The sequence below is a fragment of the Xyrauchen texanus genome, chromosome 26 (assembly GCF_025860055.1).
Source record: "Xyrauchen texanus isolate HMW12.3.18 chromosome 26, RBS_HiC_50CHRs, whole genome shotgun sequence".
NCBI classification, from domain to species: Eukaryota; Metazoa; Chordata; class Actinopteri; order Cypriniformes; family Catostomidae; genus Xyrauchen; species Xyrauchen texanus.
Genome location: NC_068301.1, coordinates 12,906,093 through 12,978,181, shown reverse-complemented (window position 1 = coordinate 12,978,181; position 72,089 = coordinate 12,906,093). Strand labels below are relative to the sequence as shown.

The window sequence follows — 72,089 nt, the reverse complement described above, 5'->3', positions numbered from 1 at the left end:
GCATGACAACATTAATCATTCATCTACATACAACGATTCACCAAGGGGAGTGAAAACAACCGGGTTAAAATACATGGACAAGGAAACACAGGAGCCAATGAACAAACAGAACTCAAACAAGATAACAGGGCAATAAACAGGAACCAATGGGAAATTAACAAGGGCAGGTGAAAACAATGAACAGAGAACACGAGGCTAACAAGAAAACTATGGAACTACAAAAGGGACAAAATGAAAACTACGGAACTACGAAAGTGACAAAAATGACAAACAAAGGGCAAACGTGAGACAAGGCAAGGTATACATAACACCACAGTATAAATATAGAAATGCACTAAAATATCACAAATTCAAGTAATATTAATCGTTTCATTAAGTCTAAGTGAGAGGATGATAAAAAAAAATAGTACCCAAGCAGGTTGCATATTCTTTGTAATGCACATAATTAAAAGGTACATTACAGAGCCTGCAAAGTACTTGATTTCTATAACAAGTCCCATCTGGGCTTGTTTTGTACAAAAAATAGCATCCTTCTTCAACCAGTGTTTATGCTGGTTTGTGTTTTATTAACGGTAAATGTGTTAATTTTTTACGTATTTGTTAAACGTTTTTAAATAATTGCATGCATTAAAACTCCTGTTCCCCAGTTGCTGCCTGCGCTCCCGGCCACAGAGGACGTTACCAAGTCGCTGCCAGTGCTCCCAACCATGGAGGCCATTCCCCAGTCGCTACCAGCGCTCCCGACCACGGAGGCCGTTCCCCAGTCACTGCCAGTGCACCCGGCCACGGAAGCCATTCCCCAGTCGCTGCCAGTGCTCACAGCCACTGAGACTGTACCCCTATCCCTTCCTATGCTCACAGCCATGAAGGCTGTTCCCCTGCCACTGACCACGACCACAGAGGTTGTTCCCCTATCCCTGCCTGTGCTCACAGCCACAAAGGCAGTTCCCCTGTCACTGATTATGCTCACAGCCATGGAGACAGGGGGCAGTGAACCGGGTGGCAGCCCTGTCCTGTGTCGCCTCTGACTTGAGGCCTTCTCCCAGGCCGCCAGACCCTGCCTTTGCCCTGAGGTCTCCTCCCTAGCCACCAGACCCCACCCCTTTCCTTAAACTCCCTCCCTTCCTGTTATATTTCCTGTTCTTTGTTCAGGTTGGGTTTTGTCTGACGAGGACCGTGGCATTATCGTTCCCTGTTTGTTTTGGTCAAAGCATGTTTACGTTTTGCCCTCATGTGTTTCAGGTGCCGCTGGCACACAGAATCAGCGTTTCCATGCTTTCAGCTGTGAGTGGCACCTGCCACTTGTTTGTTTCCTGCTTATTTAAATCCTCTCTTGTGTGTCATGTCCGGGACTGGATCTTTAAATGTGGTAGTTTACATTTTTTTTTTTTATGATAAATGTAGTTGAATGTTGAACGTATCCACGCTTATGCTGAATGTTTTTGTCAAGTAATTAACCTCGCTCTCTTTACCTAGTTAGGCCTGTCTTGTGTATCTGTTGGTTGCCTGTCTCTACCTACGTGTCGGGAGTGTGGTTACCTTCCAGCTTGCTGTACACCTGTTCTCGCCGCCAACAAATCACCAGCGGAGGATTCTTCGTAGCGGCAGCTGGTGCTGGGATCGCCAGCCTTTGCCAGTTCAGTTTGAATTGACATTTTCTTTTGTAAGTAAATTGGGTCTCTGTCTCACTCTTGCTCCTACAGTTATAGATGAGTAGCTGCCAAGGAGTATCGTAACTGTCAAAGAACCTGCTGGCTCCTTGAAGACAAATGTAATACAATTTCACCCATTCAAATCCCAATGGTACCCTAAAGGTGACAGACATATGAACTGAAACCTGCATTCATTTAGATGTGAATTATTTAGTGTTTACCAAAGGTTTTTGAGTATGGTTTATCATTGTGACATCTGGCCAGTGTTTTAGAGTGTTACCTTCATTTTGTTCCATTTTTACTTTGATTTAATAACAAATTTAGAGTTCAAGTATCTTAGATGGTAGAGCATAGCACTATCAATGCCAAGGTCATGGGTTCAGTTCAACTCTTGAATTTGAAATGATGCCTTTCTTTTATCTATTGGTGTCTTTAACATTCATTTACATTCCCTACTTACAAACTTAAATCAAAACTCTTAAGCATAAGACATAATTCTGACAAATTGTGCTTAGTCTCCTTTTACTTTTCCAGCTCACATCCATGGAAGTAATATGGACATTTAAGTTCTTGGACTTTTCTGGTTTGAAATGTGGTAATTATGTGTCATTAATTGACCCCAGTATGTAATTACAGACAGAGGGAGGGACAGAGGCCCAGAAAGAAACAGCTTTAAATTACTCATTCATGTGTGCAGTAAAAAATGTATCTGTCTTGTGCAATTTACATAGGTCATCCTCAATTGCTCTGGAATGATCTTTGGTAATGGCACTGGTTTAATTTATTTCGAGAAGACTGTGAGGTGCGCACAATTACACTTGCTGTTTAACCTCCTAGCCCTCGATTTAGTGTTGACCCAGTCATGACAGACAGCAGACACCAATCAGAATAAAATTGGGTGAGCATCAGCTCATTCGACTTGAAGACTGTTTTGTAAGTTTTGTATTCAGGTGGACTTTTGGAAAGACTGTCTGTGGATCATTTTCAAACCAATTATTTTGAAATAAAAGTGAGATTAAAATAATGATTTGCAAGTCACCCGCTTTGGGACGGCTGCATGAAACTTTTGTTGTTGACAGTTTTTTCCCCTCATTCTGATAATAATAATAAGGTGACCATATGTACTCTTTTTTTTTCCCGGCTGGGAAAATTTGCGAAAATGTCCGGGATTCAGCTTTAGTTGGATTATGATGTGCATCTGGTCTAATACTTCACTGCGTGCATATTTGCATTGCTTTTTATTTGTTATATATGTTTATGTTATACTACTAAAGTGTCATTTTCACTGGATTAGTGAATGTTTCTAGTCGGTTCTAGCATTGGGAAGTCTGATTCATATTGAAGGTTTGTTCAAACGATGAACCAATTCAAAACAACAAACTCACTGATCCTTTTGATCATGATTTCAAGCACGATTACACTACCTATAGTGCCATCTAGAGCTCTGTGCATGGGTCAAGCACTAGTAAGTGTAATCAAGCTTAAAGTCATGATTGTGCCTAGGGACTGCAATGGCAAGATGTACAGTGAAAAAGGAGTTATATTTTGGTCTTTAAACACTGGAGTCTTATGGATTACTTTTATGCTGACTCTTTTTTGGAGCTTCAAATGCCTGATCAACATTCACTTGCATTGTACAGAGCTGAGATATTCTTCTAAAAATCTTAATTTGTGTTTTGCAGAGGAAATAAATACACATCTGGGATGGCATGAGGGTGAGAAAATGATGAGAGAATTTTCATTTTGGTGGGAACTATCCCTTTAACCAAGATTAATAAATGCTGTATAGTCATTTTCATTGTTAACTAATGTTGTTAACTAATGTTAACAAATGGCATCTTATTGTAAAGTGTTACCGTTATTGTTAATAATTTGAAATCATAATAAAGGATCTTCTTCAAACAGTGTCATATTTGCTTTCTATCATTTTTAATTCTTATTTTTCTCCAAAATAGTGTGAATAATACCAAGTTGGTATTATACTGCAATGGGACCGCCGGCTCATCTCAGGGCGAGTCCGCGATCTTGTTCGCGGCTCGCGAAGCGGATGAGCTTTCGATTACAGCATCGGAGGGTGGGCTGGTTCAGTCTTCCCAGAAGTGCTTGTTGAGCTCACACGATTGTGGCGGGCAACCTTTTACTGCCCGGACCCAGTACGTGGACTCATTCGCTCTCACTACCCTTGACGTTGTGGCTGACGGGGTGCTCAGTGACTCACCAGGTGGTTAGCACGATCGCGGTGCAGTGCTCGGTGACTCACCAGGTGGTTAGCGCGATCGTGGTGCATTTATGCCCACAGAGCGCTGCCACCTGGTGGAGCCATCCGAGACTCCCGTCTAGGGCCTGTAGATTTACGTCATCACGTAATGCCAACTAAGGCCGGCAGTGCTGCTGAACAGGCCGCTTCCACCCTGCATGCCACGGCTCTCCTGCAAGTACACCAAGCCAAGGTGCTCAAACTGTACGAGGGTAGTTCTGACCCGAGGTTGATGCAGGAGCTGCACTCGTTCGTAGGATCACTTTTCTCGGTATGGAGTTAGACTCTGTCTCAAAGAGTGTGCGCCTCACAAACGAGCGTGCGCAGTCGGTGCTGAAATGTCTGAGTATATTCAGGCAAAAGATGTTGGTCCCTCTGAAATCCTTGGCACCTGGGGCATATGTCATCCTCAGTGGTGTTCATGCAGGTCTGTCATTGTCTGTTCAGCCCTTGGTCTGACGTAGCGTTCCTATGGACAGGAGTTCCCCTAGGCCAGGTCTCAAGGCACGTCATGTTACGACAAATGCCTCCAAGCATGGCTGGGCCACTGTGTGCAACGGGCACACAGCCGCCAGCCCTTGGACTGGTCCCCGACTGCCTCCAGTTGCTGGCAGTATTCCTTGCCCTGTGGAGGCTTTTGCCATTGATCCAGGGCAAGCACATGTAGGTCCGCACAGACAACACAGCGATGGTTGCATACATTGACCGCCAAAGCAGCCTATGCTCTCATCAAATGTCGCAACTCGCCAGCCGTCTCCTCCTCTGGAGTCAGCAGCAACTCAAGTTGTTGCCAGCCATCATATCCCGGGCAAACTCAACATCACTGCGGACGTGCTGTCGCAGCAGTTCATGCTCAGGGAAGAATGGAGACTCCACCCTCAGGTGGTCCAGCTGATTTGTAGTCAATTTGGTCAAGCGCAGGTGGTCCTGTTCGCTTCCCAGGAATCCTCCCACTGCCCGCACTGTTATTCTCTGACCGAGGCTCCCCTCAGCACAGACGTGCTGGCACTCAGCTGGCCCCTGGGTCTCCACAAGTATGTGTATCCCCCAGTCAGCCAACTTACACAGAAGTTGTGCAAGGTCAGGGAGGACCAGGAGCAGATCATCCTAGTGGCACCTTATTAGCCCACCTGGATAGGGTTCTCGGACCTCACGCTCCTCGCGACAGCCCTCCCTGGCAAATTCCCCTGAGGAAGGACCTTCTTTCTCAGGGACAGGGCACCATCTGGCACCCGCGACCAGACCTCTGAAATCTCCATGCCTGGCCCTTGGATGGGACGTGGAAGACTTAAGTGGCCTACCACCAGCAGTGGTAGACACGATCACTCAGGCCAGGGCTCACTCGACGAGGTGCCTGTATGACCTGAAGTGGCGTCTGTTCACTAAGTGGTGTTCTTCACGACATGAAGACCCCCAGAGATGCACAGTTGGAGACCCGACCTGGCTATGTTCCCAAGGTTCCCACGACTCCATTCAGGGATCAGGTGGTGAACCTGCAAGCGCTGCCCCAGGAGGAGGCAGACCCAGCCTTGGTGTTGCTGTGTCCGGTGCGTGCTTTGCGCATTTACTTGTATTGCACGCAGAGCTTTAGAAGCTCCAAGCAGCTCTTTGTCTGCTTTGGTGGACAGCGGAAATGCCCACTGGGTCACTGATACCATTGCTATGGTATATCACGTCCAGGACGTGCCGCCCCATTCTACCAGGGGTGTAGCAGCCTCCTGGGCTCTGACCAACGGCACCTCTTTAGCAGACATCTGCAGAGCAGCGGGCTGGGAAACACCTAATACTTTGCGAGGTTCTACAACCTCCGTGTTGAGTTGGTTTCATCCCATGTGTTGTCAGGTTCAAACAGGTAAGTCTTGGGACAGCTGGCCGGGTTTAACAATTGTGTTTAGCGCCTTTCCCCTCCCTTGAGGCGAAGTTGTGCGCTCCTCCAAGTCACGTTCACAAATGTGTGGACCCTGGATGTCCTTCCTCCTTAGACCTGTGGCTGGTTAGTTTTCAGAGAAACTCGCTGCCAGCCCAGTACGTGTGTCTAGTAGGCCCTGTACTGGGGTAGGTGATCCACATGTGTTGATTATCCCATTGATAACCCTGTGTGATGTATTTTCCACATCTTCCTTGGGCAGAGACCTCTCTGTCCCCAGTCATCGTGTTTGTAGTAACTCCTACCCCTTTGGGTAGGATCTACCACAGGACACTTCCACATGATGTGCTTCAAATATATTCGTTTTCCCACTCTAAAGCCCCGACGAAGACCTTATATGGCCACCAGCTGAACTATTTTGTTCCTTTTGGGGAGAAAAAAAGAGAAGAGGCCGTGGCCTCCTTTTTTCAGTCCCTATTTTTTGAGCAGTCAACTTATCCCTGAGGAGTAGAGAACCATTTGACGCCTACGAGTGCATTGGAGGTAGTTACGTGACGGCCTGGTGCGCTGGCTACAAGGCACACAGAGCTCTGCCCATCTCGCATCGCCAGTCCACATAACAGTTCAGTAGTTGTGGCTTTTCCCCTAGTGTCATGGTTACTAACTTAACCTCCGTTCCCTGATGGAGGGAACGAGACGTTGTGTCCCTCCTTCCACAACACTGAACTACCCACTGAAATGGCCGGGTCCTTGTCACGGCTCCTCAGTGTGAAACCTGAATGAGTGGTTGCATTTCAGCTCATTATATACCTGTATGTCTGGGAGAGTGGCATGCAAATTCCACTCGCCAATTTTCATTGGCCTTTTCTCAAAGATCAGAGATGTCTGGGGCTCCCAGGAGCGACCCCTAGTCTCACTACATTGACACAACATCTCATTCCCTCCATCAGGGAACGGAGGTTACATTAGTAACAATGACGTTTTCAATTTCAGATGCCATTGTAGAAATTTTATATTTCACAGTCAGCCATGACTACTTTAATCAATGAGTGTCAAAATAACACAAAGGTTACTGAGATTATGCAGGTAGTATTCGGCTGATCATGTGATTCTAACATGTGCAGACCCTCTCCATGTAGAATAAAACCACTTTTATAAGGTGTGAAACGGACCAAGGGAGGGACGGAAACAGGCGTCAGCTTAAGGGGTAAGCTTTATTTTCTCAGCTTAATTTATGTGTATATATATATGTCTATGACACACAAATATTCTTGGCCTTGTTGTCGGGCTCTCTCTCGAAGCTCTGTGGCTGCTGGCTTTTATCCGCTCTCCTCACGCTACTGCAATTAGACACAGGTGTTAGGCTTAATTTAGCTCAGGTGTAAGCGCCCTTACCGCTTTTCTCTCCCGGACGGGTGCTTGACCACGCCCCCGCTGCCACATAAGGTTACTGATGTGACTGGAGTCTTCATTTTAATGTGAGTGGTCATGATTTCCTACATTTATTGCAAAATTAAAATTCTTGTCTTTAGGAGTTATTCTTTTTTAATGAGGAAAAAATTACTAAGTGCACCTTTAAACGTTAAAATACTTATTATACTCATATACTAAATTTTACAACTTCGTTGCCATGATGATATAATGTCATAACCCCTAAAACGATTGTAAAAAATTTGTTTAAAAAACTTAACAGCTCAAATTATACATGAGTATGAAGAATTAATTTAAGTTCTTTTCTAAAATTATAAGCATCACATTTCTGTCTTTAAACCATCCAAAAATTGTCCCATTCACTTCCATTGTAAGTGCCTCACTGTAACAAAATGTTTTGCTTTTTTTAAAGAAAGGGATGGATGAGTCGAAATTATTTTTGTGATAATCAACATTATGCTGTCGCTTGAGCTTAACTTCTATTGAACCCGGAATATTCCTTTAAGTGTGGCTTCAGTGTCCAAATACTTTTGGGGCCACTCTATAGCACATCAGTAACATGCCTCTATTAAAAATCAGATGAATTAAAATTAGAGGTTTACATGGGTGGGGTGCATAAGTTGAAGCCTGAACCCTGTCTGTACCCAAGACTGTGTGACCCAATCTGACCTGTACTGTCAAATTTGAAGCCCAAACCTGATGTGAATTTGCTCACTTTCGTTATAATTTCTTATTCAACCAAGTAAATGTTTTTCAATATGCTTTATTATATTTAAGCATCATAGGCAACAATCATAACAGTCTAGTAGCAGTAAGCATACTTCAGGCACAGCGGCCCCTCAGCACACTAGAGCAAAGGGGAAAAACACTGTCCTACAGATGATCAAACGCAGAAACTTTTCTGGTTGAAAAACAGTCTGGAATCGTGTAACAGTCACAAGAAGTCCTCTTTGCCACTTGAACTTCTTAGAATGTTAAATCTTTGTGTCAGCTGCACAGAAAAGCTGGATGTAGCACAACGAATGAAACAGAATGCAGGTGAGATGTGTTTATAAAATTATAATAAAGTTCTTCATTTTTCTTTTTAATTTGTTGGATCTGATCGGGCTTGAGTTGATAGTAGACCTCATCAGAATAGGAAACACATGACATTTCAGATCATTTTATCTTGTATACTGATATTATTAATAAATGTTTTGGCCTTTTGCAAACAAGATTCAAACTCATACCCCCACATGAGCACCAACACACTACTGTAATCTTGAGAGCCCTGACTCTATTATTATTCTGTAACGTGATGGAAGTGGGAAGCCACTGTGAACCAGTGGTCTTGATCTTTGAACTTCCAAGATTGCCATTATAATCTGCTAATCAAACAAAGGCTGTGAGTGGAGCTCATGCTTGACCAGCCATTATACCTGGGGAAAAAGTCAAGCAAATTTGAGCAGGTTGTCTTCACACTATGACTGGCTCCAATCACACAAACACCTCCCACATGACAGCCAATCAATTCTCACGCTTCACAGCACCTCCCACACAAGTGTTCCCACTCCGACCACGCAAATGTTACACCCTGATAACCATTAGAGGTAGAGAGAAATAGGCTGAGTTTGGAATGGCATACTACCATACTGCTTCTGCCATAAATGTCTATGGCAGGAATAGTAAGAATAGAATGGTAATATGCCATTCCGACCTCAGTCATAGAGACAGGGAGAAAGAACAAAGAGTGTTAAAAAGAAAGAGAGAGAGAGCAAAACTCCTATGCAAACTTAAATTGTCATCTTGTAAAAGCTTTAAAAAAGATGTCAAAATGGAAAAAAGATGATATAAAAAAATAGACAAGAAAAAAAGGGAGCACAGAGGGGATACATTGTACATGGACATGGTTTTCATCACATCTGGAAATTGTCTATAAAGGGATCTTCTGGCTTCAGTACAAGTTAGGCTGAATCAAGAGAATTAGTTGCATGTTGATTACCACAAAAACACTTACATGAATTAATATGTTGAAACGTGTTTATTATTTAAGCTGAAAAGTTGTTTAAATCAATGTTTTATGGTTGTTTTAAGGTTTATGGTGTGAGGTCATGCAAACAAAGTTGTAAACAGGAGAAACTGTAAGGGTTCCAGAGATAATTGCAGAAACTCTGCTACAATGTGTCTTATCTTCCCATTACTATGCAAATGAAGAGCTCAATTGTTATTGATTATGGCTGATTGATCAGCTTATCACAAATTAATCAGCTTGCCTTTCTGTGGAGAAATGTTTATAATAGGCAGTGTAAAGGCAGAAAAAAATAGAAGAAATATAAGACTGAAGAAAAGAACCAGATAAAGCACATGAAAAAAGAAAATGGTATGTGCATCATGTTGACATCACACTTGTTTTAAAAGTCAAATTGTTGCATAACACAACCAAAGTGTTATAGAACATACAGTACATAGTTGGGTAGTTAACTTCTCCTGCGGTTCAACATGCTATAATGCAACAGCCTAAAGCTATTTTAAGTGCCATTTATAAATCTTATGCATGCAGCGTGTAAGACCACTTATTAGTTGTGAGACTACATTAAATATTTGCAACAGAGCCATTTTAATGGAATATTCAAACAATACTCATATCTGACATGTGAATTATCACCAAAAAAATGGAGGGACTTACAATGGAAATTAATGGGGCCAGTTCATAAATGCTAAAATACACAGTTATACACAAGTATATCCACAAGATACATGTTAACATGATTTAGTTCTGATAAAATCTCTTACTAACTTTATCTGTGTACAGTTATATCTAATACAGGTATTATAGAGTTTTGTTATCATGGCAACAAAGTTGCAATATTGGATAACTTTACACAGATAAGTGATGTTATCACACTAAAATCATGTTAACATGTATGTTTTCATCTTTTGGCTATATGTTTGAAACAGCATGTATTTTAATGTGTTTGTACGGTCCCTTTTCACTACCATTGTAAATAAATGAGTGAGGAGTCTAAATTAATTTAGGTGGAAATCAACATTATGCAATTGATGCTGATAACTTATCTCATTGACCCTGAAATATATCTTTAAAAGAACTGAAAGAAAAAAAGGTGATAAAAAAAAAATTACAGGACCTAAGATATACACATTCCCCTATTCATTCATATAAACTTTAATCAAAGCCTTGATGTTGATTTAAAAAATATAAAAAACGTTCCTGGGCATGTTATGCAACTACCCAGTTGCAAAGCTGCAGTAAATACATGTGATATAAAGACTTCACAAGCAGCAATCTTTCACTATCATCACACAGAAAACTGAATAGCAACACATTTACAAAAATAAATCAATAAAAAAATTCGCTCCACATCTGGTCTTCCAGGAGTACAGGTGGGGCTGGTCTCATGACTGCTCCACTCATTAGGGACATTTCCACTGGAAATTAAATGAATGAAAGGCCATAATTTGCGGGACTATGTTAGGAGTGCCACCAAAACGAATGCACTAAATAAAGCCCTACAGATTGCACAGGCTTATTGTGTGACTGTGGTGCTTGAAGAGGACCCCCACCCATCACTCAGTCAGACATGGTTTAATTTGCTTACAAACTGTCCCCTTTTCCACACAACCCTCATTTTTTGTTGTAAATCAGTTTTGCCCTGAGCCCTCTTCACTGTCTTTGTTTGTGTGATTGGGTTAGGTCTAAAGTATCTCAAAATGTAACTATTTAGTATCTGCTTCATTTCAACATAGTAAAGATATTTTCTCGTTGTTATGTTCTTAGAACTACTATTTTTGTCATTATAAGAAAAAGCAGATGCATAGCTTTGAGTACGTTTATAACTAAAACGCTTTCCATGTACGTGCATGTCTATGTACTGTGTGTGTGTATGTGTGTGTGTGTGTGTGTGTGTGTGTGTGTGTGTACGTCACAGCTGGGTATATAAGTGCCTCTCTCCCTCCAGTGTGAGAATATCCACTTTCATTCTCCACCAAGCACACAAAAGCAGGATAAGGTAAGAGTAATATCTATCTATCTATCTATCTATCTATCTATCTATCTATCTATCTATCTATCTATCTATCTATCTATCTATCTATCTATCTATCCTTACAAAAAAAAAGGATTGCCATTCTATCTGTGAGAATCTTTTTTGTCAATAGTAAATATTTAGTAAATTAGATGAAAAGCTTAGAAGTGTCAAATTTTAGAATAGAAGCTCTTAGCAGTTGTCAGCATCACCATGTAACTTTTCTAAATACTCTAAAATTAGTTGCTATAAAATAATAATGTAATATTTTACATATTTTTAGACTTGCGTATAAATACTTTTACTTTTTTTCTGCACGTTTTTCCAAAGAGTCTCATATCAATAGAAGGTTTGTTTTATCAATAGCAAATGAACTGTGTTTATATTTGCATGTGCTATTTTCAATTGGAACTAAATCAATTTGGTCTTCACTAATTTAGATTTAAGAACAAATTTAAATTGGTAAGAAAATCTTATTTTCCTCAAGAAAAAAAAAAACATAGAAAAATTATAAAATTGCAGAAAGAACAGAATTATGGACACTTACATGATTTCTTTCACCATGTTTGCCTGTCTCTCTCTCTCTGTCTCTCTTTCTTTCCTTCACATTTGCAGGATGAACAGCGGGGTGTGCGTGTGTGTGATCCTGGCTGCTCTTTCTGCCTCCTGTTTGGGTCGGCCCCGCTCCTCTTCTCCTGATACTGATGACAGCCCTCTGCCCTCACAAATGGACGGCAGTTTAAGTGGGCACCATCGGGTCGCCCGCTCCGTCAGCCTCAGTGCCGCCCTCAAACAGCAGCCAGCAGCCGACACCCGTGCCAACCTCAGTGAGCTGATTGCCAAAATCATCACCAAAAAAGGTGAGAAACTCCAGTGTACAGCACAAGGAATATGATGGTCATGGAATTTATTTGACCAGCACCTATTTTGGGAATGGATTTTATTCCCCGGGAACATACAAAATGCTAAAATGTATATCTTGAATGCAATGTAAGCCCTTTTGGATAAAAGCATCTGCCAAATGAGTGTAAAGAAACAGCTGAACACCAGACAGCATCTTGCCGTAAAATCCACTTCAATTTTGAGATCTCTGAGAAGAGCTAACAATAATCCTAAATGATAGACATTAAGCTTGACAAAGAAAGAAATTGTGGATGATTCAATGCTCAAAAGAATAACTTTAACAAACGTGTAGTGTTCTTCACAATAGATTAATCCCTGTACAAACTCTATACAAAGGATTAAAAAAAATGGGTAATATACAGCAAAACAGCCAGGAAAGTGAGTGGCTAATATTAAAAGTTTTTCTCAGTTCAAACATATTAATTCTGCTCTTTCAATAGTTTCTACTCTTTGCACTTCATTTGCTTCTCTTGCTCTTTTGCTTGTTTTTATTTCCTACTTTCCCTGCAATTCAGATAAGAGAGCAGACTTTTTGGGTTTAGCTCAAAACACTCTGCAAAAAGGTTCCAAGTAGATGCAAAAAGGGTTTGACGCTCTGTGGAATTAAAAAAGGTTCTTTATGGCATCAAAGAATTCCACAAGTTCCTTTTTATTCTGTAGTTTTTCAGAAACTATAAAGCACTATGTAGTGGTGCTTTAAAACCAATGCACCAATAAATAAATAAAACAACCTGTCATGTAAAATGAGGAACTTTTTTAACCTTCAAAGAACCATACAGCCAATTTAACAGCAAAAAATGGTTCTTGATTAGAAGTTTCTTTGGTGAACCTTTTCTTTTTTTTTTAAGTTATGCACTCCTTTAAAAAGTTGTTTAGAGGGTGTAGAGTTCTTACATTGAACAAAAAACAAATCAGTTTCTTTTTTGACGCATGCATACTGTAAAACTCAATGTGAATACAACCATCACACTATATACATTTAGAGCAAGCCTGTTGATTTTTTTTAATGTTGAGCTTCAGAATTCTGTTTTTCAGTACATAAGCAAAGGAGTTTGATTAGTGGGTCACACCAGACAAACATCAATTAAAGTCACTTCACTACAAGCTCCTCATTATGAAAGGAAAGACTTTGTCACGCACTAGCCTTGGGTTAGCGTTGCCGGGCATTGGTAAACACAAACAAACCTGAGTGAACTAGTTATGCCCCAGGTGTTCGGGGGTTGGTTGTTTTGGTCAGATGTGCAACATTAAATTGCGTAACCTCACATTAGGGCGTAACCTCTTCAAAGGCTGTAAAACAATTATCATTCATAATGGCAGGAACAGGGAATTCCTCCTTTCAACATGTAAGTTGTGTGAGACATGACAGCTGTGTCATAACGGTTGGGTCAAAATAAAAGTTTAATATTACTGGCTGTCACCAAATATTTTTTTTTTCCAAACAGAACATTGTTTAATACTATAGGAGTTTTTTTTTTTTTTATTCAGAGCGGTACCTGGAGTGTTAGTTCATGTGTGTGTGTGTGTGTGTGTGTGTGTGTGTGTGTGTGTGTGTGTGTGTGTGTGTGTGTGTGTGTGATGCTCACAACCACAAAGACAAACAGGCTGAGAAACAATGGCTATTAAGTGTAATGAGACCCCTACTTTCTCACTCACTTTTTCAACTATCTCTCTCTCTCTCTCTCTCTCTCTCATCTGGTGTGTTATATCTTATGTCTTCTTTTTAATAATTGTGAGTAGGAGGTGCAAGTTTCACACATGTCAGCATGTCACAACTAGTCTACAATTCTTTCCAAAATGAGCTGGGAAAAAGACATTATAGCGTGCGGTGTGTGTGTGTTTTGTGTTGAAAAGTCTCCCATTTGTTGTAAATACAATCACACCCTTAACAACAATTTAAAGGGATAGTTCACCCAAAAATACAAATTCTCTTATCATTTACTCACCCTCATGCAATCCCAGATGTGTATGACTTTCTTTTTTCTGCTAAACAAAATCGAAGGTTTGCAAGTGAGTGGGTATCAACATTTTGAAGCTCCAAAATGCACATAAAGGGAGCATAAAAGTCATCTATACAACAGTCGTTAAAACTCATATCTTCCGAAGCAATGTGATAAGTGAGGGTGAGAAACAGATCAATATTTACGTTCTTTTTTACTATAAATCTCAACTTTCCTTTTTACTATAATCTCAAATCTCAAACTTCTTTTATTTTTGGTGATTTGCATTATTTGTGCATATCGTCATCTACTGGGCAGGGAAGAGAATGTATAGTAAACAATTGATCTGTTTCTCCCCCACACCTATCATATCACTTCTGAAGAAATGGATTTAACCACTCGAGTCTTATGGGTTACTTTTTACACTGCCTTTTGGGGGGCTTCAAATTGGTACCCATTCACTTGCATTGTATGGACCTACAGAGCTGAAATATTTTTCTAAAACTCTTCATTTGTGTTCAGCAGAAGAAAGAGAATTTAAATTTTTTGTTGAACTATCCCTTTAAGTGGCACTTGCCATTCTGTATGCATCTGAAACATTGCCTATATTTTGCTGCATCCAGCATAGCATTGCATTGAATCAATAGTTAAAATAATTGTTGCTCAGCAACAAAAATGATTTCAATCCACAGCAGGTCAAGGAAATGCAACACAAATATAGCCTGGTAAGGGTTGTAACTTTGTACTCACTTCTTTAGGGAAGCTTCAGTGGCTGCTGCCAAGTAGACAAGGCTTTTGAGTATATCGTATATTCGCTGGAAAAAGTGAAAACTTGCAGTGTTTAACTTTCTAATTCTACCTGATCTAAACGTAAAAATGACTTTTGTTGGTGCAACCTAATGTAGTCGGGCTGATAAAGTCATAATACATCATATTTTGACTTGAATAAAGGCACAGGCAGAGCATTTTGATGTTGCCACATACATTTTTAGGGTACCTGACAAAATATATTTTACAGTGCGAAAAGATAAAATAGCTTTAGTAAAGTAAATATGTCATTAACAATTTAGGGAAATCTTTCATTAATTTACTCTTTGCAGCTATTTCATATAGGGTTTCAATTTCTGGAGCTTGCATCAGTTGCACCAAAAAGCAAAACGTCAGACTTTAGAAACACAGGGAAGTACAAAAAGTTCAAGGAATTTCACTTGGTACTGGTGTCTGGCATAGATATAGAGTTTTTAATTACACATCAAAAGATGTAGATGTTCTCTGTTAATTTCTTTCTGTCTCTTACAGGCTCTGTTCGGCGTAACTCATCCATGAACAACAGAGCAAACGGCGCGAACCATCGGATAAAAGATCGGGATTACGTGGGCTGGATGGATTTTGGCCGCCGGAGTGCTGAGGAATATGAATACTCATCCTAAATTCCAAATATATCATCTAGCTCCTCTCTGCTACAAATAAAGAGTATATTTATTACTACTATTATTATTATTATTCTAATGTACATTTGATAAGAAACCATTATAATGCAATATACACATATGCCTAATTTTGCAAAGAAAAGACAAAAAAGTCTAAAATTATTGTGGTTGTTTTTAAATCTTGTCATTTTATTTTCTTTGTCACATACGCAATGGTTTTTGCTTCAAGAGAACCATCAATCTGAAGTGTGTGTGAGACATTTTTCAATAAATCAGGCCCGCATTCAACTTTGGCCTTAAATCCATCAGACTCTGGCAGTTTGTCCATCAAACTCATTCACGATGATAAAACAACTCTTTACCACAAGAACTTGCTTTAATGGAAGGAAGTGGTCACCAAATGGCTCAACAAATATTTTGCATCTTGTTAAGTCTGAGTAAACATGCTCTTTGGACAAAAAGCCCTTAAAAGAGTCAAAAATCAATAAATGGGGAAATTAATAAATGGAAGAAATGCTCTATGGCTTAATTTGCTGCAGCTAGAAACTGTGAACAGTGGGGGGATAAATTTTTTTGAAAAGACCATTTTAATTATTCAGATGTAAAGAGAAACATTTCTTATATACACATAGGGAATCAATTGAGGTGGTGGTTCTGTCCAAGGGTAAAAAAAAGATTTCGACCGGCGCACTTAGACTGAAATAGACTGTCAGAAGGAATAAGAACAGATGCAATGGACCTCTGTTCAATAAAAAGCACCAAGATGCTGTTTATATGATTTATCTCTAAACACTGGTCAGCAGTCACACACACACAGCTTTCTAAAAGAGGACATACTATGCCCGAGAGCAGGACACAACTGTCATATTCTGAGCATCCCCCTTTTCCTCTCCTGAACCTTAATAAAGGCAAAATGCTGCTGAGCTGTAATCGAATACTGTGCAATAAGCATAAATGTTAATCACATCAAACCCTCATTTATAGATCTAATGCAACAACGAAGACATATTACATCACATTAGCCCATCATTGGATTAGATTCAGACTGTCATATTTTTTGTCAAATGGGAATAGAGTTATTGGAGTCAGAAGACGGGGAACCGCAACCGAAACCAGGGCTCCCCCAATCTTGAATATTTGGTTACATCCTTGTTACCTGGTTAGCTTCACCTTTGCCTTGACTCAAATATGAGCAATTTCTTGAGGTATTTCATGACTGCTTGAATGAAGTAAATGGACAAACCAAAACAGCAATTCTTATTTGTGGCCAAAAAGTGACATTCGTTGATTCAAGTCAGGGGTTAAGAGTTTTTTAAATAACCTCAAGACAATGAACAAGTAATTTTAATCTAAAATAGCAGAGTTTATTATGAGCAGGTGCAGGGGAGACTCGTACATCTATTAAAGATAACGTCATCTTAACATCTTTTTAGGACATCTTCTTGGTTATGGTTAATAGAAATACTTGAGTGCATATAGATTTGCTGTCCTGTTCAATGCCAATTACAATAAATGTCAGGACGTTTTCTTCTTACAATCTACCAGTAGAGAAATAAGGTAGCTTGAGTTAATTTGGAGAGCATGTCTGAAGTAGGCTAGAACCATATGACATTAGGTTACTCGCCATCTTGTAATCTCCTGCACCCTTTCAGTTGTGTCTTCAAGTTTCCATCAAACAGAATCAACCAGTAATAGACTAGTAGTAATTCAAACCATTCATTGTTACAATGGCAGAGGAAAACATTTGTACTTTATGAATGGCCAAATTGCATGAAAACATTCAGTATAGAATCAATCTTGATTTGAAATTATGAATTATCATAGTGTAAATAGTTTATGGTACAAGTTAAATGTTTGGACGTTGACATTTTTTGGCCTGCCGTTTTCCACATTTTAGAATAATAATAATGTCATCAAATTAAGAAATAACACAACTTTAGATGGGGATAATGCAGTGACCAATTAATGGTAAACAAATAAAAAACTACCTTATCATTTTTCTTTCACCAATTGCCTAAACAGACTTTATGTTTCCAGATGAGATACCATCAGCCTTGAAGGAAATCCTGATGCTGGGCACTTGTGGGCTTCTTTTCATTCACTTTCTGTTCAAACCCATCCATTAAAAAAAAATAAGAAAAAAAGTTAATTTATAAAAAATTATAATAAATAATTTGTATATAGCCACAAGTTGTCTACAAAACCCACCTGAAGCACTTAGGCACAAGCCTTTACAGTGTTTAACAAGGGCATACCTTTTGTGTATGAAATTACAACAGTAATGATAGGGGTGTTTCCTCAACATTGGGCACTTTTATCACTGTGAATTTCAAGAAAATAAAGCCTAAAACATGTTTCATTATTATCCACCACATCTCAAGTTCAATATTGTCTTTAAATGTATTTCCTTGGTGGAAAGGACATTTTTAACACGGGGGGGAAATGGCTGCCTCCTTTGTCTATCTAAGGCTAATTGCTAACACCTTATTTATCCTAAATACACACATTTGGTTAACGATTTCATACTTTACCTTCCTATCTATCTATCTGTCTGTCTGTCTGTCTGTCTGTCTGTCTGTCGTGGCAGCAAAGTCCCTTTTAAGGCAAGTCAGTCCACCCGGCGGTCACTCTTATCTTTGAAAATATCTTTGAAACCAAGGAGCTCTAAAAACCGATTGGAACCCTCCCGGGCAGCTTTATTTGTTTATTTTACGTAAACAAGCTGCATAAAACTACAGCTGCTATCTACTTAAATGAGGAAAGACCAAAATCTCAGAAACTGTTGGTCAAGATTACAATCAAAGAACATATTTAATACCAGCAGTAAAATCTCAAAAACAACAGTATCATAAATTGTGCTTCCTTAGCACTGCTAACGCTAATAAAAAAAAACCACACACACAATTTTACCGACAAATCTCAGCTAATACGCATGTACGTTCTGGAGTTGATAGAAAGGCGATTCTGTTTCTAAATGGTGATGGGTCATTTACCTGTAAGGTGGGACTTCCTTGCTGCATCCTTTGGCTGTTCCAATGTCTCCCATTCAGTGGTCTGTCTCTGCTAATCTGTCTCTCATGGCAGTCTTTATGAACGAGTACACAGTGCCCTCTATCGACAGCTTTGAACATTGTCAGGTGAGAATTCGACATTTTATTTCTAAGCATTTATTTATTTGAAAATAAATGAAATAAATAAACATTATTACGTATTCACTAATCTAAAAGCTGTTCAGTGGTTACCTGAAAGAACAAAAAAAAAAAAACAGTCATGATAAAAACATCTAACAACTTATAAAAACATCTAACAACACGTCGGATCATCGAAGTGCACATTTCAATAATTTGAAACAAACCAATGTACGTAAATATAATGAAATAGCTCAAAATGAGTGCTCAGTCTACTTTACATTGCTCCTTCATTCAGTAAAACTCTGCAATAACAGAGGACACATATCTAAAATACAGGCACTCGCATTTTATCATAGAAAACCAGTAAGACAGCAGCATATTTCATTTTTGTCTTGTCTTAAACCTATTCATCCATCTAGCTGAACTTCAGCTCATTCATCCATTCATCAAGTCCAAATGTCTACAATTATCAATTCATTAAATATCTACATAATAAATATAAAAGACACAAGGTGGAGTTAAAGGAAGTGAGTTCAACAGACAAAGTTTGGTGCAATGTGTCTTAAATCTTATCCTACACATTCTCTCTAACACCAGCATCAATAAATGAGCCTATGCTGTGTGAATGTCACCCTTCAAATATCAACAGGCACCAGGGGAGAACAAGTTTCTACAATTACAACCCCTAAAGCAGTGAGAGGACACCAATGATCCCAGATCAATATATGCCATGCTTTAATATGTCCAGGAAATGTCCCTACAGTGAACTGTGAGTCATAAACTCACTGAAGACATGGAAAACTACAACTCAAGTCTGCTAAATTAACTGAACATAGTCATAATTTAAAGAGATCTAATCATAGACGTGATTGACAGTTAATCTGTATTTTCTCCCAAAGGATTATTCCTTCCAGCATGTACGCAGTGAAATCAAAGTGAGGTCAAAGGTAGTACCAGAACTTATTACTCAAGATTGTACAGGGCAAAAAAGGGTAAAGTAATAGTAAAATGTGAAGACAACATTCAGGTAGATCAGTATGAATAAAAGGAAGACACTTTACAATAAGGTTGTATATGTCAGCATTAGTTAAAGGGATAGTTCACACAAAAAGGAAAAATATCTCATCATTTATTCTCCCTCAACGCATCCCAGATGTGTATGACTTTCTTTCTTCTGCTGAACACAAATTATTTTTAGAATATCTCAGAATATCTCAGCTCTGTAGGTCTATACAATGTAAGTGAATGGTGGCCAGAAATTTGAAGCTCCAAAATGCACATAAAGGCAGCATAAAAGTACTCCATAAGACTCCAGTGATAAAATCCATAACTTCTGAAGCGATATGAGAGGTGTGTGTGTGAGAAACAGATCAATATTTGAGTCTTTTTAAAATATAAATACTCCTCCCTGCCCATTAGGTGGTGATATACATGAAGAATGCGACTCTCCATAAACAAAAGAAGAAGAATGTGGAAGTGAAAATAAAAGTGGGGATTGATTGTAAAAAAAAAAATTGAGCAATTCTTCTACAAATCTTTGTGTTCAGCAAAAGAAAAAAGTCATACACATCTGGAATAGCATGAGCGAAATTGAATTTTTGGGTGAACTATCCCTTTAATGCTTTAGGTATCAGGAAGTAGCAATGAAATACAGCATTTATTAATCTTGGTTAATTTATAGCCCTATTGTTCATAATGCAATAAAGGAATATTCCGGCTTCAATACAAGTTAAGCTCAATCGACAGAATTTGTGGCATAATGTTGATTACTACAAAAAAATAATTTTATTTAATATAAAAAACGGCAAAAATGGAGGTTACAATGAGGCACTTACAACTGAAGTGAATGGGGCCATTTTATTTGGTTTTAAAAGGCAGAAATGTGAGGCTTATCATTTTATAAAAGCTTCTGTTATAATTCTTCTGTTAAAACTTGTGTATTATTTGAACTGTAAAGTTGTTTAAATCCTAATTTTTACAGTCATTTTAGGATTTTAGTGTTTATAGACATGACATTGTCATGGCAACAAAGTTGCACAGTTGGCTATAACTTTACACAGAAAAGAATAAGTGAGTTTATCACATTAAAATCATGTTAACATGCATATTGTTTATGTCTTGCAGCTATACTTTAGAAGCATTAAGTATATTAATGTTAACGGATTGGCCCCATTCACTTCCATTGTAAGTGCCTCACTGTAACTTCGATTTCTACTCTTTTCAAAGAAAAAAGGAACGAGTCGTAATTAATCTTTGTGGTAATCAACTTTATGCCATAAATGCTTTAGATTGAGTGTAACTTGTATTGAAACCTGAATATTCCTTTAATAATATATACAATATATGTGTTGAGAGTAGTGTTTAAGTGAATGTGTATAACAATGTTTATTATAATTTTTAACTTAAATTCTGTATGTGTTTATTAGCGCAATATACAGTATTTTACGGTATTTTGAGTGCATGTGTTTGTGTGATTCATTATTATGCACAATTCATTATTTGAGACTTGTTTGCTTGGGTAGTTTAGGAGTCAGAAGCATTTCGTCCCCTTGAGGGCCTGGCCCCTTCATCGCCATACTGGCCCCAACCATGGCTGGATAGCTACGGTTCCTCCTCATGCCTTCGTTTAGTGGACTAAAAGGTGACCCTGCCCTCCGAAACCCACCTAGAGGACCTATAAGTGGGCTTGTCCTTGGAATCCCTCCCCCTGTAGCCCCAGAAGCCCCTGGACTTGCCAAGCCCAACCTTTTCAGCTTATACACCAGGTTCAGATTGTACATACTCACATCAGTTTGGCTCTCACAGTCTTTGGCCTGAGATCCGGACACCCCTGCCACCTCTTTCAAAATGGACCTTGCTGGCTTGGAAGCCAGAAAGTTTTCATAGGATGGACTCTTGAAAGAGAAGGGTGTGGCTGTGTCTGAATTGGAAACCGCCTCACCTGGATTGGCAGTGTGACGGGTGGGGGAGTTGGGTGGGGTGGAGGGACGGTGGTGGTCTGGAGAATGGGAAGGTAGAACTGAGGTGGAGAAGAGGACTCCTCCACTTCCTCTGTCCCAGATCTGAGGTTGGTACACTGCGGCAGAAATGCCCCTCTCCTGGAGGAGGCGCACCAGCCCCAAAGACGTGCTAAATGTTTTGGTGGAGTCTCTCAGGTTGGTAAAGGACTGAGACTGGGATAGACTCATTCGATGAGGAGTGCAGGGTGTGGCAGTGGGCGTCGATCGCAGACTGGTTGACATCACACAGGATGAGGTGGTGATGGAGTTTATACTGAAAGAAAATGAGAAAAAAGATGAAATAGAGCTGTTTTGCTGATTTATGAAAAGCCGCCTTTTCACTGCATCCAAAAAAGTCAGTCATTTCTAATGGAGAGTCGCATGGGGGCTGCGTAGAGCTCCGACCATCTGCGGATGTGGAATTTTTGTATCCGATTTGATCTTTGGATGAATTGAAATAGTTCAACTTGTGCAACAAGATTGTTTGCGACCACCCAACCAGATATGATGTCTTCATTCAAAGCTATGAGCGCAAAGTGAGAAATAGAAATGGTTTTGTCCTACACTATATTATAAGTACCTGCTACCTCGGAAGAAATTATCATTCATATTGCAAATAAATCACAAAAGGCTTTTGTAATTAAATGTGTCCATGTGTGTTTTATTTATGCACTTGAAAACCTTTATATTTAAATAATATCTATGAATTTCTACTCCCTATTTGCTGAATTATTATTATTAATATTGTTGTTAGGCTATTATTAATTATAAACTGTAAAACTTTAATAATAATAATATTTGACAGTTCATTATGACTGGCACTAGGGGGAGAAATATGACAGTGATATGCGAGTCTCAGAGACAGTGAAAAGTTGGTGTTAGAAGGGCACAGTTATGGATGGTACATTACCTAGGTGTCACTCTGGTTAATTCATCAGAAGGATGGAGGATTTTGCAGGTGGTGAAGGTGTAGGTAGAGCTTGTATGAGCCATGTGTTTGCCTGGGAAATACACTGAAACAGACACAAAAGCTCAGACTAGACACCAGCAATGTGTAAATGTACACGTATATTAAAGGGATCATATCTTAAATTTATTTATCATTTCATTTTTTTCCCTGAGGTCCATTTATAATGTTAATAGTTTTGTTTAAATTATTTTTTATTATTATTATTTATAAAACTCCAGCTTTTGTTTTGCTGTTCCTTTTAGGCTTCTATGTAAACCCTCTTTGCAAGTGAAATAAGATACAGCAATTTGCTGCAATCACACACAAGCTGTTGGTTTGCTGTTGAGTACAATAAAGTCCCATTATACAATATTACAATATAGCAGATTTATAATCGCAATCCCTGTTGAAGTGTTCCTCTAAAACTAAAAACTAAAATGAAATGATCAGGGGCCTTGTTAAAAATCGAATTTGGTCAGCCACTGATCGAGTGATACACACAGCCAGGAAAAGCACAATTTGATAGATTTTTCTATATTTATTTTACTATCATCAGTTCTTCAGGTGATAAGAATGATAGTACCAATACTTCCTTTGTAACAGTATTACCTCACCATGACCATTTCTGAATACCAAATAGGCATCGATGAAGGGTAAAAGTGGGCGGTCATATGTTCAAATATATATAAAATGTCTGATGTCAGTAAGTTGTGAAAGTACGGATAAGCTGTCTTTGCAGATTTGTTAGTAGTGAAAGTTTTGTTTTCTTAGTACTGTGACCTCTGTGTTATCTTTAATTGATCATGAAGTTTCCTTATAAATTATATGAAAAATTGTATTCCGATTCGATGCACCAATGTATTATCGGCTGCCGATATTTATTGGCCAATTATTGAACAAATTAAAACCATCTGCATATCGGTTATACGCATGAAAACGCCAATATGAAAAAACGATGGTTGACTTATAATTAAGAACAAAGAAACACAGTATTTAAAAACTCTGTGAATTTTAATGCACAATCCAGAAATATTAATAGCCACAATATGTAGAAGTTTTGGCAATCCTAAGTATTAAATATTTCCTTCATTCTTATGTTAATGCAGAAAAAAACACTGTAAACGGACGTGACAGTTGTGAATTAAGGAAACCATTCAAAACACTTTGAAACCTGCAGACTTTGACTTCTGAGAAATATGTATAATATCCATTAATGCTGCATGATTGATTTAATTAAGATTGAAATCGCAATTTGGCCTTGCACATTTACCAAACCTTAAAAGTCCACCTTTCTGCATTCAGTGCTTCAGTCAGCCCTGTGTGAGCAAGCGGCGCCCTCTAGTGGTCTGGACGGCAGTATAATTTATACAACTATAAAACAAAATTTAAAAGGGGTTTAAACTTTTAGATTTTTCCATGATGTGGTTGACATTTCCATGGAATTGTCCAACATATGCATAGTATGAATTTCTAATGTTCTATCATATACAGTGCATAAATGTAAAATGATTTCTGTTGTTTTGAACTGCAAAAATATTTTTGAAATACAGATTAACATTTTAAATGTTATCTTCTATTTATCTTTCTTTGTGGCTTTCTTAAGAAAATTAGCCTTTCATGTGTTTAACAGATTCAATCCATATTCAATGGAAATTATTTATTGTTAGAACTGTAAAAAAAAAACTTTTGTACCAAAGTAAATGTTTTGTCTGATGACAAAATAAGGTTAGTGGCAAAATATCGGTATCGGCCTATTTTTTTTGCAATTCTTTTTGTTAATTTTCATATTGGTGTATCCCTACTTATGATATGTCGCCTTTAAAAATAATTATAATTAATAATTATTATACAAAAACAGGTTGTCTTACTTGAGAACTCTGCGGAAGCATGCCCTGTGTTGAGATAGGGTGATGGGAATGCTGAGGGGGCATGGCTCTGTCCAGGGGGGGGCACTGGGATTGGGTAAGTTTGTAGTCGGAAGATTCTGGAAGTACTGCTCTCCAGGCTCGTCTTCCACATAATCGGCATATTGATACACTTCCTCCAGGTCCAGTTCCAGAGGACGGAATCCTTTTGGGACCACACCAGGCCGAGCATCAAGGATACCACCCAGGTTAGGCTGAGCTAACTGCTGCCAGTGCTGAAGTGTAGCTGAACCTAGGAAGTGTTTGAGAGAGGAAGATTTCAGAACCTAATTTACACTGCTCACTCGTCAATGTCGAAAAAAAACATGTTAAAAATGATGCAATGTTAATCGTGCTAATGTTGCACTGATAGTAAACAGAAAATGAGACAAAAAATGAGAAAAGTAAAATGAAAAAGATGAAGTGACTTTATTGGAGGTATAAATGGAAGTACAGAACATACAAAGTCATATTTCTACAGAAAATGTGAGGTGAGAAATTAAAAAGTATGAGAGTACAAGAAATATATTGTGTTGAAACAGATAAAGGGACGAAAAGTACAGAAAAAAGAAAAGAAAATACAAGCGCGTGTTCATTTCTTCACGTATTCTCCAGCAGGTGGCGGTATTAAGCTGTACAAACAAAAACCTTCAGTAAATGGAGTTAAACGTAATGAAATTAAATTATTTTCCTCCATTAACTTTCACAACAAACTTGACAAAGTACAATTTAAAGCATTTTTTTTAGGTAGTTAGCAGCTTAGGTAGTAAAATATACTATACCAAATCACCAGAACATATATATATATATAACTGACTGAATGCATTCTTACAAATTGCACATACACTTTTTGACAGTGTAGATACAATTAAAATAAAAAAACAGCCCCTTTAATTGCCTCATAGTACATAATAGAATAAATATTATATAATGGTGCAAGAATATAGAATAAATGAATATGCATAATAGTAATAGCACATGCGAAATAATTTTCATCAGTCAAATGACACACAAGAGGGGTTGATTCCTTCTAAATTAGCTTTATACTAAATTAAAGGATAAGTTCAGCCCCATGTAATAATCATGTAATAATTTACTTTGTTGTGTTAACTTACATTTACATTACAATCAGAGTAAAGTCATTTTATACTGTCAAGAAAAAAACATGTGATTTGTGAATTACATTATGTTGAGAAAATAATGATAGAATTAATATATATATAATAGAATTAATTAATATATAATATATATATATATTTTTATTTTTTTTATTTTATTTTATTTTTTTTACTTTTTAAGTTTTCTGTTTATCCATTTACAAAACTTTGCTATAAACTCATCATTATTGTCACTGTAACCAGGAGCGTGGCTCTCTAAAGTACGAGTGCTTGCGGGGGTGCATGAGTGCCCAAAATGAATTGAAAAGCATCATTGAGGGTGGGCGGTGCCTGGAACGGTAACGTATGCGTGTCCTAGAATAGACATTTTGGTCACCTTCCAGAGGTTTGACAATCTGGAGCTTGTCTGGAAGATATGGGCGGCTGGCCCAAGCACCCAGTGACATGATGCTCTCACTGTGCATGATCCTGTTGGAATAATCTCCACCAGTTGATGGGTCCCGATTACGCCATTCCCTCTCCTCCTCAAAAAAGAGCCGCTCGCTCAGGCAGTTCTGCCGCCGTAGAGACAGTCGCCGCAGAGCGAGTTTTAGCTCCTCAGAGCCGGATCGCTTCTCACGGGCATCCACACTGCAGTCAGAGAACAAGAAATTTATATTTTCTTAATTGCTGAGAAATAACTGAAATGGCAGCCTTGATCTAAAACAAACCAATCAGTTAATGACTAAGTTTAGGCATGCAACTATGGTGCAAGCTGATTGAACTTGCAATCTTTAAGCCAATCAGCTCGCTAACACGTAATATGTCAAGGTAACTGGCTCACACATTGTAAACTGATAGGTCCTTTGATGTGTAATTGGGTAGACAATCAATATTTAAACTTGCTCAGTTTTCATATAATTTGGTTTCACTGCAGTGTGCTGCAAGATTTTTCTCTGAAACCCTCCTCTTCTTCAGCTTCACATGTCTAGATGCTACATGGGAACTTTATTTATGCCTAATTGTGCAGCAGCATGTTATACATCACGGAGATAAAACAGTATAAAAACATCTCACTAATGCACATGATAATCCACAAATACACGCAACAGATCCACAAATGCACACAACAATCCACAAATGCATGCAGCAGATCCACACACACATGTGGTAATCTACAAATGTACACAGCAGATCAACACATGCACAAGGCAATCCACAAATGCACTTAACAGATCCACATGCACGCTCAATCCACATATACACACAACAGATCCATACACACACAGCAATCCACAAATGCATGCAAAAAAATATGCTAGTTCCTAGAAGAAAAAAAGAACATAATTTGAAATTCCAATAATGGTCCCTCTCAGTCAAACCAGTCAGAAGATCTGTAACAGAGAGGAGGAGTGAGTGTGTGTGTGTGTGTGTGTGTGTGTGTGTGTGTGTGTGAGCGTGTATTTATCACTTTGTGGGAACCAAATGTCCCCATAAGGATAGTAAAACCCGAAATTTTTGACCTTGTGGGGACATTTTGTCGGTCCCCATGAGGAAAACAGCTTATAAATCATACTAAATTATGTTTTTTGAAAATGTAAAAATGCAGAAAGTTTTCTGTGAGGGTTAGGTTTAGGGGTAGGGTTAGGTTTAGAGGATAGAATATAAAGTTTGTACAGTATAAAAACCATTATGTCTATGGAAAGTCCCCATAAAACATGGAAACACAACATGTGTGTGTGTGTGTGTGTGTGTGTATGTGTGAGCGTGTATTTATCACTTTGTGGGGACCAAATGTCCCCATAAGGATAGTAAAACCCGAAATGTTTGACCTTGTGGGGACATTTTGTCGGTCCCCATGAGGAAAACAGCTTATAAATCATACTAAATTATGTTTGTTGAAAATGTAAAAATGCAGAAAGTTTTCTGTGAGGGTTAGGTTTAGGGGTAGGGGTAGGTTTAGGGGATAGAATATAAAGTTTGTACAGTATAAAAACCATTATGTCTATGGAAAGTCCCCATAAAACATGGAAACACAACATGTGTGTGTGTGTGTGTGTGTGTGTGTGTGTGTGTGTGTGTGTGGGCGGGCAAAGGACTACTGAATAGAAACTCTTCTTGAATGTCCATATTTTTTACGTACCTCACATAAGTTAACACCTGGACACATCAGTGGACTCTTTGATCTGTAGTGCAAAAAATGGGAATGCCTGATGCTTTTGGGTTTCACCACTGAAACTGAAGGATTAGAATTTGGTGGTCTCAGAAACTTGTAATTACAGACTAATATTTATCTGCTTTATTTGCGGGCTAGACAACATTTTTATTTTTTATGCCTATTATTTTCAGGATTGTTCAAATAATGTTTTAAATCTAATATAATAGTTAACTCAATACATACTGTATACACTGGCGGCCAAAGGTTTGGAATAATGTTCAGATTTTGCTGTTTCAGAAGTTGGTCGGAAATTGGTCACCAATGTGGCATTAAACTGATCACCAACTTTAGTCAGGAAATTACTGATGTACAAAACAGCACCATCACTATTTGAAAAAAGTCATTTTGCCCCATTTCCAGCAGCCATCACTCCAACACCTTATGCTTGAGTAATCATGCTAAATTGCTAATTTGGTACTAGAAAATCACTTGTATTATATAAAACACTGCTGAAAGATATTTGGTTCCTTAAATGAAGTTAACATTGTCTTTGTGATTGTTTTTGAGTTGCCACAGTATGCAATAGACTGCCATGTCTTAAGGTCAAAAATGGCCAAAAAAAAGAAACAGCTTTGTCTAGAAACTCATCAGTCAATCATTTGAAATTGCCAAAAAACATAAGATTTCATTCAAAGGTGTACACTACAGTCTTCAAAGACAAAGAACAAATGACTCTAGCAAGGACAGAAAGAGATGTGGAAGGCCAGATGTACAACTAAACAAGAGGATAAGTACATCAGAGTTTCTAGTTTGAGAAATCTTCATTGAATTCTACCCGCTCAACACCAGTTTCATGTACAACAGTAAAGAGAAGACTCAGGGGTGCAGGACTTATGGGAAGAATTGCAAAGAAAAACTCATTTTTGAAACAGAAAATCAAAAAGAAAAGGTTAGAGTGGCCAAAGAAACACAGACATTGGACAACAGATAATTGGAAAAGAGTGTTATGGATCTTAACCCCATTGAGCTTTTGTGGGATCAGCTAGACTGTAAGGTGCATGAGAAATGCCCAACAAGACAGCCATATCTATGGCAAGTGCTACAGGAATTGTGGGGTGAAAATTCACCTGAGTATCTGGACAAACTGACAGCTAGAATGTCAAGGATCTGAAAAGATGTCGTTGCTGTACGTGGAGGATTTTTTTATGAGAACTCTAAAGAAGTTTAAGTTTATGTTCTGAATTTTATTTTTCAAATTGTAATAGTGATTTTTCATGTTATTAATGTCTTGACTATACATTGTAATCAGTTGAATGCCACTTTGGTGAATAAAAGTACCAATTTATTTACATAAGAGCAAAATCTGTAAATTTGTCCAAACCTTTGGCTGCCAGTGTATGTATACATATTAATTATTTAATAATGATTTTAACCACTCTCCGCACCTCCCCTGACATGCTCTAGCACCCACCTGGAGAGGCGCGCCCCACACTTTGAAAACCCCTTTCAAAACATATGCAATTTTACATATGTAATGCTTTGATTCATTCTATGATTCTGTAATTGCATAGCATCCTTCCATTCTTTCCTTGTGTTTTTTTACGAGGGACGAGTTAAGATAAAGACAATGAAAAAATAAGGATACACAATTATTAACAAACAAATTAATTATAATTTATTGCCAGTATTCATCATGAATGTAAAAATGCATGCTGTCTGAGTAATTATTAATAATTTCCTTGGACAAAATACAGCTATAGATTAGACTGTTTTCTGACACTGCTGTTGCATATCCAGCAAGCGTAAAAATAAATCATACAAGGTGAAACGTTGGTTGTTAAAAAACTATTTTAATTATTATTCACTAGTTAATTGTTTTGACTTATGAAGCTGTACATACATGGAGTGCATATGTGCATTTGTGAATTGAGCAGATTAGTGGATCTGTTGCGTGCATTTGTGGATTGCTGTGTGCGTGTGTGGATTTGTTGCATGCATTTGTGGATTGAGTGTGCATGTGGATCTGTTAAGGGCATTTGTGAATTGCTGTATGTCTAGATCTGTTGCATGCATTTGTGGATTGAGCACACATGTGGATATGTTGCGTATATTTGTGGAATGCTGTGCATGTGTGGAGTTGTTGCATGAATTTTGGATTGACCGCACATGTGGATCTGTTGCATGCATTTCTGAATTACCTTGTAATTGTGTGCATTTGTGAGATGTTTTGATACTGTTTTATCTCCATAATGCATGCTTGTCTTGTGTTTGTCAAATTGTACAGCAGGATGTCCACATGCTTAATTCAGTATGTCTGTGTATGTTCTAGCAGTAGCAAGTCTCCGTACTTGCTCTGCAACACCAGAAGCATAGCAAATCTAGTCCACCAAGAGCAATATATTCTATCAATATGTAATTCTCCCATTAACATGCTAAATCTTTCCAAGAGTTGTCATCACTAAAGAATATTTTTATACAAACATTTTATTATTTTAATATATTTTATTCAACTTTATCTTAAAGTAAACATGAAATCAAAACTGACCCTATTTACAGTATTTTTTAATACACATTCTTGCCATTATCGTGCACACTTTGTTGGCGTGCGTTATTCCGATGGAAAAAAAAGTTTTTCTTGTAATCTTTCATTAAAATGTAATAAATTAGTCTGCCTCTAAAGCAACTTCCCTTCTTGTCTGATGTTAATTAGGATGCTGAATGGTCAAGTAATCAACTGCATACTTGTTTTAAGTCTGGGTGTATTCTGGTATGAAATGCCCACTTGTTGCAATCGAGTACATTTCCAATTAATAAATCCAAGTCCTGCCCTACATTTTTTCTTGATGAAAATCCTGTTTCATCACATTACAGAAGTAAAATGGATTGTGGCTGCTGTTTTATGTTAACTTTAATGGTTAAATGAACATTATAGGCTTTGTAAACAAAGCCTTACTATCGTCCCAACTCACGCAGCATCTGTGGAGGCACTCTCCAGAAGCATGCTCTGGGTACTGTTGTTGTTGTGGGCAGCATTGTTGCTACTGCTTTCAGAGAAGGTGGTGCTAAGGCAGGAGAGCGTCTGATTGGACCCAGGTATGTTAGCAGCAGGATGTGCAGAAGAGCGCTTTTTCACTGATTGGTTGATGTTCTTCACAGTCTCAAACACACGTTTATGAGGGTCCCTTGAGACGACAACAAATATTGTCACTCTACGCAAAGAATCAAACACTTCTGTTGAACTAAACAGAGGAATTCAGATTGTGGCTATGAAAGAAAATGTGCTATATGGTAGGAAGGTAAGAAAGAGAAGAAAATTCTTACTTCTGCTGTTCATTTTCAGGATTTTCAAGACTCAGTTCCTTCCTCATTGTTCCCTCAATTTCAGCAGCCAGGGAGTCCTGAAACACACGTACACAGATAAAGTGGTTTGAATGTCATTGTATTAGACACAAGATATCAAAAGTGGGATTTATTTGAAAGGCAGAACACTTTTCAAGCAAGAAATTTCATAAAAAGAAGTTAAGTTCTAAATGATAAAACAAGACAAACTTGGACTTTCAAACTTGTCAAACGCTTTCAATGTCTATATTTAATGTGATGAACTACACCTGTGGGTACTCGGCTAGGCTAGGACACCTGATGAGTGAACTTGAGAGGAACATATGTCATACAGCATCCACAAAAAATTACCTTTGAGTTCGGAATTGCATTCTACATATACTATTTCTGCCATATGTCTGTAATGAGGTTCAAGGAATGAGAAAGCGGGAGATGGCGATTCCAACTCAGGAATGTCACTTTTTTATTTACAAAATAAACATGTTTGCTTAAAGTGCAAAAGTTAAGTTAGTTCAAACACTCAAAAAGGTTGATAACATGGCAGTGGCTAACACACAAGCAGCTTCTCAGCTGGGCTCTCTCTCTTGACTGCCGCTGCCTCCTATCCTTAAAAGCCCTAATTACAAGACAGGTGTTAAGCACAGGTGGAAATCATTCACCACTCCCCTGCTTCACTCTCCACAGCATGGCACTCGGCCATGCCTCCGCCTCCACATATCCCCACCGCCTGACTCAGGCTGGGGAACCATCTGGCCTGCCGCCGACTCCCTGGGGAACGCATCTTTCCATAGTTTTAGGAGGTTGATGTGGTAAATCTGACGTGCTCTGCCTCTATTCATACACTTAACCTAATAATCGAATTCCCCAGCTTGCCGTGTGACCTCAAAGGGCCCTTGCCACTTTGCGAGTAATTTAGAGCTTGATGTGGGTAGTAGTAAGAGGACTTTATCACCCTGTGTAAATTTACATAGCCAAGCACCCCGTTATACAGCTGGGATTGACGTTCTTGAGCCTGTAGCAAAATATCCTACGATAGCTGCCCCAATATGTGGAGTTTTGCTCTCAGGTCAAGAATGAATTGAATTTGTTTTTGCTGTTTGAAGGTCCCTCCTCCCAATTTTCCCTCACGATGTCTAAGACACCACGAGACTTTCAACAATTAAAATGGGGGAAACCCTGTGGAGGCTTGCAGGACCTCTCGTGCTGTGAATAACAGGGGTTCAAGCCACTTATAAAAATCGAGCATCTTCATGCCCAAACTTACGAATCATGTTTTTCAAGGTTTGATTAAACCGTTCAATCAAGCCGTCCGTTTGTGGGTGGTACCCGCTTGTCCGAATCGATTTAATAACCAATAATTCGTACAGCTCACGTAGTGTACGTGACATGAAAGTAGTACCTTTCCTTCAGAATCCCCACTCAGGAGACGATTCTGAAGAGTGCCTCCCTCAACACTACGTGCTGAAATGTTGTGTAGAGGCACTACTTCCAGATATCGCATGTAGTCCACCAGAACCAACACAAAATAAAGTGCCATCCACTCTAATGGCCCGACGAGGTCCATACTACTCTTTCGAAGGGGACCTCAATCAAAGGAAGTGGGCTCAATAGGTCGCTGTTGGGGTGGCTGGCGGACTCACCAGCTGACATTCACGGCATGCTTGCACATCACATGCGAACATCTACGTGAATGCCCGGTCAATAGAAATGGGCCATTAGAGGGTTTAGTGTTTTTTCTCGCCCTAAGTGACTCGGCATCGGATTATGATGAGTATCAACAACTAAGTTGTACCCTCTTTTGTCTGAGCATCCTGCGTCACTCGATACAACCTATCATTTATGATAGAAAAGTACAGATATGCCAGTGCAAAGTATGGCTGGAGGAGTTAACCATCAATAATTTTCACTTGATCAAAGGCGTGCCTAAGGTTCTCATCTCATGTCTGCTTCAGAGGGAAATCCCCAGCAAGGAATGGTTGGGGAAGCCGGGACTTGCGGAGTGGGGTTTGGGGGAATAAATCCCTGTCTCTGGGGAGCAGGGATTGGAACAAGGTGAGGTAAAAGAGGGGAAGAGACAGCAGGAGAAGAGAGAGAAATAGCTTGGCCATCTCCCGGATATGCTGTCAAGTGGAGACCTCAGCCAGACAGACTGCATCCTCCAGTCGGGTGGTGGCACTGGACCCACTCCGCGGTCCTTTTGGGCAAACGGTCAAAGAACTGTTCCAGCACCACTAAGATGATAATTCTCCTGGCATCACAGTCCTCCGCTAGTAACCACCTCTGCCAGTCATCTCGGAGCTACAGGGCGAAAGCGAATGGGCAGCCGAATCCTCCGTAGGTCAGCACCCGGAAGCACTGACGATGTTGGCCCGCTTCAGATCTGGATACTCCAGCAGGTTAGCCACTGGCAGTTGTTGGGTTGTGAGCTGAGCCTCTCTCCAACAAAAGTGGCAGCAGGCGGACCGTCCACTGCATCTGGGACCAGCCCAACCCCGCAGCAGCCGCAAAAAAAGCTAAATGAAGACTTTGGTCCCACCGCCAGTGTTGCTGCTGGAGTGCCACTTGGCAACAAGCTCTGGAACACCAGCCGGTCCTCCGCCTGGGCTTGCAGGAGCATCTCGAAACGTTGCTCCTTTTTCGCTCGAAGCTTCAGGAGGGCCTGGTGTTGAGTCTGGTGGATGCCAGCGAGGGTCTTGATGATGTCCGCCAATGGTGAGGACTCCATGACAACGTATCACCCTCAATCCCAGGTTCTGGCACCAGTGTAACGAGGTTCAAGGAATGAGGAAGCAGGAGACGGTGATTCCAACTCAGGAACGTTACTTTTTTTATTAACAAAATAAACACGTTCGCTTAAAGCTTAAAATGTTGAAAATACGGCTGCAGCCAACACACAAGTAGCCTCTCAGCTGGGCTCTCTCTCTCGACTGCCACTGTCTCCTCTCCTTAAAAGCCCCAATCACTCCTCACTGAAACACAAGACAGGTGTTAAGCACAGGTGGAAATCATTCACCACTCATCTCCCCTGCTTCACTCTCCACAGTATGGTGCCCGGCCATGCCTCCCCCTCTACAATGTCTATAGCAGAACTAGTAAGAGTAGTATGCAATTCTGAACTCAGCACTTGAGACCAGTTTAAGTGGCAAAGAAACGTAAAGTGAGTTCTGAGAAAAGTCTTGCATCATTTGTCTGCAGATGCCATATGGTTGGATTTTTTTGTTATATTTTTTTATATTTTTTGTCTAAATAAATATTAGGGCCAAAAGATGTTTTCCTTCTTTTCAGATTCATCATTTTGCATTTTCACTGTCATTGTATGAGTTATACTGTGTGTGTACCAAGGGAAAAAGTCCCATAGTGTGATAGCGCCGATGAATTCCTGTGGACATGCTGCAGTTCCGTAAGTTCCTGAGTTCCTCTTGAGCCTCATGTAGCATCTCAATACACTCAGAGTATTTGTCCTCCAGCTCCTGCAGCTGTGTGGGTGTAAACAATATAGAGTAAATGACATTCACCCAGAAATAATAAGGGAATACATAATGAAGACATGCTAATTAATATCATAATGAAGAGCATCTTAGAATGTCACTATTCTTTATGTTGATTTATATAATATATGATATGAAGTACCTCTGCAGTGAGCTGTCTCTGAGCATCTTTAGCTGCCGAAAGGTGCTGATTCAGTTCTTCATTCTCAACAGCGTACTGTCAAAAACACACACGAGATCAAGATCCTCATCCCAATACCACCCTGATTAATATAGCTGTGAAGAATACAACTAAATATAACGATTACTTGCATTAGAATGTGGATGCAGTATCATGAGGTTAACTATTGAAATACTTTGTAATACTGATTTCCCCCACCTTCAAAGGTGGGGGTTTAAAGGAGTATTCTCTCATCATTTACTCACCCTCATGTCATCCCAGATGTGTATGACTTTCTTTCTTCTGCTGAACACAAACTAAGATTAATAGAAAAATGTCTTAGCTCTGTAGGACCATAAGATGCAAGTGAATCATGGCCAGAATTTGAAGGTTCAAAAAGCATATAAAGGCAGCATAAAAGTAATCCATACTACTCCAGTGGTTACATTTATGTCTTCATAAGCATTATGATAGGAGTGAGTGAGAAACAGATCAATATTTGAGTCCTTTTTTACTATAAATCTCCATTTTCACTTCCACATTCTTCTTCTGTTTTTGGCGATTAATATTCTTCACGCATGTAGTAAAAAAAGCACTTAAATTTTGATCTGTGTCTCAACCACACCTATAATATCGCTTCAGAATATATGGATTTTACCAATGGAGTCATATGGATTACTTTTATGCTGCCATTATATGCTTTTTGGACCTTCAAAGGACCATTCACTTGCATTGTATTGACCTAGAGAGCCGAGATATTCTTCTAAAAATCTTAATTTCTGTTCATCAGAAGAAAAAAATTCATACACATCTGGGATGGCATAAGGGTGAGTCATTGATGACAGAATTTTCATTTAGGGATTAACTATCCCTTTGCCAGCAGACATATCACCCTGTAGCTCAAGACCGGCTGCCCACTGAAACTAAGCAGGGTTGAGCCTGGTCAGTAACTGGATGGAAGACCTCCTGGGAAAACTAAGGTTGCTGCTGGAAGACGTATTAGGGAGGCCAGCAGAAGGGTGCTAACCCTGTGGTCTTATGCTCCAAAATAGTGATGGGGACACTATACTGTAAAAAAGGCACTGTCCTTTGGATGAAATGTTAAACTGAGGTCCTGTCTCTGTGTCGATTAAAAATACAAGGACACCTCTTAAAAAGAGTAGGGGTGTAACCCCTAATCAATCATGGCCTCCTAATAATCTCCATCCATTAATTGATTCTATAAATCTACTCACTCCTCTCCAGGTGAATGCTGCACACAGGTGGTGGTTGAAGAGAGTACTGTGTTTGATTAGTTGAAGAGCACATCCAATTTTATGACTAATTCATGAAGAAATCCAGGCTTACATACATTCACAAGTATTTGAAACACTTTAATTATTAAAATCAGATCTTGATTATGTGCACATAAAGACTCACGGTTTTGGCTTTTTTCTGCAGGTCCACTATCTGTGATAGTAAGTGTGTGATTTCTTCCTGTTGACGAGAGGCGTCCTCTGTCTTTTTGGCCAGCTCCTCTGCTATGGTGGAGATCTGGATGCTGGATTGCCCTTTATGTGGAGAAAAGTGTGGGAACATTTGGGTTTTGCCAAAATATACAGCCCTACACCCCCGCATTTGGCCTGAAAAAATTAATTTCACTCACTGAGCTCTCTGACACAGTCATTCACTAGCTGCTGTTCCTTCTCTTCATATGACTCTGTTTCAGACTTCAGATGGCTCGCCTACCGAGAGAGAAAGAGAGAGTCAAATCATGTTTATTTATAAACAGGGTTGGGAGGTTACTGTTATTGTATTACACTTCAGATTACAGAACATTTGGTGTAAAATGTAATCTGTAAAGTATTCCGTTAGATTACTCGTGGGCAGTAACGTAATCTAAATACTTTAGAATACTTCTTCAGCACTGGTAGATTTTTTTATTTGTTTTGATTATAAAAAATCTGCCAGTACAGTATTCACATGCTAAAAATACATTCTCTGAAAAACCTAAACATCTTATTTAGTGCTGCTTCTAAAACAAGATCAATCTAATTGATCTTGTTTTAAGGATTTTAGGTGTTTTTACAGAAAAACAATACAAAGATTCTCATCAAGAATAACAAATATATGATATAATGTGGATTTTCTTGATAAAAAATATGATCGTGCCTGTTAACAGGTGCATGTAAAATGGCTAGAAATCGCATTTTAGCTTAGCGTAAAGCTGACAATTTACACAAGGTTTATTTCTATTTCTTCTGCTCCAAACTTACTTCTCTGTCTGCTCGTATGAATGTAACACATCATAAGAAAGTGTTTCATTGCTGTTCAAATGCTCTTTGGATCGCATCATTTATATGGATAAATGTATTCCAACTGAGCAGACTAAATATTAAATTAAACAAATGACATTCAAATGCAAAGTAATCTCTTTAGTAATCAAAATACTTTTTGAATGGAACTGTATTCTGATTACCAACTATTTAAAACTGTAGTGGAATACAGTTACTTATATTTAGCATTTTAAATACATAATCCCATTGCATATATTCCATTACTCCCCAAACCTGTTTATAAAGGACATTTAAAAACAAGTTATATCAAAGTGCTGTAAACTGAGGCAATGTCTTCTAGCAAGTCAGTCCACTGGCAGACATCTTTGGAATGCTACCAGGAAGCTATTTCCAGTTATGAAAGTGCATTTACTTGAAAGAGGAAAACCAAAATCTCCAAAACAGTTGGTCAAGATTCCGATCAAAGGACATATTTCAAATCTGCAGTAAAATCTGACAAATCTGGAATCATAAATTGTGCTTCTTTACCTCAGATTATGCTACAAAAATGCAATTTTCCCTGCTTATAGAGTTAATACAGGCCATCCTACCACATTCTCAAGTTGATTGACAGGTGATGTCTGTATCTAAAAGGTGATTGGCTCTTTTACCTGTAAGGCGGGACTTCCTTTCTACATCCGTTGACCGATGAGCATTCCAATTTCTCCCATTCATTTGAATAAATGTGGCCTGTCTCTGGCTGAGGCATATATATTCAAATATTTCAAAAAGATTTATGGCAATTCATGGTTGCTGACCCATGCTGTTGCGTAAAAGATTTGCTGGGTCAGTGACAGTGCAGAGCAGCGCTAACTTACTTGGATAATAGATATTCTGTAGAGATCACAAGCTAATGCTTTCACAACACATATGCACAGACAGTAAATCAATACGTTTCTCCAATCACTCATGGAACTTGGCCAGTGGCGCACACACTGCTCCAAAAATAGCCAAAATAAAAAACAAAAAAAGAGAACTTTCCACATACCATATATGTGTTTATATATACTGTATATATTGATTTTTTTTATATATAAATGTCAAATTCTTATTTTCTGTATATTTGTGTACCTCTGATCTGAGAGTCAGGTTTTCCTCTTCCAGGTCTCTAAGTTTCTGATGCAGGATGTCCAGAGAAGAACCACCAGGAGCAGACACTCCTGCCCTGCTCTGTCGACCCCTGACCCCACAAACACAAAAATGAATATGACAACAGTCCTGAAATGGGCACACTTAAATATTACCATTCTGTATTCTTCATTTCCAGTGTTGAACTTTGGTCTGTCTGGTTAAGCAGAAATAACAGCTGTTGAACTTATTGAAATTCATACAACCAGCCAGTTATAAACATGTTTTAAACTGAACAATAGCCAAAACTCCCTTAAGAACAACAAATGAGCTAATAATATCTTAACTAAAGCAGACAGAACACGCTTCACTGGCCTTGAAATAGACAAAACAGGACAGTGTTATAAAACAGTGAACTGACGTGGGCGATCCAGACCCCTCTTCACTCTCCTCCACTGCATTAGTGAAGAATTGCAGAAGTTCATCTTTCAGATTTAACTCATAGTGCAGTTGAGCCACCTGAAATACAATCACATTAACAAAATGTAATCAAACAACAAGGATTCATTAATTGGACATGATTTAATAATTACGACCAAGTTGATTAATTGACACCAAAACAGAAATGTGTTCCTTTTAACTCATTTTACACAGGATATCCTTAAACATTACCATTACTATTAATGAAGTACTCTTTATTACAATAATTCACTTTTAAACTACCAAAAATCTAAAAGATTTTTAAGATAGATTATTTTAATCTATTTGAAATCCTAAATTTTATGTTGCAACTTCTGTTTTAACAAAAGAAGATCAAAATCTTTTTAAGTACCCTCTGGAACATGGTTAAAAATCCCTTTGGGTATATTAGCCCCTGGTTGGAAATCACTGGACTAGAATAATTATCATGTCTAGTTATTAGATATGATAATTACTAATCATCCGATTATTACATATAGTTATAAAAGACTCATTCTGAAAAATGTACATTTAATTTAGGGATTCACTGAATTTTTTGGCTGATACCAAAACCAGTTTTAACAAAAAACGTTGCCCATATTTTGCCACACACCTTATTTTGTCATCAGATCACTGTTTTGCTCAGGAATTATGTTTTAAAAATGAACAAAGAGGTGCAAAATGTTTTTATTGTTCTAACAATAAATAATTTCCATTGATCTTGACAGGCCAAAATTTTAAAGAGAGCCACAATTAAAGATAAATAGAAAATAAAAGCAAAAAAAATATATATATATATATTGATAAATAACTAAATATCATTGCAAAAGGTTATTTTGTAGTTCTTTTTATAATTTTTTTTTTTATTATTGATTCCATTCAACAAATTAAATAAACATAACAGAAAATGCGGAATCATATTATATAAAATGAAACACTTCCCGTTGAAGTTCTATTGTGGTGTAATGGACAATGGAAAATGCTAGAGGGTGCTGCTTGCTTACACATTACACAGTGCTGACTGAAGCGCTGATTGCAGTCTATTTTTAAATGCAGTCTTTCGAGTTTTCATAATCGCTCAAGACCATATTGCGATTTCAGTCTTATCTCAATTAATTGTGCAGCCTTAAGGGATTCTACAACAATGTCTCAGAAGTCAAAGTGTTTGCTGGTTTCAAAGCATTTTGGATGGTTTTACCTCATCATATATAGGTAAGTGCCGCTTTCACAACTGTCACGTCTGTAACGGCGGTTTTTCCTCATTAATATGAGAATGATTCTAAATGAAATATTCCAAGTTCTTGGGAGTCCAGACCCTTCTACATTCTGTGGCTATTATTATTTCTGGATTGTGCATTTGAATTCAAAGAGTTTTTACCAAGTGTCTTGAAAATGTATTATAAATAAACCATAGTTTTTTCATATCGGCAAAAACATCAGTAAATTCTAATTTAAACCACAAAAGAGCTTGTGAAAAGAGATTTTGGCACTTTCGTCTAAATATTTAAATTAATCTGATCATGTACCTCCTCTCTGATGGTGCCCACTTGTTCATCCAAGTATTCATTCTGTTCGGACAGAACTTGGTTCTTCTTAAGGAGGGACTGACCAATCCGGGCAGCAAGCTCCAGATCCCTTTCTTTCTAGTGGATGACAAAAAATAATTAAACATATTTTAGAGAAAAGTGTAAAGAAAGTTGTAACGGTACTATGTAATCATATTAAATGCATGTATTGTCACTCTAATCCAAAGTAAACACACCTCCTCCAGAAGTCTTGTCACAGCATCGATGTCATTGTAGGTTTTAGTCATCTGGCTCACTCGTTCAGCACATAGTACTGATACACACAGAGAGATCAGAAAACATTTTAGTAAAGCAATGAGCTCTAACGGACGACAAGAGGAGAGTGCGTAAACAATTTTACTTTAATTAAAAAACCTCGATCTACTCACTTGGAAAGAATGAGGGAATCAAAAATATTGTATAAACCAGAGAAGTCTGAAAAGTGTCTGAGACTGTGAGTTCTGGAGCTCATAGTTAAAAACTGACCTCAAGAAGTGTTCTTTAGCTTTCAGACATATAATGTGAGTTTAACATCATAAAGAGAAAAATGGCTCCTGGCTTGCTGACCTCACACCATCACACTCTTACAATAACATCAATGATAAATCATGTGTGAGTGCCCTAGCAACTGTTTCCATGGTGCTGTTACCCAGCAACCCCATCCACAGTAAGCCAGAATCAGATCAGTCACTATTACTGAAATATCAAGCACTCATATAGTCTCTCTCTCTCACACACACACATTCAGCCAGTTTAAAGCAAATACATTTAGGAATAATACATATTTTTAGTGAAACTTTTGTTACAAAATTCTACATATGTACAAATGAATACACTAAGGTAAAATATATGTTGGGAACAGGATGAACCTTTATTTTGGAAAATCTTATTTTGTCATAAGTGAAAAGGTATCTGACTAAAAAAACACAGATTTGGATCTTGGGATATAGTCAGTGATTATGCCACAACTAACATGTGGCCCAATAAAAACTATAAACTCATATTTCCAACCAAACTTACAATTCTGCAAGATCTTTTTTTTTTTTTTTTAAAGAGGGAACATTTATGCGATGATTTTATAGACTATAACAAAAAAAATACATTAAAACCAAAACAGCAAGACATGTCTCTTTACAAAATGAAAAGTTCTACAGCTTTAATCAGGAGTACCGATCCAAAGTCATAGTTCAGCCTCTGGACCTTCAATGTAAAAATACTAAATGCTTCTAGACTGGTAATGAAAGAGAAAAAGAGAAGCTTTGTGAGGACATATGCCAAGAAAAATCATTTACTTTGAAAACAAGGCCAGGAAGCACTTGAATGTTGAGTGAAAGCATTAAGACAAACATACCAACATCACTGTCCTCTCACACTCTATTACACACACACACACACACACACACACACACACACACACACACACACACACACACACACACACACACAGGCCTCTGACTATACTCAGAAAGCACAAAGAGAGTTAAAGAGAGAATTCACATTAAATCACTTCAGAACCTCATCTGAGCAACTTAAAGACAAAATCATTGCACACAAACACACTACATCTGAAACATATAAAAAAACACCCTTAATATTCAACAATCAAAGCTCAACTAATAAAACAAAATATAAAAGTGTGAGACATGGAATGTAATGTACCTCAAATGTAAAAACACATAAACACATTGAAGTTTTTTTTTATTTTTACCATCGACATCGCACCACTCCAGCTCAAAGTCTTCTGCTCCCATGATCTTGTGCATCTTTCCTCTCTCCCTCTCCAGCCAGCAGAGAGGAGAGGACCAAACAAAACGAGAGCGTTACACTTCCTCTGGTAACAGAACTGAGTGATGCTGCGGTCAGTTACAGCAACAAGAGTGACTATATTTAACACTATGATGAGAGAAAGATAGAGGGAGGGAGGGAATGAGAAATGTGGGATGTGACAGAGTACTGATGGCATTTATTTATCACAAGGTCAAATCGAAAGGGTATTTTCTAGACTATAATCTATGGTACTAATTAGCAATTCCTAGAATTGATCACTGGTAAAATACATAGAACAGGAATAATTCCTAAATATTATAACAAGTGAATTTTAAATATAAAGGTTACAAGTATGTAAGAAAAAGACAAACAATTTACAATAAGGTAAGTTAACATTACTTATCACAATAATTAACATGAACAAACAATCATCAATACTTCTACAGCATTTATTTATGTTAGTTAATGTTGATTTCTTCATAAAAATGTACACAAACATCAGGCAGTGCATTATGAACTAACATGAAAATGTGTATATTTACAAACTAAAATTAACCAAGATTAATAAATGCTGTAAAATAAAAGTATTGTTCATTGTTAGTTTGTGATTTAGCTTTAACATTAATGTATATTACTAATGTTAATGTGTATATATAATAACTGTTAAATTAAACTCAATGAACACTATATTCCTAATAAAGTTCTGGAGGTGGTCTTCTACTGTTGTAGCCCATCCGCCTCAAGTGTGCATTCTGAGATGCTGTTCTGCTCACTACAATTTTAAATAGTAGTTATCGGAGTTAGAGTCCTTTCTATCAGCTCAAACCAGTCTGGCTATTCTCCCTTGACCTCTCTCATCAACAAGGATGGATGTTTTTTGTTTTTGGTACCATTCTGAGTAAACTCCAGCCTGTTGTGCATGAAAATCCCAGGAGATCAGCAGTTACACACAAACCAGCCTGTCTGGCACCAAAAATCATGCCACAATCACAAATTTTCCCCCATTCTGATGGTTGATGTGAACATTACCTAAAGCTCCTGACCTGTATCTGGATGATTTTATGCATTGCACTGCTGCAACACGTTTGACTGATTAGATAATCACATGAATAAGTAGGTGTACAGGTGTTAATAAAGTGCTCTGTAAGTATACAGTGAGGAAAATAAGTATTTGAACACCCTGCTATTTTGCAAGTTCTCCCACTTAGAAATCATGGAGGGGTCTGAAATTGTCATCATAGGTGCATGTCCACATAATCTAAAAAAAAAAAAATCCAGAAATCACAATGTATGATTTCTAACTATTTATTTGTATGATACAGCTGCAAATAAGTATTTGAACACCTGAGAAAATCAATGTTAATATTTGGTACAGTAGTCTTTGTTTGCAATTACAGAGGTCAAACGTTTCCTGTAGTTTTTCACCAGGTTTGCACACACTGCAGGAGGGATTTTGGCCCACTCCTCCACACAGATCTTCTCTAGATCAGTCAGGTTCTCTTTCATCATCTCGTGTTTGAGATCCACCTATGGGAAGGGCATCCGCACCTGACCTCTGCAGAAGCATCCAATTGCACCAAGTCTGGCCTGACAGACAGAAGCGCGTGTCCAATGCTCGGTAAGGGACCCGCCCCTTACCAAGTGCATAAAACACTAGTACGCGCTATCTTACCTCAGTTGTTATTCGCTTCTCGCGACCTCTTTGCTTCGCAGCTCTACGGTTTTCGCTGACTTCACCACAGTCAACAGGAGGAAATATCCATTTGATCAGCCTCCGCCAGGCGTGATTGTCAGACGGTTGCGTTTAGTTGCGATTATTTCGGGTTGCAAGCCACCCACGCTCGCTACCTGGATTTGCTCAGGCTGCCCGCCTGTTTATCAACTTTCACCTCTCCAATGGATCACAAGCTCTCCGGTAACCCACCGGACGTGCAGTCGCGTGCATGCCCTGCCGCCTGCGGTTCACTCATTGCCGCGAGGGATGCCCATCCCTTCTGCGTGGTGTGCATGGGACTAAGACACGTGCAGGAAGCGCTTTCACTTCCTGAGAACTGCACCCATTGCCTCGCCCTGCCTAGGAAGCTTCTTCGACGAAGACTCAAGGTTGCATCCTCTCAAGGCACGGACGATCATTACGATTCGGACGCTGGAGTAGGTGAAAGCGTTACAGCTCCGGGGACTTCCCAGAGCATGCCTGCTCTCAGTTGGGCTGACCAGTCTAACGAGGGCCTACTCGAGGAAATCCTTCCCGGTATTTCCTCGTTCGACGACGAGCCGCCCGGCTCAGGCGAGGACGAGGACCCCGCTATACTTGAGGGCTCGGACGACGAGTTAACCACCCCTTCCGCCCAAGCTCCCCCGGTTAGCGGCTCGACTACACTGCCGCACGCGGTCCTTCTCGAGGTGTGTGAGCGAGCGGCCGCTCATCTCGGCATGGAATGGCCGGCCCTCCAGAACGCCGCCGACCAAGAGAGGGATGTGTATGACGGCAAACTCCTAGGCACTAAGCACATGCGACTCTATTGGAAGGACCCGCTAGATCTTAAGCACGGCTTAGCGGGTCTGGAGGTTAAGGATATGGCAGCGTGTGGCATGGGCGACCCTCCCACCATCGAGCCCTCGATCGCCAGACACCTTAACCCCTCGCAGGGAGGGTTACTGGCCCCTCCTAAGCCAGTTCTCCCTAATAAGATGGACCGCTTCTCAGCATCTGTCTTCCAGGCCTCGTACAAGGCCTCGGCTCTCGCGGTACGGGCTCTAAATGTTTCCTCCCTCCTCTCGGCCTACCAGGCCGAGCTGTTGGAGGACATGAGCACTCATTTGGAGAAAGGCGTGCCATTGCCGACGCTGTGGAAGGAGATCGTTACCATGAACGACCTGGTCCTTCGTAACGCCCGCCAGGCCGTCCAAGCCGGCGGACGCTCCATGGCCCTATGTGTTGTGGGGGGAACGGGCCCTCTGGCTCAATCTCTCTGGTCTGCCCGACAGCGAGAAAAGACGCATAGCAGGAGCCCCAGTGGAACCAGGCCAGGCTCTTTTTGGCCCTGCTGTTGCACTTATGCAACAGCGGTGCGATGATAAGAAGAAGGAGGATGAGGCGTTTAAACTGTGCCTGCCTAGAAAGGCCACTCCACACCAGCCCACCGCACGGCCCCCTCAGGCCCCAGCCACAGGACGGCCGTACCGTAATACAGCCAGGCCTAAGGCTCGCAGCAGGCCACCCATCCAGCAGCCTAGCCAGCAGCCCAACCATCATCCTAAGCCCTGGGGTAAGACATCCTTCGCGGCGGCTGCAGCGAAAAAGCCCACCCACTCTACCCCGTCGGACGGGAAGAGGAAGAGGCCTACCTGATGCTCAGCTCCAGGGGCTTCTCGGTCCAGGTTTTCAGGCTGACCAGCCCAGTGGACACAAGCTTGAGTTTTTCCCCTTTACCCAAAAGGAGGAAGTTCTCAGCTCGAGGGCCCCTTTTCCCTCGTTCGGGTGCCCAACCCCAGTTCAATATGGACATGTCACAAGTTCAGGTGTGGTCCATAAAAAATTCCCCTCCAGCTTCCAGTTCCAGAACTGGGGGGAAATTCACTGTCCAGGTGTGCCCCTCCACTGTTGAAAAGTGCTCAACCACAGTCTCTTCACAGTTTGCACAAACCACTTCACACACATTCAATAAAGGTTCAATTCCCTGCATGTGTTTCAAAAATAAAAACAACAAAAAAACAAGAACAACAAAAATATCAAACACTAAGAGCGAAAGCTCTGCCAAGTGCTGTTGTTCCCCTGAAATTCTACATGTCGCCCCTAAGTTGTCCACTAGATGGCGCCATTGTATCACAAATGAACGATCCGGTTGTATTGCCTGCCCTAGGCAACTCACCGGTGAGTGTGGGCTCTCTCACGTCACACGTGACAGCCTGGCAGTCTGTATCTGCCCCAGAATGGGTGATTCGCACCATTACGAAGGGCTACAGACTTCAGTTTGCCAGAAAACCGCCACGTTTCAGCGGAGTTATCTTTTCTCACACAGAAGAGAGCTCCGCGCACATTCTGAAAGACGAGATCTCTTCTCTTCTCGAGAAGGGGGCGGTGCGAGTGGTACCTCCGCATCAATGTCAACAGGGTTTTTACTCCCGTTATTTCCTGATTCCAAAAAAGGACGGTTCACTTCCTCCTATTCTGGATCTCAGAGTGTTGAACAAACATTTAAGGAAATACAATTTCAGAATGTTAACCCACAACGTTCTCTCTCGTGCAATAAAACAGAGCGATTGGTTCACGTCGATCGATCTGAAAGATGCGTTTTTTCACATCAACGTTTACCCGCCACACAGGAAGTTTCTTCGTTTCGCCTTCCAAGGCATATGTTACGAATTCACAGTACTTCCATTTGGCCTAGCACTCAGTCCAAGAGTGTTTTGTACATGTGCGGAAGCAGGGTTAGCCCCGCTGAGAATAGCGGGGCTCAAAATCCTGACTTACATAGACGATTGGCTGATTATAGCCGATTCGAGAGATCGTCATGCAAAACACTGCCCGTGTGCTCGCTCACATCACAGCGCTCGGCTTCAGAGTGAACGTGAGCAAGAGCAATTTCACTCCCGAGCAGAGAGTTACTTTTCTGGGTTTGGAGCTGAATTCGGTTACAATGCGCGCACGTCTCTCACAAGAGCGCGTTCTCTCCTTAATGAATTGCCTCTCACAATTCAAAGAAGGGGCGAGAATACATTTTCGCGCATGTCTCAGGCTATAGGGTCTTATGGCTGCGGCTATACATGTCCTGCCTTTGGGCCTTCTGAGAATGAGGGCGTTCATGAAGTGGGTTTTAACTCTTCATCTCAGCCCTTTAAGCGATCTCCGCCGCTCTGTCACAGTGACGAGCTCGTGCACAGCAGCGCTGCGCCACTGGAGGAACGCAGAGTTCTACGCGCACGGGACCCCTCTCGGGGCGATTATGCTGCGGAAAGTTGTGACGACAGACGCTGTCCCTAACAGGATGGGGAGCCACGCAAGAGGGCAGAACAGTGAATGGTGTGTGGCCAAGCACACTTCACTCAGCCCATATAAATTATTTAGAGCTCCTCACTGTGTGGAAGGCTCTGAATCACTTTCTGCCCCGCTTGCAGGGGCATCATGTGCTGGTGCGCTGCGACAACACGACAGCTGTAGCATATATCAACCGCCAGGGGGGGATGCGCTCCTCCAAGCTGCATGCTCTCGCTCACAGGCTGTTAGTATGGAGCAGGCGGCATTTCCTGTCGTTACGGGCGACCCATGTCCAGGGGCGCAGACCTCTTGTCAAGGGGAAACCCGCTCTACGGAGACTGACGCCTCCATCCTCAGATAGTGTGTCTACTGTGGAGGAGGTTCGGCCAGCCAACCGTAGATCTCTTCGCCTCGCGCGAAAACGCCCATTGTCCTATGTTCTTTTCGCTACGGGACGAGGACGCCCCCCTTGGCGTGGACGCACTGGCCCACCTGTGGCCCAACGTGCTGCTCTATGCATTTCCTCCCCTTTGCCTCATAACGCCGTCTCTGGCCAGGGTGAGGGAACAGAGCTTGACCATGATTTTTATAGCTCCCAGGTGGCCCAAGGCGCCGTGGCTCTCAGAGATTATCCCTCTGCTGTATGCCCAGCCATGGCCCCTCCCACTTCGCACAGACCTTTTGTCTCAAGCGAACGGGGAAATTTATCACCAGCACCCGGACAGGGTGGCCCTCTGGGCCTGGCCCGTGAGAGGGCCAACTTAAACACATTGGGGCTCCCCACGTGTTGTGGCCACCATTCAGTGTGCCAGAGCCTCTTCAACACGGTCTCTTTACGACTGTAAGTGGCGGGTGTTCGAAGAGTGGTGTGAAGGGCGACGGGTAACGTCATATCAGTGCTCAATCACCGACATCTTATGCTTTTTGCAGGACCTTATGGACAAGGGAAGATCCTTTTCCACTATTAAGGTCTATTTAGCGGCTATCGCTGCATGTCATGTGGGGTTCGACAGCGCTACGGTGGGGCAACACCCCCTTATTCGTAGGTTTATGAAGGGCGCACACCGCTCTCTTCCAGTCCCCAGGAGAGTCGTTCTGAATGGGACCTCTCCATGGTGCTGGACGCAATGTCTCAACAGCCGTTTGAGCCCCTGGGGAGTATTTCCCTTAAGAATTTGTCTTTCAAGACAGCTTTGCTCTTGGCCTTGGCATCTGCCAAGCGGGTCAGTGATATGCATGCACTCTCTGTTCATCCCTCGTGCACTAAATTCTCTCTCAGTGGAGATAAGGTTTTTCTCAGGCCCAACCCGGCCTTTATGCCAAAATGCTTCCCGACATTCACGTGTGAGGTGATTGAGCTTTCCGCGTTCCACCCAGCTCCTTTCTCCTCCACAGAGGATCAGAGGTTGGACGCTTTGTGTCCTGTACGTGCCCTGCGGGCGTACTTAAACAGGACCAGCTCGTTTAGAAAAGGCGACCAGCTTTTCATCTCTTGGGGTCCCCCGCACTCAGGGAACCCCATTTCCAAGCAACGCCTTTCTCATTGGCTTGTGGAAGCTATATCTTTGGCATATGAATCAAAGGGAGTGCAGCCCCCAGAGGGCATCAGAGCTCACTCCACTAGAGGTATGGCTGCCTCTTGGGCTCTATTTAAGGGAGTCTCTTTGCAGGACATATGTGCCGCTGCAAGCTGGGCCTCTCCCCATATGTTTGCCAGATACTACCGGCTAGATGTTACCAGAACCCCGGTAGCTCATTCTGTCCTGGGTGTCGGCTCTTTGTAGCTTTGTGCTCTTAGGCCCTCCACCCCTCTTTAAGTCTGGGCTGCCTAGTCCAGCACTTTAAAGTCACTAAGCATGTTTCTACTCTGCACCTGGAACCATATATTCACCATGATAGTGCGGTCAGGTTTATTCACGAATGCATGTTACCATATGCTATTCTTTGTTGCTAAAGTGGCTTCCTCACTTTGTGGGGTGGTTTCCGTGTGACGGGTCATGCGCCGCCTTTCGAGGTGACCGTCCTCTGGCTTTCAGGGCCTCATTGTAGTGTATTGGGCAATCGGGGAGCTGTCCATATCTCCCATAGGTGGATCTCGAACACGAGATGATGAAAGAGAACAATAGGTTACTATCGTAACCCCGGTTCTCTGAAACATCGAGTGGAGAGATCCACCAAGCTTGCCCCGCTTGCTGCACGAGAAGCAAATATGCTCACTGAGGTAAGATAGCGCGTACTAGTGTTTTATGCACTTGGTAAGGGGCGGGTCCCTTACCGAGCATTGGACACGCGCTTCTGTCTGTCAGGCCAGACTTGGTGCAATTGGATGCTTCTGCAGAGGTCAGGTGCGGATGCCCTTCCCATGGATCTCTCCACTCGATGTTTCAGAGAACTGGGGTTACGATAGTAACCTATTGTTTCTGGGCTGTCGCTGAGAAACACGGAGTTTGAGCTTCCTCCAGGCACGTGCAGGGGGGGGGGCGTTGGGTGCTTGAGCACCTGCCCCTTTGCCCCTTGGTGCCCAAAGTGCCCTTTTGTCAAAGAAAAAATTCCTCTCATTTTTTTTATTTATTAAAGGCCCTTTTGTGAATGCCTGCCTATGCCAAATCTAAATATTAGTAAAATGTATGATTAATAATTTAGCCTTAAATAAAATGATCCAGATGATAACCTTTCACCTGACGACGACCTCATCCGACCGGGACTATTCCTCACGCCGCACGGCCGCAGCACGCGCATTTTTTAATTACCGGAAGATATCTTCAACACCGCGACCGCGGCAGCTGGTAAGTGGGGATTCATTACCAGTGAAGTGATTTTGACGTTTATTTACTTATTATTATTATTTTACAAGAACGACGTGAAGAGAGCATGCATATATGTTGTATATATTGCTGTGTGTAGCCTGTAGAAGTAACGTTACGTTAGATTGCTGTTTGAGGAAGAAAAGTTTCACTCACAGGCGTCGAGGGGTCTTGTCTTTTTTATGCCTTTTGACTAAATTATTATTATTATTTCAGTATTTATTTAAAAAAAAATGTAGAGTGCCTTAAAATAATTATCACAACAACACTGATAAGGCTTATACTGATTTTCTCATTCTCTGAATTATCATTATAAAAATAAAACAATTCAGAACAGGATTAAAATATAATTATATTTTAAATGACAAAAATATTTTCTTTCTACAACAGCAAAGACCACTATTCAGAGATGCTTTAAAGGAGGAGATAATTCCAAATGGGAAATATTGCATGCCTTCCATTGCCTGACAGTCCCAGAGAACGACTCGGTTACTAACGTAACCTCGGTTCCCTGAGAGGAGGGAACGACTATTGCGTAAGTAGCTTACGCTTTGGGAAAACTCCGTTTCTCGATAAATATTGAAGTCTTTATGTAAAACGCATTGCAGCTGCACAGCAGACAGTGATGAGCGAGGCAGCTTGGTCATTGGCTGTGCTGCGGCAACTGCTCAAACCAGTGACGGGGCGACTTAGAACGCGCGACCAATGGGGGCGCGTCCTGCATTCGCGCGCTCAGAGCCTGCTGAAATTAGCATGTGAGGGCTATATAATGAACATCCCGTCATGCCAGTTTTTTTAGGTTCAATCGACTGAAGCGAACTGACCAAGCACAGACACGGCAGCTTACGCAATAGTCGTTCCCTCCTCTCAGGGAACCGAGGTTACGTTAGTAACCGAGTCGTTCCCTATCGAGAGGTCTCTCCTATTGCGTAAGTAGCTTACGCTATGGGAACACCATGTAAAACGCCGTGCGTGCTGACTTCGCTCTATAAAGCCAGAGGCAGGTGCCTGAGCCTTAAAGCAAAGTGATATTCCACGAGCCGGCCAGCGGCGAGCTATATAGTGGGGTATGACAGGGCGCCCTTGCCTTCAAGGTGGGGCGCTCCTTGTACAAACACAAGCACATATCTAATGTACTGAGCTTTTGTGTACTGGTACGCATAATAAACCCTCTAAGTCGGTCAGAGATGGACCTTATAAGGGAGGAGATGATGCCCAGCATATACATACTCCAGTTCATTCCACAGTCAGACTGATAGAATGTTGGAATGCAGTGAGGGGACCTGTAGGTTATAAAACCAAATAAATGTCGAAGGCGAGGCCCAGCCTGCCGCCGCACAAATATCTTCAATGGGTATCCCACTCGACCACGCCCACGAGGAGGCCATGCTCCTCGTAGAGTGAGCTCTGACGCCTAAGGGGCATTGAAGGCCCTTGGCTCCATAAGCTAGCGCTATAGCATCCACTATCCAGCGCGATATTCGTTGCTTTGAGACAGCGAGACCCTTAGTTCGGCTGCCAAAGCATACGAATAATTGTTCCGTCTGTCTGAACAGGGCAGAACGTTCCAAATATACTCTGAGCGCCCTGACCGGGCAGAGTAAATTTGCATCACCTTCGTCTGCTGAGGACGATAGTGCTGCCAGAGATATCACCTGTGCTCTGAAGGGTGTAGAGAGCACCTTAGGAATATACTCGTGCTTTGGCCTAAGGACAACTCTGCAGTCGTTAGGTCCAAATTCCAGGCAAGCAGCGCTTGATGACAGCGCGTGCAGGTTGCCCACTCTTTTAACTGAAGCGAGTGCCAGCAAGAGCGTGGTTTTGAGCGAGAGCTGCTTGAGGTGCACGGTTCGGAGAGGTTCGAACGGGGCACATTTGAGTGCGTCCAGGACCATGGCCAGGTCCCAGATCGGCACCGAAGGTGGGCGAGGAGGGTTCATCCTCCTAGCGCCCCTTAGGAAACGAACGATCAGATCGTTTTTTCCTAATGAATGTCCTTTATCAGGATTGTGTGACGCCGCTATGGCAGCCACATAGACTTTGAGCGTGGAGGGTGTGCGGCCTGCCTCCAGCAGCTCCTGCAAAAAGGCGAGTACACTCGGTATCTCACACGTTTTGGGGTTCAAGCTCTTGGTATCACACCAGTCACTGAACACTTTCCACTTTTGGGCATACAAGCGCCTCGTAGAGGGGGCTCGCACCTCAGTAATGGTTTTCAGAACTCCACTGGGGAGGTTCTCGGGAACCCGTTAAGGGGCCATGCATGGAGGGCCCACAGATCGGGGCGGGGATGAAGAATCATCCCGCTGGCCTGTCCGAGGCGGTCTTGCCTCAGCGGAATCGGCCATGGGGCAGATTGCATCATCTGTACCAGCTCTGGAAACCATGTCTGGTTTTTCCAGAGTGGGGCTACCAGGAGCACTGCACATTTCACCTCCCTGATCCGACTGATGACCTGAGGCAGCATCGCGATCGGGGGAAAAGCATACAAGGGGCGGCTCAGCCAAACTTGGGCGAGCGCGTCCGTGCTTTTTGAGAAGAAGAGAGGGCAGTGCGCGTTTTCCTTGGAGGCGAAGAGGTCGACCTCTGCCTCACCAAAGGTTCGCCATAACCACTGAACCGTCAGAGGGTGGAGAGACCATTCTCCTGGGAGAACTTTGTCTCTGGATAGCATGTCCACTCCTTGGTTCAGGACGCCTGGCACGTGCGCTGCCCTTTAGCGAGCGCAGGTGGTGTTGTGACCATAGGATGAGCTCCCTGGCCATAGAGTGCAGGGAGCTCGACCTGAGTCCACCTTGGCGATTTATATACCAAACTACCGTCATGTTATCCGTTCGGACCAGGACGTGTTCGTTTTGCAGGTACGGAAGCAGGGCTCTGAGAGCCAAGGCGACCGCTTTCATTTCCAGACAGTTTATGTGTAGGTGCTTTTCCGGGTTTGACCAAAAGCCGGAAACAGGCCTGCCCTCGTAAAGGGCCCCCCATCCTATTCTGGAGGCATCTGTCGTGATCATTTTTCTCCGCGTATTCACGCCCAGACTCACGCCGGTTTGATACCAGTTTATGGCTTTCCAGGACGTCAGGGCTTTTATACAGCCGTGATTCGCTCTGATCAAAAAGTGGCCCGAGCGGCACGCGTGAGTGGGGACACGGCTCTTGAGCCAGCGCTGGAGAGAACGCATGTGCAACAATCCTAGCTGGAGTACAGCTGATGCCGAGGCCATGAGACCGAGCATTCTCTGAAATCGTTTGACGGGGGCGTGCGTGCCCGTTCTGAACGATGTTGCAAGGCGTCGAATAGAGAGCGCGCGCTCTGATGAGAGGCGCGCTGTCATCTGCACTGAGTCTAGCACTATTCCCAGAAAAGAAATATTCTGGCTGGGGGATAGCACGCTCTTTGCAAAATTTATTCTCAGACCCAGGCAATGTAAATGGCTATGATTAGCCAATCGTCGAGGTAATTCAGTATCCGCACTCCCCGCTGTCTCAGGGGGGAAAGTGCCGTGTCTATACATTTCGTGAATGTACGGGGGGCCAATGATAGGCCGAATGGTAGTACTGTGTACTGGTATGACTGTCCCTCGAAAGCGAATCTCAGAAAGGGCCTGTGGTGAGGCGCTATCGGGATGTGAAAGTAAGCGTCTTTCAAATCCACTGATAGAAACCAATCCCCGGGGCGAACTTGCACGAGGATATGTTTGGTTGTTAACATTCTGAACGAGCGAATCATTAACGCTTTGTTCAGATGTCTGAGATCCAGGATGGGGCGAAGGCCACCGTCCTTTTTCGAGACGAGAAAATAGCGGCTGTAAAAACCCGCCTCGCTCAAAGAGGGAGGAACAGTTTCTATAGCGCCCTTCTCTATCAGTTTGAGCACCTCGGTGCGTAGAACATGTGACACATCTTTCCTCACTTTCGTCTCGACCACCGCTGAAAAGCGGGGTGGTCTGCGAGCGAATTGAAGTGAGTATCCGTGTTTTATTATGTTCAAAACCCATTTCGGCATGTCGGGGATTTTTTCCCAGGCTTCTGCTCGCACAGATATGGGCTGAATGCCGGCTGGGGGCGTGTCGTAGTGACGTATGGGCCCCGCCGGCAAATCGCTTTGTGCTAACACAGAATCTACGGCTCTCAGAGGCGCAGGTGCGCGCTGAGCAGCCGTATTGAGTGCCGAGTGCAGAGGTGCGTGTGAGAGTACAGGCACATGTGCTATTTCCGAAATGCTCACAGCATGAGTCGAAGAGGTGCTTGAAACTGTATGAACAGTGTTTTGAAGTGGGGGTGCATTCATCATTATGGGCACGCACGCCACATTCATAAAGCTTTCCGCATTTAGCGGGGAGTTTCTTAGCTCGCGCACTGCATCTGTGATGTTTGCGGCATAGCTGTTTGAAACTGTGTGGGTAGCTGTGTGTAGGGGTGCGTGCAATACGGCAGGCACACGCGCTACACTTATAGCACTTCCCGTTTTTACTGGGGAAGTGTTTATAACTGTGGGAACAGTGCTTGTGTGTAGTGGTGCATACATGACAATAGGCACACGATCTACATTTTTGAGACATCCAGCCTGAGCTGGGGAGGTGTTTGGCACTGTTTGGACAGTATTGATATGTGGGAATGCGCACTTTAGTGTGGACATGTGAACCCTTAGTGACACAGGCAGAAAATGACTCTTTTGGTGATTTCTGTGTGTCGCCGTGAAAACGGCGTTTGATTGCAGGTGAGCGAGTTTTATGACTGGCCCACTGACTGCTGTATAGACATTTCCAGCCGCCTGTAAGGGGACTGGGTAATGTTTTAAATGTTTGCGAGGTAGCGGTCCGGCATTTGCGAGACGCGTACTCCCTCTCTTTCTTCCTGCTGCTAGGAAGACTTACGAGGCTCTGTGTTCAGGGTGATTCTGGGTCGAGGGCCTCGTTGCTCCTGCGGCTTTCTTCGGCCAGCAGAATGCGAGCGGCGTCGAGCGTCCTTTTCAGGTCTGCTCTTCGGCTGGGAGACGGGCGGCTCTGCCCTGGCTCGCTGCTGCTGCAGTGATTTTTGAGATGAGCTGGAGCGCTTAGGCAGGAAGTGATGCATAGCTTGCGAATCCTTCCGAGCCTCAGTGAAGCGCTCCGTGAAATCTCTCACCGTAGGTCCGAACAGGCCGCTCGGAGTGACAGGTGCATCAAGGAAGGGTGCCTCAAGGACGATCAAATTAGCCATGGCCCGGCCAATGGATTGGGCGGTGGCCTTTGTGGCTCGCAGAGCTACGTCTGTAGCACTGCGCAGGTCCTTAAAAGCGTCGGGTTCAGGTCCAGACTCGTCCATAGAGCGGAGAAGTTTGGCCTGAAACACTTGTAGAACCGCCATCGAATGCAGCGCTGACGCAGCTTGACCGGCGGCGGCATATGCGCGACCGGTGAGAGCTGATGTGGTTCTGCACGGCTTCGATGGGTGAGAAGCTCTGGCCTTCCATCCAGCGGTGGAGGGTGGGCATAGATGGTTGGCCACAGTCTCCTCTAGGGGCGGAGTTGCCTCAAAGCCTCTTTCTCTCGCGCCGTCCACTGAGGAGAGCGAAGAAGAGAAAGAAGGCTTTAGGCGAGCCGAATGCTGGGCTTTCCACGACTTTGTGAGCTCGTCGTGCACCTCAGGGAAGAAAGGAGAGGGTCTCTGTCGGGGGGCCTGCCGGCGCCTGCAGGAACCACTCATCCAGCCGGCTGCGGGCGGGTTCTTCCGGAGAAGACCAGTCGAGCCCGAGGTCTTCCACGGCCTTAGACAGGATACGGACGATCTCCGAGTCCATGCTGGTGCCCGCGCTCGTGTCCGCTGATGCCGATGGCGCGGGGTCGAACGAGCCCGGCCAGTCGTCGGATGCAGCGTCAAGAGAGAGGCTGTCATCCTTTCCGTCGTCGTCCCCTGATGTGCCGAACAAGACGAGACCCACCGCTTTGTTGTTTTGTGTGAAAACGGCAAAGCGAGTGCGCAGCTCGGCGAGGCCCATTCAGGGCATCCGCCCTGAATGAGTGCAGCTTCTGCGTGGTCCAGACCCAGGCAGCGAGTGCAGATGGTGTGCCGATCTCCGTCGGAAAGAGGGCCTCTGCACGAGGCGCAGGCTGAAGGCATTTGAAACAACGCCTGGAAAATAACTCTTACTCTTAAAAACGTCGCGGGGGCGAACGCTTGTTCAGAAAAGGATATGCGATGCGCGCCGGATGGCGTAGCAGAAGGCTTCGAAGGCGGCTGAAGATGCCGGCGTCCTCTCAGCAGTCCCGCTGTAAGCTTGTCCACGGCGGCGAAAGACTCCAAAAATCCGGAGGATCCAGCGAAGAGAAGGTCTTCGCTGAAGGAGATTAAATCTAAAAGAACTGGCATGACGGGACGTTCATTATATAGCCCTCATATGCTAATTTCAGCAGGCTCTGAGTGCGAATGCGGGACGCACCCCCATTGGTCGTGCGTTCTAAGTCGCCCCGTCACTGGTTCGAGCAGTTGCCGCAGCACAGCCAATGACCGAGCTGCCTCGCTCATCACTGTCTGCTGTGCAGCTGCAATGCGTTTTACATAAAGACTTCAATATTTCTCGAGAAACAGAGTTTTCCCATAGCGTAAGCTACTTACGCAATAGGAGAGACCTCTCGATAGGGAACTGGAAAACAGCTAGCATTCCAACAGCAGAACTCCAAGCTGTGAAGAAACTGTGCCAGTTCTACAATATTGAAGATGAAGACAAATTGCAGACAGAATTGAAGGTCTTCCATACGTCATACTCATGCCCACATTCATATTATTTTTTTATTGCTCCATGGTAAAACACAAAACATTTCATTTTCTTCTTTACATAATTTAAATTCCCATGTGCAAAAGGGAGCAGAAAGAAGATAAAATCTTATAATATCTGTCCCCTATTCCAAAATACAAAATAACTTTCTTAAGCAGCTTACAGCCACAATTACACTGACAAAAAACAATGTTGATTTAAATAACAGCAATTCATGCAGTATAAAAAAGCAGGCAATGCCCAGACAGCAAAACAACAAGTAATCCAATACATAAAAAAAAAAAAAAAAAACAAGACAACAACATGGATCTCACCATATTAATACTAACCGAATTTACTTTGCTTATATCTCTGCTTATGCTAACCGATATTATTAGACCCAATAAAATAAAAATAAAAAAACTAAACAAAACACAACAAGAAACCAAACCAAACAAATCCAGAAACAACATAAACATCACCATATTAATACTGACTGAATATACTCTGTTTATACTTAAACTTACCAATGTTACTACAACTTTTAAGATTATCATGCAATGAATTCCACAATTTTACTCCCATAACTGAGGGGCACATTTGTTTTATAGTCGTACGTGCAAATTGATGTTTAAAATTATATCTTCTCCTACTATACTCTTTTTCTAACTGATAATAATGTTGTATTATCTCTGGTAAGATTTTCAGTCTTACTTTAAACGATATTATTAGTGTTTGAAACTTAGCCAAATCTTCTAGCTTTAATATTCTGGATTTAGCAAACAATTTGCTTGTATGTTCTCAATAATTTACTTTATGAATAATTCTTATAGCTCTCTTCTGTAAAATAGATAAAGGTTTTAAATTTGTCTGACCACCAGCCAATGTGTCTTCTATTCTGTCAGTGGTCAAGGAAAACAATGCACATCTAGTTTTCCCCAACATGACTCTGCTGCTGAAGACATATGGCACACTTCCGGTGTCCACAGCAACTGTGGAACATTCCTTCTCAAAACTGAAGCTTGTGAAAACCAAACTTCGCAGCCTTTGCAAAGAGGAGAGATTGTCTGACCTTCTTCTGTTGGCCATTGAGAAGGACATTCCAATAAATGACAATAATGTCATTAACATTTTTAGGGACATGGCCAACAGGAAATTTCTGTTATAAAAGTCTACAACAACTCATCCTCCACTTATTGGTAAGATTAATGCTACACTGTGATTTTTAGTAGGTGCCAACAGAATGAACACACACATAAACATTTTAGTTTCTTTATTTATATTTTTGATTAGACATAATCAATCAAAATCCAACTACATCTCAGAGTCATAATGCAACATGAAATCATGATCACAGTATTGTGTACTGTAGACACACAAGCACATACACCTCTGTCTATATAGATGTTTGTGTCTCACTCTCACCCCTGCCATGGCCACCATCATCCTATCCCCCATTAATGTTTTAGTTTTTTCTCAGATAATTTTACTTTTATGAATCTGGTATCTTATTTTCTCTACCTGCAGCTCTTGGTGTGCAGCAGCCTCTGTGAGCATCTCCCTCTTATTTTCTTGGAGCAGTCAGCCTTGGCAGGTCAGTGAGCCAGTTCCAAACACTCTCAGCAATCTTTACATCTTGTCATGGTAACATAACAATTGTTTAATCAGCTAATATATCTCCTATATGTTTGTTGTTTTAATGTCTACAGTCTCTCAGATCAACTCCAGTATTAGCAGCAGCAACAACAACAGCAAAGGCAGCATACTCACTCAAGGAATTTAGTAAGATTTTACCAGAACAGGTATCACATTAATGTAAAAAATCTGTTGTATTTGCTGTTAAATAAAATTGCTGTATTTTTTCTGTTTGCTTTGTTTTTGTTTTTATTATATTAATGGAACTCTTGTATTTTTGTAATTCAGTTTTTGCCATCAAAATAGCCACAAATGCTGACATGACATTAAATAAAACTATACTCTACTGTACGAAACATGGGCCACGTTGATTTTACTATATCGTTTACTATAGTTTTTACTATAACGGCTGTTCTTAATTATTCTGTATAACAGAGAAGAAAAAGCCATCAGGTTGGTACAACTTAAGACACTTCAGTTTCTAATTATTCTGGACAGAAAATATTTTTGTAACTTTTAAACTTAAAATTGTCTTTTCTGTTCTGTTTCTTTTCCAAAACTGCATCACAGCATTTGCTGCCGTATCAATACAGAATCATCCGTATCGATACGCGAATCAGTGTCACGATATATTACTGTATTGATATTTTGAGCACCGCGCTATTTAAAGCCTTGTTCCATGTGCCCCTTTTATACTTTGAGCACCTGCCCCTCCAAAGGTCTCTGCACGGCCCTGGCTCCCTCCAAAGATTCTCTATTGGGTTTAGGTCTGGAGACTGGCTAGGCCACGCCAGAACCTTGATATGCTTCTTACAGAGCCACTCCTTGGTTATCCTGGCTGTGTGCTTCGGGTCATTGTCATGTTGGAAGACCCAGCCTCGACCCATCTTCAATGCTCTAACTGAGGGAAGGAGGTTGTTCCCCAAAATCTCGCAATACATGGCCCCGGTCATCCTCTCCTTAATACAGTGCAGTCGCCCTGTCCCATGTGCAGAAAAACATCCCCAAAGCATGATGCTACCACCCCCACGCTTCACAGTAGGGATGGTATTCTTGGGATGGTACTCATCATTCTTCTTCCTCCAAACACGGTTAGTGGAATTATGACCAAAAGGTTCTATTTTGGTCTCATCTGACCACATGACTTTCTCCCATGACTCCTCTGGATCATCCAAATGGTCATTGGCAAACTTAAGATGGGCCTTGACATGTGCTGGTTTAAGCAGGGGAACCTTCCGTGCCATGCATGATTTCAAACCATGACGTCTTAGTGTATTACCAACAGTAAACTTGGAAACGGTGGTCCCAGCTCTTTTCAGGTCATTGACCAGCTCCTCCCGTGTAGTTCTGGGCTGATTTCTCACCTTTCTTAGGATCATTGAGACCCCACGAGGTAAGATCTTGCATGGAGCCCCAGTCCGAGGGAGATTGACAGTCATGTTTAGCTTCTTCCATTTTCTAATGATTGCTCCAACAGTGGACCTTTTTTCACCAAGCTGCTTGGCAATTTCCCGTAGCCCTTTCCAGCCTTGTGGAGGTGTACAATTTTGTCTCTAGTGTCTTTGGACAGCTCTTTGGTCTTCGCCATGTTAGTAGCTGGATTCTTACTGATTGTATGGGGTGGACAGGTGTCTTTATGCAGCTAACGACCTCAAACAGGTGCATCTAATTTAGGATAATAAATGGAGTGGAGGTGGACATTTTAAAGGCAGACTAACAGGTCATTGAGGGTCAGAATTCTAGCTGATAGACAGGTGTTCAAATACTTATTTGCAGCTGTATCATACAAATAAATAGTTAAAAAATCATATATTGTGATTTCTGGATTTTTTTTTTAGATTATGTCTCTCACAGTGGACATGCACCTACGATGACAATTTCAGAACCCTCCATGATTTCCAAGTGGGAGAACTTGCAAAATAGCAGGGTGTTCAAATACTTATTTTCCTCACTGTATATAAAAGTGTTACCTCAGATTATGTTTTCTGATCTTTTTGAAGCAGATATGAGTGCTGATTGCATGGCTGACTTTGTTAGTATCTTCTGTCTGCACAGAAATCTGACATGAGATTCAGAAGATTCACTTGAAGCTATTCAAAAGCGGCCAAGTAAAGAACTGAATTCAATTATCCAATTGAATATGTCTTACACATCTAAATAAAATTATCCAGGATGCAAATCTGTTCTAGACTAAAATAATTTTTAGAATTATTTTGCCTGAGTCAAAATTAGGATGAATGTAATTATGATTTTAGCATAATAAATATGAAAAACCCTCTGAAATCTGAATTTATGAACTTAAATATATGATAATTATTTTAATGAATAATAGCTGAGCTGTCTGAACACTAATCTTAAAAAAATTATAAACTGCAGTACAATTATAATGTCCCATCAAATACTAATTTCAACATTTCTAAAATGACAATGAATTATTAAACCAATTTTAGAAGTTAGAAGTGTTTCCATGTTTATAGCTCATTTTGCACAGTGCAGTTGCTGTGCCCTTTTCCTTATACTGAATTACTGGTTAATATTGTATTCATCTCTTATAAATATTGTAATGACTCATTATTATCATCTAAATAATAGTATTTCACCAATAACTGCCATTGCCACACTGGCAGTGGCAAATGCACTAGCCAATCAGAGAAACTTTTGTATTGCGTGTTAAAATCCTTTTTACTGATGTGCGTCAGACTCTCATGTCAATATGTCTGATATCCCTGAGGGGAGATCTATAATAGTTATGTAAGCAAAACTTTTTTAAATTAAGTAAAGGTTACAGAAAGGTTCAACTGTGCAGATTCTCAGACTGCTTATTTAAATGTGAAAAGAAATTCTGAGTAGCAGGTCAATGATTAAAATGGAAGAGAAACATGTTGTTATATGAAAAGTAGGGAGAACATTTAGAAAATGTATATTTATTTAAAATAAATATATTATAATATATTTATTTATTTAATTCAATTGACTTTTCAGTTGTTTATTATTTCTGGATTTTATTTATTATATTACAGAGATTACTGGGAGGGATTTCCATTTTTATGTTGGATACCAATCTTTTGATTTAATAGATTTAGTTATTACTGTATAAATATGGTATATAAGTTTATAGATAAATATATACTTATATATAAGTTTAACACTCACAAGCTCTCAAAAAAGCAATATCTAGGAGATTAAATGTTTTAGAGCCGAGCAAATCTAGAATATTTATATTCACTGTAGAAATTTCCATTTGACTTAAACATTTTGCTTATTTCCATGATTTTTACAGGCCTTGAAAACAAAATTTTTAAATCCCCTGTCTTAAAGAGAAAAGAACATATCTTTTACTAAAAACACTTTTTTTGCATTTATATTTATGATCTCAGCAGACACTGCCTTACCAAAACAACTTCTAATTGTGAGACTCCTGACAAATCCCCAGTTGGCCACTAGGGAGAGCAATGAACCTTTTGAACTCTCTCCACTCTGTTTGATAAATGACCTAGTTCACCTGTGCCTAGTTTTGCCATCTGTATTTAAACCCAGTCTTTTCAGTTGTTATTTGCTCAGTCTTTTCTTGAAGTAAGTCAGCCTCAGTTTTTCCCCCCTGTGCTATATGCCTGTATGTTCTTATACTTTTGAGATTTTTTTTACTTCAGGAACTTGCGGTCATTGGATTATTACTTGTTGAGGTGTTGGAATTGCCTTTTCCCCTAAGACTGATTTGTGCTTTGTATCTCATTTTGATCAGGGGATAAGACTGCAACCCTTGCATGCTAGTGACCCAGGGTCCGAGCCCCGATACCCCCAACAGTAATGTTGATAATACAACAAGGTCTGTGAAATACTACTTAACAACTCTTATGCTGATATATATGGAATAATATACAAGTTGTTCTCAGCTGTAGATTTAAAAGCTGATGTAATTTCAGCAACACTATTGCTTCAGAATGGAATTGCAAAAATAAACATTGCTTCAAAACAGATTTCTGAATACGCCCCTCATTTTCTATTGTTCAAACAGTCAGATAGTCCCACCTCATACCATTTGTTGAGTTATGTTGTTGGGGCATGTCGAAGAGGGTCACTCAAAACAAACAGGATTTTTTTTTTTACGCCACAGAGACACAGTGTTAACAGTTTTTGAAAAAATTAACCTATGAATGGCTTACATATTGTAGTTGTCTCTGCATATTAAGCTGGGATAAAAGAAAGTAGTTAATGCTGAAATGGTTACACATTTCAGCTTTAAGCTTAAATTTATTCCAAATTCAACATCTCACTCACAAACAACAATGTTTGGAACAAAAGAGAGAAAACAGTGCCATCTACTGGCTGCAAAATGTCAGTGACACCACAGTTCATTTTTCATGTTGATCTTATCACATCCTCCGTACATATTCCATTACATCTAGGCCTTTTAAAGCTGGGAAATCAGCAGTATCATACTACACAATAACAGGGGTCAGGATAGCTGACTGCTAATTCCTTGGATAGATAAGTTTTTATTACTGTAATTTAAACATCAGTGCACAACTCACTCACCTGCCAGATAAAGGTATGGGAAAACAGATAATCAGTAACTGAAGTCTAGCAACTATTTTGGTGTCCCTACTTTTAGAAGTACTCTACTGATTAATGAGTTGATTAATAAAGTATCTATTTTTATTAATTGATAAGTATATGTATAACCAAGATTCACACATTTTACTGTGAACTGTTCCCAAAATATTTTCTGCTTTAAAACACATCCATGTTTTTCCACATTGTGTTTTAATTCAATGTTACTATACAAAGCATTTATTGAGAAACTGAAAACATTCGAATCTATAATTCAAAATAAAAAGTATAGCATTTCAACCTTTTATGAAAATAAACATAATGGTAGCAGACACACTCTGATCAACAGTGGCTGCAAATTCTTAATAATGACCACAGGCCCCTCTCACTCACAAAAATAGTTGAGGGTCTCCTCAATCTGCTCAGAGGTGAAGTCTATGCGTGTGTCAGGCGAGATGAGAGGTGTGTGGATCCAGTCATCATGTTCATAGCCATACACACAGTCAGCCCTCAGCCTGTAGACTGGCAACTGCTCCTCCAACAGACTGATAATCTCCACCTCAGGGAGCTCTGTGCTGTTACAAACATCTACAGAGAGAGAGAGAGATCTAAGTGAAGTTATGCTATTGATCTGGCTCAGGATGATAAAGAAGTTAAATATCTTGAAATATGATCTACATATCTGTTTACTTTCCACTAACAGAAAAGCACCAAAAGTACTATGGAATAAATTATGTGTCATAATTTAACTATTTGCTCCCTGGTCTTTTAACAATTATTATAGCATATTTTAGGGCATATTTTTTCTAACCAAAACAAATATACTTTGTGTCATCCTTGCTGAAATCTCAACTTCGTTAATTCATTAATATACATTTTTAATCTGAAAAATTAGGTAAGCTCTCACCTACACATGTAAATGAACATCCTTTGTATAACTAAGCATAAATACAACAGATGTTACATATAAAAAAAGCAGATTTTTTTTAGAAACACACAAACAACCAGAAACACAAGCAGAGATTCTGACCTGTTATTGTCTCTGCATCCCTGTAGTGGGTGTGTGGCGGTAGGGTCACTGGTTCCTCAGTTCCTTCTACATACTGCTCTTCTGGGATGAAACCGAGAAGCACATATTCTGTGGGGTGTGTTCTCGAGCACTCAGAACTGGACTCGTCCAGCTTGGCAGCTTCTTAATGAGATACTAGAACATGTCCCATGGACAGCCTTAGCACTCTGTAAACAAAACAGACCAAGGAGATTTAGATATTGTACACTGATTGCAACATATATTGTACAAAAATAACATTTTTGAAGGTGCATTAGTACAACAATAATTTATTTAGAGCACATTTTTCTCCAATATTTTTTGTCAGTGTTGCTGTTGACTAATGATCACATACACAGTAGAAGAAAAAAATCTCTAATCTAATTTCTTCAGTGACTGTCAACAAACTCTTTAGTTTTAAAGTTCATCCAAAATGAAAATTCTCTCATCATTTACACACCCTCATGCCATCCCAGATGTGTATGACTTTCTTTCTTCTGCAGAACACAATTGAAGATTGTTATTTTAGAACAATATCACAGCTCTGTAGGATCATACAATGCAAGTGAATGGTGATAAAACTTTGGAGCTCCAAAAAGCATATAAAGGCAGCATAAAATTAATCCATAAGACTCCAGTAGTTTAATCCATGTCTTCTGAATTGATCAAATCGGTTTTGGGTGAGAACAGGCCAAAATGTATCTCCTTTTTCACTGTATCAGCAGTCTCCATTGCAATCAGGATTTCAAGCTTGATTACACTACCTACAGTGCCATCTAGCTCTGCACATGTGTCAAGTAGACTAGGAAGTGTAATTAAGCCTGAAATCATGATCATGCCAAGAGACAGCAATGGGAAGATGTTCCGCGAAAACGGAAACATTCTCACCCAAAACCAATTGGAAAACTTCAGAAGACTCTGAGATATTCTTTGAAAAGTCTTTGTTTGTGTTCTGCAGAAGAAAGAAAGTCATAAACATCTGGGATGGAATGGTGAGTAAATGATGAGAGAATTTACATTTTTGAGCGAACTATTCCTTTAACTTAAACGTTCTATTCACACGTGTACACACTCACAATAACATGTTATGATGTAAACACGCTCTTTGCTTACCAACACAGATCCAACAGATCAGTATATATACTCTGTGACTGCCACAATCGTGGTCAAATTAAAGTCTAAATGTATGTCCATCTATGTGTAAACATCTATGTTCATATTGAAATTACACAACACAGCATCACTGGACACCCTTACACACAGACATGTCTCAGACTCGATTAGACACTAAAAATAACCCTTAAATGCAGCTGTCTCTTAAAATAGCGAAGGACATATCTGGTGGAATTTATTGTTCTCAGGAAATGTGAGATCACGTGGTAAATTTTGTAAAGGGCGTGTCTACGGATGTGTCGTCATGGCGGCACATGAGGAATCTACTTACGTAAACAAATACATTTCGACCCATTACAAATTAACACCTCTCGCATTACGGTCAACTTGATTTGGCCTCCTAGTAGCTAAGAGTACATATGATTAACCTAGATAATATCATACTTTTGTCATTGTGTCATTAAAAACATTCGTCTACTTACAAGCGAGGTGACTCCAGTCAATGTTGAAATATTTTAATCCACTGTTTGTTCGGATGACACGCGCTATCTTCAAATGAATGGCGTTGACCAAGGAACCTGCAATGAATGTTGCAGAATTGTGCTTTGATCTCTCGTGTTCTGCTTTGTCAATTCTTTTACCACCCAAATATCTTGTGACAAATAGCTTATTCAGCAGCTAGCGAGTCTCCTAAATCATTCATCCTTAATTCATATTCCACTCAGGGGCGTGTCTAGGGGGAGGCTGGGGAGGCAGTGCCTCCCCTAGGATAAGCTCTGCCTCCCCTGAGAATTTGAGAAATAATCTGTCCATCTGATCAGAGACGGCGGCAGCCGATTTTTGGGCTTCAACCCCGAATGTTTTGAGTGTAGCCCCAAATGTATTTTGAATAGTTGACTGACAAATATGAAACCGGACAAAAGCCTATGTAAACCCCCGAAATCATAAGTTGCCTTATTTCATTGTGCTTTGGCTTTGCACATAGGGCCTACTGCATACAGCCTGTAAAAATAGACATAGAATAGAATCTAGCCTATAGAATAAGTTTCTTTGCTGTCGGTAGCCTATGAACGACTCCGTTTCTTCCTCTCTGTTGAATATGCAGCAGGTAGAGGAGGAGCTTGCACAGTCGTTGACATCAACTAACGTTACTTAGTGGCGAGTTAACGGCAATTAGCAGGAAAGACAGCAAAAATTAAGCAAATGAGGCTTTGGGGATTTTTCCGAAAGAAGTCAGTGGGTAAGAATTCACAATTGTTTTTGTCCTTAAAGTCTTAAGATCATCATCTAGCTGGCTTTCACCCACAGTACGCTAAACCTCAAGAGTTGTACCCTCTAACCTCTTTGTATAGGTTGATGCAGCTTGGTAGCTCCGAGTTAACGCAGTTGCCTCTCATGCTGGAGACTGCAGTTCGAACCCCATTCGGAGTGTACTTTTCTTGTTTATCAGGTGTTGTTTTCACCAAGGATAACCAATAAGCATTAACATAAAATGTATGTGTGACTTGTTTTGTGATATTAGTTTGTAGGAAATGTACACTTTGATTTGATTAAATGGTTTTGTAGAGTGTAGCAAAGATGAGCAGCAGACTGAGGAGCAGCAGCTGTGCCAGAATCAGGCATGGAAACTTGTAACAATTAATAAGTCACTTTACTTTAGAGAAAGTTAAAAGTGAAACATTGTTTATCCCAATGATCCTAATGAAAGGATTTTGACAGATGAATTATTCTCATAGAGATGATGAGAATTATATACAGTTCGATGCCATAGTGTGTCAATGAACTTAGACTGAAGTCATTCATGTATTGCTTTAACTTAGGATCTTATACATCATTTTGACTATTTATGTCAAAAAATAAAAATTATTTATATTCAATATTTTTTTTACCTCGCTTTACTCACTATAATATAACTCTTTTGTGATGACTTTATGTTAATGTACATGAAAATTCAAGAATCATGATAGATCTTAGGGCAATCCCACTGATATGCTCTTCCCAATACATTTTCTTCAATGGTGTTGGTCCACAATTTGACATATGTAGCACTTGATGAATTAGTTGTTTGAAGCTGATTTGCAATAAGTTATGTGCTGTATCTGTTCTTTTGCATCACAGATGATTCAGGGAGGAGAGAGGATGTTGAGGATAGTACTAGAGTGGAAGATTTAGGAACTGTAGAAACAGGCCCAGCCAGAGCAAAACTCAAATAATACCCTCTCACCAGCTTTGGACTACAGGGAAGTGGTTGCTAGTGTGAAAATAAAATTGTCTGGGCTAAGCCCCGGATGTCCTTCAATGCTGGAAACGCCTCTGCATCTGATGATAAATTACAATTTAAAAGTGGATTGTTTTGTGCATATTTTTCCATCGCTAGCAGATGAGTGAGGTCTGACACAACAAAAATCCAGTTTAAGCCCTATAGTCTAATAGGGGCACTGTGCCTATCTTCTGGGTTCCTGGCTTAGAAAAAGATATGCACTAAAACAGATTGTGTGTAGTATAGATTAATTTTGCCCCGATATTTTCAATTGTTTATGTTGCCCCCCCAAACAAGCCAAATGCCCCCCCCCAAACATGATATCCTGGTAACCCCTCTGATCTACAATCATGTATGACCACTGGGATGTTGTTGGGGGCCGTTGGAGATTGGGAGGGGTAATAGTGGGGGTTAATTGTTGATTCGGTGTATATATGTTTTGTTTATTCTGTGTTTAATATGTGAATCAATAAAAAATTGTTAATAACAGCGTCTATGGTCTCCAAGTTCCAACCCTGATAAAAAGATGGGAGAGATGCCTTTAACAGTGTTCAAAATCTAGGGGTTAATCCCAGATTAAGGTGAGTAACCGTCCAACCTAGTGGACATTAGGGAGAAAGGGGAATACTTAAACTAGGGAGGACCACTAATATATAACGATGATAGGTTAATGGCCTCTCTCTGCCATTGCAACATACTGCTTACTTGGGTGATTCTTTGGAGATAAGAGATTTTAAGAGTAAAATGAATCTGTTTAGCATAAATGCTATTGTATCTGAGAGTGTTTAAAGGAAATTATACAGCCTGATGACCTACATGGACCATACTTTTTGTTTGTTTTAACTCTAACCCCTCTATTTTACATATACATACAGTCATCTAATTGCCAGTATTAATGTACCATTATGTACTATGCCTCGTATCGCTGCTCTTTGGTGTTCACATTCAATAAAACTAACTGATTTCCGGCTATAAAAGGCCAACGTGTGCTCGTCCAACAACTGCAGATCGATTCACTCCGTCCAGAATAGCCAAACGAATGTCTGAATGACTCAGTTTAAGGAGCATAAAATGAACTTGTAATAATGAGCAGAGACAATTTAGGAAAATAATGACATTTTTTCAAATGAAATTATTACAAATTTTTAGTAAACTATTTTGATCACCCACAACGATTTTTAAGAGCACGTGAAGGCGACAAACTAATGATATCACAAGGTGGCAGTATTGGGATAGGTTTTAGGACATGCTGAAACAAAATTTACAATGCTAATAGTAATCAATTTAAAGCCAGATATAATTACAATTTACATTGTTTGTATACTCAAAAGTATAATCTTTCATTTATGTTGCCATTTGGTTTAGTCTAGATTCACAGCTATCCTGGTCATAACCCTCTGTCTGTAGGGGGTTAACCTTTATCAGTCCCATGCTTTTGGACAAAGCACAGCATAGCTGTAATACAGGCCATTTGGGACTAAACTCTTTTGCTCTTCCTCTGGGTTTGCACCCCACTCTTCTACCCCCTGACATATCTATATGTCTGTTCTGGACCGCACGCGCGCGCACGCACACGCACGCACGCACGCACGCATGAATGAATGAATGAATGAATGAATGAATGAATGAATGAATGAAATAAAAATGTATCGTCCCAAGTCCAAAAAAAAAAAAAATGCTGTTTAGAATATCTCTACAGATGACACTGTTTTATATATATATAAACTGAATTTACCACAGGTGGACTCCAATCAATTTGTAGTAGAAACACCTCAAGGATGATCAGTGGAAACAGGATGCACCTGAGCTCAATTTTGAGTGTAATGGCAAAGGCTGTGGATACTTATGTACATGTGATTTTTTTTTTTTCGTTTTTATTTTTAATAAATTAGCAAATATTTCAAACAAACTTCTTTCACGTTGTCATTATGGGGTATTGTTTGTAGAATTTTGAGGAAAATAATGAATTTAATCCATTTTGTAATAAGGCTGTAACATAACAAAATGTGGAAAAAGTGAAGCGCTGTGAATACTTTCCGGATGCACTGTATCTATCCACTCCATGTTAGGGCTTTTGTATTCCTTGCATAAATTACAAACATTTAAACGTTTAGGCTTACTCATCTACCTAGTTTGCCTGCTCGCGCTTCCCAGAGCATTAAAGAGTCACACCAGATGCTCGTTAGTGGAGCGTTTGGTGTGCTTTAAAAACACTGCCGTGACAATCAGTCTTTGTCTGGCCTTGAATGTTGTAATACTCTCTGTGCACTCATGGAAGCACACACGTGCAGAGGAGGGGGGCGTTGGGTGCTTGAGCACCTGCCCCTTTGCCCCTTGGTGCCCTTTTGTCAAAGAAAAAATTCCTCTCATTTTTTTATTTATTAAAGGCCCTTTTGTGAATGCCTGCCTATGCCAAATCTAAATATTAGTCAAATGTATGATTAATAATTTAGCCTTAAATAAAATTATCCAGATGATGACCTTTCACCTGACGACGACCTCATCCGACCGGGACTATTCCTCACGCCGCACGGCCGCAGCACGCGCATTTTTTAATTACCGGAAGATATCTTCAACACCGCGGCAGCTGGTAAGTGGGGATTCATTCCCAGTGAAGTGACTGTTTATTATTATTATTTTACAAGAACGATGTGAAGAGAGCATGCAGATATGTTGTATATTGCTGTGTGTAGGCTGTAGAAGTAACGTTAGCTTGCTGTTTGAGGGAGAAAAGTTTCACTCACAGTCACAGGCGTCGAGGGGTCTTGTCTTTTTATGCCTTTTGACTAAATTATTATTATTATTATTTCAGTATTTATTTAAAAAAAATGTAGAGTGCCTTAAAATAATTATCACAACAACACTGATAAGGCTTATACTGATTTTCTCATTCTCTGAATTTATCAATATAAAACAATTCAGAACAGGATTAAAATATAAATCTTTCTACAACTGCAAAGACCACTATAGCCTGTAAACTCAATAATATCTCTGTGGAAATACATGTAAAAATATCAATGTCCATATAAAATGAATAATATACCTGACCTGACATCAAAGTGCAGTGTGAAGGAGATGTGACCCTAGTAGATTTCAGGAAAGGGTATGAAATCTCCTTTTGTGTTTGTGTGTGTGTTCTGCAGTGCAAAGATGCCTCGCAAGGAGAGGATAAAAAACAAAAAAAGAAGGAGCTGCTTGAGTCAGCAAAAGGCAGTGGATCCCTATCCAGCTGGTTTATGAAGAGCACAACAGGTAAGAATAAGTTCCTTCTCAAAACTGAAGCTTGTGAAAACCAAACTTCGCAGCCTATGCAAAGAGGAGAGATTGTCTGACCTTCTTCTGTTGGCCATTGAGAAGGACATTCCAATAAATGACAATAATGTCATTAACATTTTTAGGGACATGGCCAACAGGAAATTTCTGTTATAAAAGCCTACAACAACTCATCCTCCACTTATTGGTAAGATTAATGCTACACTGTGATTTTTAGTAGGTGCCAACAGAATGAACACACACATACACATTTTAGTTTCTTTATTTATATTTTTGATTAGACATAATCAATCAAAATCCAACTACATCTCAGAGTCACAATGCAACTTGAAATCATGATCACATTATTGTGTAATGTAGACAGACAAGCACACACACCTCTGTCTATATAGATGTTTGTGTCTCACTCTCACCCCTGCCATGGCCACCATCATCCTATCCCCCATTAATGTTTTTTTTTTCTCAGATAATTTTACTTTTATGAATCTGGTATCTTATTTTCTCTACCTGCAGCTCTTGGTGTGCAGCAGCCTCTGTGAGCATCTCCCTCTTATTTTCTTGGAGCAGTCAGCCTTGGCAGGTCAGTGAGCCAGTTCCAAACACTCTCAGCAATCTTTACATCTTGTCATGATAACATAACAATTGTTTAATCAGCTAATATATCTCCTATGTGTTTGTTGTTTTAATGTCTACAGTCTCTCAGATCAACTCTAGTATTAGCAGCAGCAACAACAACAACAGCAAAGGCAGCATACTCACTCAAGGAATTTAGTAAGATTTTACCAGAACAGGTATCGCATTAATGTAAAAAATCTGTTGTATTTGCTGTAAAATAAAATTGCTGTATTTTTTCTGTTTGCTTTGTTTTTGTTTTTATTATATTAATGGAACTCTTGTATTTTTGTAATTCAGTTTTTGCCATCAAAATAGCCACAAATGCTGACATGGCATTAAATAAAACTATACTCTACTGTACTGAAACATGGGCCACGTTGATTTTACTATAACGTTTACTATAGTTTTTACTATAACGGCTGTTCTTAATTATTCTGTATAACAGAGAACAAAAAGCCATCAGGTTGGTACAACTTAAGACACTTCAGTTTCTAATTATTCTAGACAGAAAATATTTTTTAACTTTTAAACTTAAAATTGTCTGTTCTGTTTCTTTTCCAAAACTGCATCACAGCATTTGCTGCCGTATCAAAACAGAATCATCCGTATCGATACGCGAATCAGCAAGGAATGTGTCACGATATATTACTGTATTGATATTTTGAGCACCGCGCTATTTAAAGTCTTGTTCCATGTGCCCCTTTTATACTTTGAGCACCTGCCCCTCCAAAGGTCTCTGCACGGCCCTGCATGGAAGGACTCTTCGTCTTATGTTTTCCTGGATGTTATTTGTGTCTCAGATTTAATTTTAGATTAGTATTTTCTATGAGTGCTGTTTATATTGAAAAAGAGACTTTCCTTGTTTGATTCCTGACTGTTAGGCTATTTCTTGATTTTCCTTGAATAGTCACTCCGCTAATTCAAAGTTATATTTTATAACTACTACATTTCCCTCATGACTCAGTCCACTTGACATTGTGTAGTAATGCATATGGGGAGTGCCTTCATACAAGACCTTTTTGAAACCTCTCTATATAATAATGGCAATATTCTAATATTGGCTATGGTGTTATATATGCCCCGTCTGTGTTGGCGTGAAACTGACTGCAATAAAAACAGGTGCACAGACATCATTTCCTCCGAATTACTTCCTTCAAGACAGTGATCATCTCTTG

The 72,089-nt window shown here is 40.6% G+C and overlaps 1 protein-coding gene and 2 pseudogenes across 1 annotated transcript; 2 read left to right on the top strand and 1 right to left on the bottom strand.

Moving 5' to 3' along the window:
• Window positions 1-11,158: 11,158 nt before the first annotated feature.
• On the top strand, window positions 11,159-16,617 carry LOC127620036 (cholecystokinin-like). The gene is made up of 3 exons (XM_052093109.1): window positions 11,159-11,214; window positions 11,845-12,089; window positions 15,372-16,617. Exons 2-3 carry the CDS (start codon window positions 11,846-11,848, stop codon window positions 15,500-15,502), a joined length of 375 nt encoding a protein of 124 aa, XP_051949069.1. The 5' UTR covers window positions 11,159-11,214; window position 11,845; the 3' UTR covers window positions 15,503-16,617.
• Window positions 16,618-21,012: 4,395 nt separating this feature from the next.
• LOC127619472 (trafficking kinesin-binding protein 1-like) lies at window positions 21,013-63,770 on the bottom strand (annotated as a pseudogene).
• On the top strand, window positions 47,086-48,663 carry LOC127619478 (uncharacterized; annotated as a pseudogene).
• Window positions 63,771-72,089: the final 8,319 nt, after the last annotated feature.

Coding starts and splice junctions, on each gene's coding strand:
- LOC127620036 (XM_052093109.1), top strand. CDS start 11,846: ATGAACAGCGGGGTGTGCGTGTGTGTGATCCTGGCTGCTCTTTCTGCC. Junction 12,090..15,371: donor CAAAATCATCACCAAAAAAG/GTGAGAAACTCC, acceptor TGTCTCTTACAG/GCTCTGTTCGGCGTAACTCA.